The sequence below is a fragment of the Acartia tonsa genome, chromosome 14 (assembly GCF_053477335.1).
Source record: "Acartia tonsa isolate MP-2025a chromosome 14, ASM5347733v1, whole genome shotgun sequence".
Classification (NCBI taxonomy): domain Eukaryota; kingdom Metazoa; phylum Arthropoda; class Copepoda; order Calanoida; family Acartiidae; genus Acartia; species Acartia tonsa.
This window is the reverse complement of record NC_137273.1, coordinates 19,786,991-19,859,079: the sequence shown is the minus strand read 5'-3', so window position 1 is coordinate 19,859,079 and position 72,089 is coordinate 19,786,991. Positions and strand designations below refer to the sequence as shown.

General features: G+C 31.7%; 5 protein-coding genes and 1 long non-coding RNA gene across 6 annotated transcripts; all 6 read left to right on the top strand.

The window, feature by feature from the left end:
- The first annotated feature begins 15,714 nt into the window (after nucleotides 1–15,714).
- Nucleotides 15,715–17,324, top strand: LOC145305359 (uncharacterized). The gene is made up of 4 exons (XR_013874578.1): nucleotides 15,715–15,787; nucleotides 16,241–16,282; nucleotides 16,772–16,852; nucleotides 17,191–17,324. It is a non-coding gene; the product is annotated as an uncharacterized LOC145305359 (long non-coding RNA).
- A 3,215-nt stretch (nucleotides 17,325–20,539) lies between these two features.
- LOC145305358 (uncharacterized) lies at nucleotides 20,540–30,625 on the top strand. Its single transcript, XM_080146977.1, has 8 exons — nucleotides 20,540–20,698; nucleotides 20,978–21,022; nucleotides 27,997–28,094; nucleotides 28,536–28,587; nucleotides 28,910–28,999; nucleotides 29,312–29,380; nucleotides 29,648–29,809; nucleotides 30,465–30,625. The coding sequence occupies exons 1-8, from the start codon at nucleotides 20,683–20,685 to the stop codon at nucleotides 30,623–30,625; spliced, it is 693 nt and encodes a 230-aa protein (XP_080003103.1). The 5' UTR covers nucleotides 20,540–20,682.
- A 417-nt stretch (nucleotides 30,626–31,042) lies between these two features.
- LOC145305357 (uncharacterized) lies at nucleotides 31,043–32,909 on the top strand. Its single transcript, XM_080146976.1, has 4 exons — nucleotides 31,043–31,194; nucleotides 31,638–31,708; nucleotides 32,520–32,654; nucleotides 32,901–32,909. The coding sequence occupies exons 1-4, from the start codon at nucleotides 31,059–31,061 to the stop codon at nucleotides 32,907–32,909; spliced, it is 351 nt and encodes a 116-aa protein (XP_080003102.1). The 5' UTR covers nucleotides 31,043–31,058.
- A 269-nt stretch (nucleotides 32,910–33,178) lies between these two features.
- Nucleotides 33,179–36,949, top strand: LOC145305356 (uncharacterized). Its single transcript, XM_080146975.1, has 4 exons — nucleotides 33,179–33,250; nucleotides 35,642–35,749; nucleotides 36,192–36,289; nucleotides 36,803–36,949. Exons 1-4 carry the CDS (start codon nucleotides 33,205–33,207, stop codon nucleotides 36,947–36,949), a joined length of 399 nt encoding a protein of 132 aa, XP_080003101.1. The 5' UTR covers nucleotides 33,179–33,204.
- Nucleotides 36,950–37,903: 954 nt separating this feature from the next.
- On the top strand, nucleotides 37,904–48,685 carry LOC145305355 (uncharacterized). The gene is made up of 10 exons (XM_080146974.1): nucleotides 37,904–37,945; nucleotides 38,102–39,905; nucleotides 40,317–40,394; nucleotides 40,655–42,147; nucleotides 42,294–42,351; nucleotides 42,596–43,997; nucleotides 44,911–45,023; nucleotides 47,523–47,659; nucleotides 48,094–48,290; nucleotides 48,529–48,685. The coding sequence occupies exons 1-10, from the start codon at nucleotides 37,904–37,906 to the stop codon at nucleotides 48,683–48,685; spliced, it is 5,481 nt and encodes a 1,826-aa protein (XP_080003100.1).
- A 403-nt stretch (nucleotides 48,686–49,088) lies between these two features.
- Nucleotides 49,089–52,197, top strand: LOC145305354 (uncharacterized). Its single transcript, XM_080146973.1, has 6 exons — nucleotides 49,089–49,209; nucleotides 49,534–49,675; nucleotides 50,019–50,163; nucleotides 50,804–50,950; nucleotides 51,277–51,348; nucleotides 51,882–52,197. The coding sequence occupies exons 1-6, from the start codon at nucleotides 49,089–49,091 to the stop codon at nucleotides 52,095–52,097; spliced, it is 843 nt and encodes a 280-aa protein (XP_080003099.1). The 3' UTR covers nucleotides 52,098–52,197.
- The last annotated feature ends 19,892 nt before the right edge of the window (nucleotides 52,198–72,089 follow it).

Here is a 72,089-nt window from a genome sequence, read left to right as displayed (position 1 = left end):
CTGGTTTCCAATGTTATTTACAGTCCAGAAAACATAATTGTATTTTCGCCGATTTTTTTGTAAATGGGGGATTTTTATTTTCCTCAGCCATGTACACTTTATGACCTCACAGAGATCGACATATACATATAATGCAATTATGGCAATGTAATGTCATTAATATGCCATTCATGCCCACTTTTATTTAACGCCACTTAGTCGACATGAACTAATTAATATGTATTTAAAACAGTTATCATAAGGAAGTGAGAAAAATGCATTAAGGAAAATTGTTTGTAATACATGATTTGGCTGAGAACTGGTTCTAATCCAGCATATTGATCTGTTTCGAAGCCATACTGGAAACAATATTTCTTTATGTATTTGTTTAAGTCCGTTTGTCCGACTGTATAACATTTTGAGCTTCGCTCTCATTGGTGTTTTAAAGGAATGTTTTTATTTTGCTGGTTTTAAACTTGTCAGTATTTAAAACATAGAAGGTATTATTATTCTAAAAAAAAGAAATAAAATTTTATCATACACCTAATTAAAAAGTAAATCCCAATTATAATAAACAATATTTAAATTTCTGTGGTATAAATACTTGATTGGAAATTTAAACATTGCTTGTTTGTATAAATCAGTTCAGATTTGATTAAGGTTCCTAATTTATTTGTATTTAAATAAATAAGAATAATTATCCAATGTCACCTCCCTGAATGGAAGAGGAATGCGTGGATATTGGGACAGGTGAATTTGTCGTCAATTTGGGTTGCTAATAATGTACTCAGATATTGGTCGAAAAATTCCTCCATGGTCAGTGGAGGGGATGGGGTAAAATAATAACTTGGCAGAGTATAGTTAAATTGGGTAAATAAACATTAATTTCTTTAAAGCTTTATCTGTGTCTCCGACCCTATCTGCTTTACTTTATGTATTGGGAAATTTAGCTACATCTGTCATACTTATACCAACCAATAGACTTATTCAGTTTAGAATTGTCAAATTCAGTTATAATTCACTCTATTAACACTAAAAATTATACTTATATTGCAATCATGACAATAAGTAGTGTAGCAATAACAGTCTACCAACATTTTTCAGAGCTTTAGATTGTTTTGTTAATTTACTATATATTACATTTTAACAATTTGTTCTGAAAAATAAATTTTGGGATAGTAATGTCAATAAGTCACCGAATACGACATTGATCTTTAATATTTTTTAATATGTTGAAAATTTGTGTTTTTACTTTTATAATCTTGAACTTCATGAAAGAAATTACCATTTTATTACTGCTTTACTTACAGACAAAAATATAAAACACTCTAAAATAACTCTGTTATCATGTAATACTTATTAGTTAGAAAGTTTATGAAAATGGCATGCCAGCCATTAGTAATTTAGATATTACCTAATTATTGTCTACTACATTATCAGTAAATGATTTCCTAGATTTAGAGGTAGGGCATTGTCTGTCAGTCTGTCTGTCTGTCTGTCTGGCTGATTGGGTGGTAAATTGTCTTGCTGTCATAATTGATTTGTAAACAAGGATGACAACATCCATAAGCAGCAAAGCACAATAAATCATGGGTGGACAAACTTACAAAGTGATTTATGTTCTGTTTAGTTGTCATAAAAAAGTATTAGGAAAAAAGAGTAGAAGAAGGTAAATATAACAACCTTTACATATAAATTTATACACGTCTTTTGTAGCATGACTGTCAGACTAGCGGACAAAGTAAGTTGTAGGCTAGATGCTCTTTGGTTAGGGGTATTTTGACAAAAATAAATCTCAGTTTATTTTAAATAGGACTGGAGAAAATTTTTTCACATTTTTTCCTTGGTGTTAAGGACTGTTAAAAAATAATTATTGATCAATTTTTAAAAATTTCAGGTATGTTTAGGAGATATAAACTGTTTCTACAATTATTTTGAAAAAAATTTAAAAGTCTACATTTCATTATATACCTTTTCCTGTATGGTTTTTAAACCTTTACTATTTTATATTCTAGGGGATGCGCCGTCCCCCTTGATTCTAGGAACTCTGAATTCAATGTGTCTGGAAGGGGACAGAAAATAGCCTAAAACAATACAAAACCTATTTAAAGCTTACATTAAAGGAGGATGAAATGAAAATAAAAACTTACTACTATAAATACAGAATTTATTGATAGTCAATTAACAGATATGTATTATAAAAACCTGTTTTTAATGAATTAAAAGTTAGGTATTAAGGATTAAGGTACATCAAAAATCATTTTTTGTAGTAAAGAATATACATTTTAAACGATAACAAGATAGTTATCTATCGCATGTTATATAGACAGATTACCGCGGATATCAAAATAAAAATAGAAGGTTACAACCAGTTATGTTACCCTTGGGGTCGAAGGCCCATACTAACAAAACTGGTATAAGTTTTATGAGTTTTACTTTATTAATCGTGGAAAATTGTCTCTAAAACTATGATATACATGATTTTAAGGTATGGATGAGAACCGGTTCTAATCCAGCGGATATTAATTGGTTTCGAAGCCATACTGGAAAAATAGTTAAGAAAAGATAAAATAATTGTTGTCATTCAATTAGGACAAACCAAAGCAATAATATCCTAAAGTGCGTCAACACTTTCACATAAACATTTACCAAATTTATCAATTTCGCACATTATTACTAGAGCACAATTTGCCCTTTGCATTACTCCTTTTATCAAACACTACTAAAAATGTTTTGCTATTTCGTCTCTTGGCCAATATGAAACACTATCAGTTAAAATACGTTTTGTCCTGGGATCTGAAGAGATAGGACAATGGCCAATAAATTGTTGTACATCCACAATGACAATAAACAAAATTACTCCTTCTCTATGTCACAAGCAATGGTTGAAACGTTTGAACACACAATTTAATGAAATAAATCAATCAAAATCAAAGAATAAGAAAACATTATTGTAAATCTTTATAGCTGATGTAATAAAAAGCCCATTGTCCCCTCCCTCCCTTTGTTTTGGTGGAAACTATTGTACACCCATTCCAAGATGCATTCTGTAAACTGTACAGTGTACACAAATAATTGATCCAATTATTTTACACCAATCAAAAATAAAACAGTTAGGGAGTTGAATCCATTTTTATAGAAGCAGAAATATAATCTATGATTATGGTTTGGACCCTCTAAAACTGTAATCTACCCTTCCACTTTCCCCTCTCTTGGTGAAGATATCTTCAACGCCGATACGATTTTTGAAATATAAGATTCCACTTTTGTCTCTCTTGTTGAAGATATCTTCACCAAGAGAGGCAAAAGTGGAATCTTAAATTTCAAAAATCGTATTGGCGTTGAAGATATCTTCACCAAGAGAGGGGAAAGTGGAATCTTATATTTCAAAAATCGTATCGGCGTTGAAGATATCTTCACCAAGAGAAGGGAAAGTAGAATCTTACATTTCAAAAATCGTATCGGCGTTGAAGATATCTTCACCAAGAGAGGGGAAAGTGGAAAGGTAGATTACAGTTTTAGAGGGTCCAAACCATAATCATAGATTATATTTCTGCTTCTATAAAAATGGATTCAACTCCCTAACTGTAAAAGAACTATTTTTTTCATTCCCTCAGTTACTAACAAATTAAAAACATAACTTATGTTTTTAAAGTCCAACTTTTGAACAGGATGGGAGGTGACTAGAGATATAAATGTCGCACAGAAAAACATAAATATTATTTTTCCTGTTACCTTTTTTAACCATCTGCGACAGTTGAATAGAAAAAAGTGCAATTTTTACTTATTTTTCCATTTCACAATGCCCTTCATTTCTCAAACTTCACATGTACAGGGACTGGTCAATAAGAAAACAAGGACATCCAAGCTCTTTTGAAAGGTAAAAAAGGGGTTTCAACGAGGGGGAAAATCTAACAAATTTTTAAAAAAATAAAAAGGTTAAAATGAGAGGTTTCAAAGTATGAGGGGGGGGGGTAAGTACTACTTTGCCCCTCCCCTTGGACGTCTATGGGGGAAAGAATCATTGACAGTCTATTGACCCCACTCTCTCTGTATAAAAAAAAGTAAAGGAGCCACTTTTTAATTTTAATCGAAATTGAAGACAAATTTATTTTACATTGACTTATCTTTGAATCCCTGGAAATTTTAAATTTGCACTTTTGCAAATTAACATTTAATAAAGTTTTTTTCCATTAGTACCTCAAAAAATAACTTTTATTTATTAAGAAACTTGAACCTCTTATTTTTTAGTATTTATCCCTTTTCCTAGGAGACCTTTTTATTTAAGATTTAAGAATTAAAAGGAATTTATTCTGCTCTAACTAGGTCTTGCAACATAATTTTATATTTTATAGAAATGACTGAACATAACTAAACATTTTCTTGCAGATAAAGCTTATATAAATTATATGATAAACAAGGAATAATGTATGTTCAGATGTATAGGTAATTCATCAACAAAATATAATGGATTAATTTAGCAAAACAAAAAGTCTACAATAAATTTGTTCATAAAGTAGCTGTACTGCAAAATTGTGGTAAAGATAAAATTCCAACCAATAACATCTTTTCAAGATTAAATTATATATTTCACAATAATATAAAAAATTAAGTTTTGTTCCCAAATTCATCTCACCACAGTATAATCACAATACTAAAGCTATGATATTTTGGCTTAAAACATGCAGTAACAGCAAGGTATTTACTATTTATAGAAACCAATTCTAAATTATTGTTGCTCTTGAGAGTTTATCTTCTTACCAATGTGTGTTGGTATCTTGCAGCAGATATTTTAGAGCAAAATTATTTTAATAGTTGTAAAAGAAAATGAGATATCAAATACAATAGGCACTTACAATAATCCAAGAAAATCTGATAGTATTTTTACAGTATTATTTCACTGGCTTACACATATCTGTACAAATTATAAAATGTACAAAATTATATTAATGAAACCTATCTTATAATTATTCTAATATGACAAAGAATTTAAAAATCTACTTTTTGAGTTTAAATTTATATTTTAACTTTTGTCCTTGCTGCATTGGCCCAATATTTTCTAAGGATACAGAGTGATTGTGTCAAAGGATAATAACAGCAACAGATGTCATATTGGTCCAGCTTTAAACCAGGGGTGTCAACTTTTAAAATCTTATCTTAAGAATGTCTGTTGGCAATATTTACAGATTGTTTGTATAGAAATAAAGCAAAAAATATTCATTTCAATTTAAATTTAGAGAAATAAGGTAACTATTTAGTATATCATTATTTCTAAGGATTTTTTCTATTACTTTTTTTTTATTCTTCACAACAGGCTGGTTTTAAGGTAGAAATTTTAAAAAGGTATATATGTATGGAAGAAACATTTGGGCTGAACTAATGACCCACACGTTTAACTCCAAATTAAGATATAAAAAAATACTAACCGTTAATTCAAAATAAAATGAGGATGTGATAACTTTTAACAGATGCACAATATAAATAACAGACTGCACTCAAACCCTGGAGGGACAGATAAAAGAATTTGTTAACCATGAGTCCACCATTCTTTTAAATTTTAAAATTAACTGTTTTATCCCATGAGAACTAATTTTAGTTCTGCTAAAAATTGTTTAGCAATGTCAACTTTTTGACAATGCAACATGATATTAGGATTTTTAAATTTTATTATCACACATATTTCTTAAAATACAAAGAATTTGTACTTTGATCAGAGCATTAAGATTTAATTTTTAAAAGATTTATTACATTTCTACAAGAAAGAGATATATTTCAATTTTGGATTACAAAAAAAAAATTCAAGAAAACTTTCATTTTGCTTATTAACTAAATATAAATCTGAACTTCATATCTTAAAATTATTAAAGACTAGAATTCACCACTATTTATTGCATTTAAAACATATAATGAAGGTTATAATGTGTAAATTTTGACCTCAAAATTAGATGATAATTTAGATAATTCATATTTAATGCATTTTTATTAGCATTTTAAATAGTTTAGATCAGTTGTGCTTTGCATTTATAATTCAACTTTTTGCACATCATGATATTCACTTTCTTAATTAGAAATCTATATATGCATGATATTCAGTACTAATTTGTTTTCTTGTTAAAACAGCTGATATTTTTGTCTATCCATGGAAATTTCATTTATATAAACATTTTATTGAAATTTCCCAAAGATTAACCAGAAAAAGAAGTACTTAGTATAAAATCAGTGCTATTTGAACTTTTCTGGCATCACTACTAACAAAGTTTTCTATCATAGGCTACTTTGTAAAACTTCTGTATACGTCTTATACAAAGTCTTTTTTTCTAATTACAGTTTCAAGGAATCAAATTTAGCTTCCTACTTGGAGTATGAAACTTGTACATTGATATTACTGCTTGTCGTCTGTTATTTTAATGTAGAGGGACAGGGTTGTAGTTTGGACAAAATAACCTAGTTATACAGTAGCTGCACTATAAGAATAAGGTTCTTTCAATCTTACCTGTTTCTCTTTACTGAACCTAACATAATCTACATTAAGCAAATAAACTATATTTTAAAAAAAGAAATCATTTGTGGTCCAAATGAGATACAACAATAAAAATTTTCTTTTTGAACTATAAAAAGACATATTATGTATATTTTCTTTTTTTCTTGTACCATGTCTGTACAAGATGATTTATCTCCTTATTGTGCACAGATTCCACTCACACATGATATTAGAGAGTGCTTGCAAATAATCTCAAACACAAGAACAAAAATCCCAGAAGAAATAATAGATTACAGCTGCATTTAGATACAGTTTAGATTTATACGATGTAATTGGTATGCATTTGTTATTACAATGAGAAACAACATTTTAATGATAAGTATTGTGTGCAACATATTTTTACAAATGATTCTACTAAATCCAGATATGGAAAATGAAATCTTGAATAATTTGCAATATTTTATCGTTTTAACAGTTTTATTTAATATTCTTTTATTTCAAATGGAAGTACTTTCAATTAAAGCATTATAATCTATGTGAAAAAAAATTATTTTAAACCTCCAAAAGTAAATATATATTTTTTTAAAATATAAAACCATATTTATTGATGAGCTAAATTTGTATTTGTTATTTTAAACCCTGCACCCAATCCCTTCCGATAGATGTACTGAATTTTAGTTTCCGAAAGTGTACCTAGCTTCTGCGTCCTATCTCAAGATTTACTACTAGCTAAAAAAGCTTTAAACTTCAAAAAAATCCAAATTTTGAATGTATAAATAGTTTATACATTATATCGCTTTTCCCTTTGACCGGAATAGCTGAAAATAGCGTTTGCAATAATTGGGTTATCTGCTGTACAACTTTGGAAATTAGGGAAGAAATAGGCAATCCATTTTCAGCACATCCTTCCGATATCTCTGTCCAATAGGTTTCTTATCCAAGATGGTCTATCATACACAATAATCTACCCAACTTAAAAAGGATTTTTTGTTAAGTTTTGTCATATATGATTCATCAGAGCCTCAAAAGTTTAGGACGACATTATTTCACCAAGTAAAGCCCCATCATAACAAAATAAATATTTGAAGTTGTTTTATTATATGGACGAAAAGCCCCTTTCATATCAATCTCTGTATACTTTTTTTTAAAAATAATGTAAAGTATTTTTCTCGTATTCATTCGTAACCAGTCACCAGTGGGTCCCATCAATATAAAAAAAAAACTATGTCTATTATCGAATTATATCCAGTTTTCTACGAAAATAAAAATGTACGATCAAAAGATTAAAACCAGTTTAAAACTGGGTTTAATTTTATAATTGTACATTTTATATCCGCAGAAAGCTGTTCATAATACAATGCGAGAAATAACTATTCTTGTATTTCATTCCCATTGGTCCAATTAATGGAGATATGATCTAAACTTTTTACATTTATTCTCTGTCCCCTCTATCCATTCTTTTTCACGGATAATAGATAAATATTCAGAGAAACGATACATTTTGTGTAAATGTTCTGAAATGCAAGATTATTGCTTAGGATTTACTAATATTTTAATAAGTAATTACAAAGATGCTACACTTAAACATTGCAAACAATTTCAATATGTTTTGAATAAATAGGCTGGTTTATATGACAACATATACTTTTGTCAAATAAAAGGTTGATTTTTGTTGGAACTTTGAAAGAATTTACACCTCTGTCTCTACTGTTTTGAACAGCTGAGGGGTTTGATATGATATGATCACGAAGCTGGGCCATATGATAACAAGACATGGGTCGTTAAATAATATAGTAACAGCCATATTTGAGAATCCATTGAGCTGAGTTTCTGCTGCAAAACAGCTGTATTAAGTTTTCCTAGGAATGATTAATGAAAGTTTGATAGTTCCTTAACATATGTCAAGAAGTTAAATTGTCTATTTTTATAACATTTAGGGGACAGTTTTATTTTGAACAAATTATTTAGTTAAATTTTTGAGTTTTGTTATCATTTTTGTTGTTATTCAGTTGGTAAATAACTTTTCTGTCAGTCACAATAGTTTCCTTTTCTATGTTGCTTTTTTTATATTAGCAGGATATTGTAAACCAAATTGTGAATTAAAATACCATCAAATTGTGTCTTCTTATTGGTTAATTTTGTCGAATGGAAAAATTGGAAATAAAATAGTTTTTTTTTTATTCAATGTCTAACTGGTTATACAGCCATCCTTGATTTTGTTATTGCCTTTTCAGTAGATTAGCTACTCTACAATTACAAAGTTTCTGTCCGATCTTGTGATTAGGGAGAACTGGTCTACTATCAAAGATAAACTACTGAAATTTAGGCTTTTAGAATGTCAACTGCAAACTTTGCCATCCATCGACTTGGTTTTCTTCTTATTGATGTTGTCATTCTTGTTATCATGAATGAAAAAGTGTTATTTATGAACAAGATTACACAAGAATAAGGAAGCTAAAATATATCAAGCAGTTAAGGTGTTGTTGTGATTCGGCAAAAAAATGTTTTTTTTTTAACCAAAAAAAGTATTAACCATCAATCTTCGAAACTGAGAGATCTAAAGGAGACAATAGTAGATAAATTGATGTACATTCCTAATGATGATTCACAAAATTACCCCCCTCTGTAGATTACAATTAGGGGCTGAAACGTTTGGTCACCTAACTTTATGACCCAATCAATCAAAATTCATTAAAAATCCCCAAATTTGTTAAGCCAACGAATAAGAAAACTTTTGGGACTAGTGTAATCCCTCCCTCCCAGTCAAAACTAGAATTATCAACTGTAAGGTAAACAAGCAATTTTACTGTTTTCTTTTTAGATGAAGATAATTTAAGTCCAGTAAGATCTCAAAAATTCAAAAAAGAATACTTCTAGCTAATCCACTCGCATTCAATTCACAATAGAAATAGCCCCAAAATATTTTTTTTCAAATTAAATAAATACCATAATACAGAAATAATGTGTATTAACATTAACATTAACTTTATAACAAATAGTTTTTAAATTGTTCTGATAAGCGACAACATTTTACAGTTTTAGTTCCTTTTAAGATAAAAAAATATTTTTTCTTCTTCTATATTTAGGGTCAGTCCGTACATCATTAACTTTAAACAAATGTAAACTGTTGGTAATATGTGCAATAAAGATTCCTATATCAATAGGGAAAAAAAGCCAAGCATTTCTAGGGACGAACATTGGACTGTAAACAAAATATTTTAACCATTCGTTTTAATCTAAAGAAGGGGTAATTTTCTTTATTATCCTAGAGGGTGGTATTTCCATTTATCGTTCTTTTTTTTGATATAAATAGATAGATAAATAGATATCTGAAAATCTATTTTAACTGTAAAAGCAAAAAATCTTTTCGATCAAAATATTTTTTCTACAATTAAAAATACTCATTTAATGTATGTCACATGTGAATTTAATTGAAGTTTAATTTTATTGTTTGCCTTTAAAAACAGTTATATAATTGGATATGTTCTTAGCTTGGAAAAGGCAATAAAAGTTAATAACAGATATTCGTGTACTTGCGAAATTCTGCCTTTGAACCAACAATGGCAGAATGTAGGGGGAGAAAGTCACTCAAAAATTAGACACGTGACGTCATAAAAATGAGAGGAGAAGTGGGAAAGAAAACCCCTAAAAAGAGATGGATAACCCCTCATTTTTATGACGTCACGTGACTGATTTTTGAGTGACTTTCTTCCCCTACTTGGTCTAAATCCAAAAAATCTCACTTTAACTTCGTTCACTCTTTTTAAAATTAAAAAGAACCTGCCCCCCTCCCTTTCCATAGAGGCAAGGAGCGCAGTGGCTCGAAATGATAGATAAGGATTTAATTCAAAATAAAAATCTTACTTATGCAATGTCTTTAATTTACTGAAATCACGCACAAGGACATGTAATCGAAAAAAAAATCTAACAATATTTAAGAATAAAATAGCAAACTGTAAAACAGTAAGAAATCTTTTGATTTTCAGTAAACGTAATGAGAGGAGTGTATGTAGAAGAGAAGAGAGGGCATTAGAATATCCTAAAACCATCCCATGCAATTTGAATCTTACCTAAATATTTACAGCTCAACCGGTTTAATGGTTGAGATCTTTTTTAAAAAGAATATATAAAAGAACTTACTACTTTTTTATAATAGAATAAGGTGCATTGCTATAAAATGGACATTTAAGAAATGTTAAAGGTCACATTTAGTAGATTTTTATAAACTAGTAGCTTCGCCCCTATCCTGTAGAGGAAGGCGAAGAGGTCAGATAAGATAAGACCACCATAAGACATTTATAAAGCTTCCCTGAAAGTAAAATTAACTTGGACCAAGAGTTTCCGAGATCTTTAGCTTTAAACAAAAACACCTTACTAATCTAAATATATCATAGGATTTCCTTTTTTGAAACCTTCACTGAAAAGCTTTCTGTGTTTCTTAGAGCAATAACGCACGTTTTAATATAGTTTATGACAAAAAATTTCCTAACATATAATTATTGAAATAATTTCCCATAAAGAACATTTTTATTTCTATTATCATTAAAATAGTTTAGCAACTCTATAATCATATTATGTCAGTTTACTTTCAGATTTTCCAAATTTTATAGTTATCCATCATATCACATTAAAGACAGCTTTCCGCGGTTAGAAAATAAAAAATAATAGGATTGATTTTAGTTTTGTTGGCCCAGGCAACTAACTAAAAACTAACCATCTATTCTAACTATTATTAAAATTGGGATGATTGGGGTTTCTTTGATCAACAAGTCAAACCCCAAATCATCTGAATAGTTATCTTCTATTATTACTATCGGATGTAAACGTTCTTGTTAAGTTTCTCTGCTATATAATTAATCAATTCCTATTAGAAGGGTAGCGTCTTCTTCATAAAAAAACTTCCTTAATAGAGATTTAAAAAAAAATAAAACAAGGATGACAGCAACTGTAATTAGCGAGGCATATTTTCAACATTTTCACCCCTTAGCTAATTAATTAGAAGTAAAAAACAGTCTCTTTGACAAAGTAAATTAGATCATCAAGATACTTCGCCCGTTTATCTTTAACAGCAGCTGAGTAACTAAAATTTCTCGCATAGAAATAAAATTGCCTACATAGCATAACCGACAGACAGTTAAGTAAATAAAATCAAAATTAGACACAGTTGTGAGAAACTTTATTGAAAGATCAGCCGCCTGTCGTTAATAAAAGCCGAGAAAATCAATTTCCTTGCCAATAGCCTTACAATTATTTTGTTATCCATGGATTAAACAACAATTATAAATCTAACAGAGGGAGGTGATAATGAACTGCAAGTTATCCTGTTATCAACTATTTCTTAAACACTTTATCCCATTCGTTTGCTCATAACTGTTGGGTAATTCAACTAAATCTTAATTAGTTGCTTGAAACTATCAGTGTTCGAAGTTTTTAACCAATAATTAAAATCTAGAGTAGGAATTATTTTGATTATCAGTATTGTGGATAAGATTTATCATATATTGTCTTATCCCTGAAATTTACAAATCCAAATCTAATGACATTATCAAGGCTAATATTATTGTTTTTATCCCTAAAACAAATATGCACTATTTCAACATATCATGTCAATCAACAAATTTGTAACCATTTGGCAAGGGCGAGTAAATCCATATATCGATAGCTTAAAATTATCAGATGTTTATTGGGTTGAAAGAGGTAGACCCAATGGAAATGTATCTAAGGTTGGGCCGGATATCCGGCCATTTTCAATATCCGACCGGTTAACGGATATTGAAACTATCCGGATATTGGATATCCAGCTGATTTTTAATGCCGGATATCCAGTTATCCGGTAATCCGTTGCGTGATATCCGGCCGGATTCCGGATATTAAAACTATCCGGATAACGGATATCCGGTTACCGGCCAAAAAAGTATCAGGCCAAACCCTAGTATCCACCCTCTTTTATTTTGCCAGAGGGTTGTATCCACACCCTCTTCTTGCCCGCACTGAATGAAGCATATGTTAATCTAATCTAAGATACTTGAAAATGCCATTTTAATTTAGTGAAATGGCAATTAATTTGGTAACAGGATGTCTGTGTAGCGAAGGTTCTCGCTAAACACTGATTTATTCTACTTTGCATTAACACTTCTTATAGGTCTATAATGTTTATAACTATCTTGGAGGAAGGTACGACCACCCTCCCAAGAGAGATCTTCCCTAGAAAAAATGCACCCACCAATATTTTTTTTTATTTTACTTTTTTTTTAAACTGAAATTAAATGTGGTGACTTGACTTTCCGCCAACCCTCTCTTCACTCAAGTGTCCGCTGATGTCAATAAAAGTGATTATTACACTTTTAATAAAGACAGAAGTTAATTGTAGATAAGCTCCGCTTTTAAAAAAAGATAGACATAAACATTCAAAATTGGCTGCAAGTTTAAAAATGATATTTTAATAGCCTATTAAATTATACCAAAGCTATGGTGTACTGTATTATGTCTGCCAAAAATGCGCTTTTATCAAAGTCATAAAAAAACAAGGATGTTATTTTTAAAAGTTGTCTTAACTTATTTGACTTAATCTGTAACATTTACGAAAAAAACTTGAAAGGTAAACAGCCCTTAAATTTCACGTTCTTTGTCGGGATGTTCTTATGGGCGAAGGCATTTCTGCCTTTACCTATTGACGGAAATGAACGTATTGATAATTATTAACTTCTTTTGTTATGACGTGAATATAACCGAGATTCAAACCCCTAACTTACTTTTTTACACCTGAAAATTATAATATTACTCCTTGATTGCAATCAATTAAGGAGTAGCTCTGCAATTTTAAAGTATCAAAAAGAGAAACTTATTGTCCATTATTTTTAAAATTGTTATGTTTTTTTGAATATTGTTACAATGACATTGAAGCAAAATAAAATGATCGATTTAATGCATTTTGAATCTGTTGAAATATAGACATGCAATTAATTGTCAAGCATTTAGACAGACAATGATTGACTTGACAGACTGACAAGCTTACAGACAGACGAATGTATTTATTGAGAAAGACAGATATCCAGATTATCAGACAAAAAGATAGACAATCGACAAACATTTATGTCAACAGACAAACAAACATACAGAAGGATAAATTTACAGACATATAAACATTCTTAACATACAAACAGACAAACAGACAAAAAGGTAGAAAAATGGTCGACAGGCAGAATAATATAAAGAAAGAGGCAGACAGATAAGGTATCTGAAGACCTCCATACTGACAGACAACCACCATCACTGATCAGATACACAAATAAAAAAAGCAACAGAGAAATAAAGATGAAAACAATTATAAGACACTCAACCAGAGAAACCAACAGACTATCAAACAGACAATCACCAGACTAACAAACAGACAAACCAACAGACTATCAAACAGACAATCACCAGACTAACAAACACAAAACAAACAGAAAAACCAACAGACTATCAAATAGTCAAATCATCAGACTAACAAACACAGAACCCAACAGACAAACAAGCAGACATCCCATCAAGAACACAAACAGACAACTCAACAAACACACAAACAGACTACCCAAGTTCCAACAGTCACACAAACAGACAACCTAAAAGACACACAAACAGACTAACAAACAGAAAAACAGACCCAAGACATTTGTAAAAATATAGCATACAAACAAATAAACTTTCATTGTAAAAAAAATAAACAAACAAGTTTTTTTTACAACTAAATATCTATTTGTTAATATTTTTAGAATATGTGGTAAACTAAAAAAGAAAGAAAAAAGTGTTAACCAATTTCTTATCATACATTTTATTACCTCGTAAAATTTCTTATACATAAAACCTATCGTACAATTCAATATACAACGTAGACAAAGAAGTAAAATCTAAGTAAATTGTATTAAAAGTATATTACATTTACACGTCTACTTAAATCAATTGCTCAATATGTTTCAGTCTTTTGATTTTATAAACACTGGTTAAATTTACAAAGTATATTTAAAATGTTAAAATTTAAAACAAAAACGTACTGTCCTTTAAATTTAATAAGAATTAAAGATAAGACATTTGAAAGGCCACAACCATTGCATTGATAAAAAAATACTATCCTATTATACATACATAAACTTGTAAGGTTTTTTTTTCTGTAGCTTAAGATTTCGATAACTATTGATTTCTTAATTTTAGGCCAATTTTTTTATACCTAAGTCTAAGGATTGTTTTATTGACCTTTTTTATGTCTTGCCATAACCCTTCGAATACAGAGTCTCTATATGTTAGTGGTGAAGTCGCTAGTTGTAAATAAGATTATATTAGTAGTTCAATGGTTTGGGGCAACCTAATTTTTCCTTGGTTGTTCAATCCCCAACCCTAACACTTATCCAATTTCTAGATAGCACGTGTGGATTACAATTATAGAATTACTCATAATAAGTAAATAGATAAGCTATCTTACTTCAATTTTGTCATGGACAAAACTTTAAAATATTTATCTTTTAATACTTTATAAAAATGGCGGTTTATAACTTTATTGTGCATATGACTAAATATTATAAATATGAGTAAAACAAATAACATGTCCTAATTATCTGTAAAATAAAAGGCACCGTCTTTAGTATCTATGGACTACACCATATTTTTAAAAGCGAAGCTTTTCTATAATTAAGGTCGGTCCGTCCGTCCGGAATGGATAGCTTTTTTAGTTAATTTAGGCATGTTAGAATAATCCTATAAATTTCAAACTTTGCATGGTGATTCCTGTAGTAGTTAGGTAAGATTTAAAAAGCGTAGCAACTCTATAATCATTATGTCCAGAATGTCCGTACATCCATTTTAAACATATTGTTTGTTTTTTAATAATTTAACAACAAATTTTTGTGTGATTTAATTATCCAATTGATCTTGATTTTTGGTATGCTGATTCCTGAGACAACAAAGTACAATATTATAAGCGAAGCTACTCTATAATCAAGTCCTAAAAATGTAAGTATGCCCATTAACATTATTCTGTATCAAGCAGTTTTTTAACAAATTTACTTACAATTTTGCTTCGACTCTTGTACATTTATATTCTGATTATTCAGTTCTGACACTTTTGTTTGTCCTACAGTTTTAGAGCTTTCATGGATGTTGTCATCCTTGTTAAAATAAAAAAGAGAAAAATACTTTCTCTTTACAAATGTAAAGCTTTTTGAAAATTAGAAATAAGTCGGTATGTTGGTATAAAATAACTTTTTTAATGATTAATGTTTTCTTTCAGAATGAAGATGTAATATACAAGTAGGAAATTTAAATTCCTTTCCTCAGCAATGGCCAAGTTTCCTTGTAAGTATATCTTATCATGGGATTGGCAGCCGCAATTTGTTGGTTCGACTTTTCTGCGGCAATAGCTAGATAAAAGATTACGGCCGATTTTAATTCAGGGCTGTGGGGGGTAGCTGCGGCTAAAATATGGCAAGCTATTTTTTCTAAAATAAATTTAGTTTGCTTCTATGACTTTTCATTTAATGATATTTGATATTCTGCGGCTTCAATAAATGATATTATTTTTTATTATCATTCGTGGAAAATTGTCTGTTATACTTATTCATATTTCAGTATATATCAGAACCGGGTCTAAGCTAGCGAATTTGAATCCGTTCCGAAGCCAAACTAGTAATTTCGTTTTATAGACAGTTTTCCGCGGATAAGAAAACTATTTTTTTGCATAGACAATTCCGGTATAAAACAAGCCATAACCGGTTTTTTCCCAAATTAAATATATTTGATATTTTTCAGGTTTTTGTTTCCCTGCACTTCTCGCACTGAATATAGCCAAAGGTAAAGTCGTAATTTTTATAAAAACAAGGATGACATATCCATAAGTAGCAAAGCATAAAAATCATGGATTATAAGTAAAAAATAGAGCAAATGTTCAATGCTAATATAAAAAAGAATATGATAAGGAAGAATGATATAAAATCACGAAACCTTCATAGAAAAATTATATTTATATATTTTGTTGTATGACCGACGGACCATGTAAGTTGTATACTGAATGCTTCTTGGAAAAATTACAAAAATATCAGCAATTTATCTGAATTAGCAGCTGAGCATATAATTTTTTTCAAAGAGTGTTACGGACTGACGGATTAATGGACAGACAAAGAGAATTCTAGATTTCCTTTGGTACTAAGATACAAAGACGCTTAGACCATTGATTTAAAGTAAACTATGCTACTTTTAGAACCATTTCTGAAGACAAAATATTAAAAGATTTTTTATAAGTGAATTTCTGCGAGGCTTTTCTATAAATTGTATTATCTTTAGATGTTATGTGCTCGTACCTGCCTCCTGATAAAGAATATCTACCGCCTCAAATGTACAATCACAAACATACTTATCACCAAGGCAAAAATATTTTCTATAAATATATAATATAAGCTTTCAAACAAACAGGGGTGTATCCACCCTTCTAACAAAATTAAAGGGGATGGTTACACCTCCCTAGGTGTCCACTCTTCCACGCCACTCTACACACCCCTTTGATAAGGGTTTCCAATTATCTGATATAGTTCCCTAAAGCTGCCAAGAGGAGTTTCAAGTTTTTAAAAAAGTCAAACGCCCCTAAAATTTAATGGGGAATGGGGAGTAGTGAAAAAAGTTTGCCCCATCAAAGCATTCTTTTTGAACCAATAAAAAGTAAAAATCATTGGTCCAAAATATATAAATAAAATATTTTAAAACAGAACTAGAGCATATGATGGTGATGCAACCACCAATGAAAGGTTACCTTCCTCCTCCAAAGGTTCAACATCATTATAAGCCAACTAGCCACCATCATACAGGGAGCAATACTTTAATAATTCATACATTTTTGTAAACAAAATTTTACAATTGATATTATTGTTGATATAGGACTTAATTATAGAGATGCCTTTCTTACAACGGTATATCTTGATGTCTTATGAATTAATATTAAAAAATCAGATGAATAGGATAATTATATCATATACAAGTTGTTGTCAAAAGAGTAAATTCTGCATGTTTTAAATTGACGTACAGACTTTCTGATAGCGATTATAGAGTTGCTATACTTTCTTAATCGAATCTTACTATTACAAGAATTACTAAGCAAAGTTTTAATTCTAACATGTCTAGCTATCCGTTACTAAAGTACGGACTTACAGACGGACAGGCCCTAATTATAGAAAAGCTTGACAAAACTAGTTGACGAAACTATTTTAAGTATTGGTCTCTGTAGGGAGCTATGAATGTCACCACTATAAACCTGTCAGTTACTGTCAGCCTGTTCATCAATGTTGGAGTCCAGGTATAAATAGATAGATATATAGATGGATTAATAGATAATATAATGGATGAATAGATAGATAGATTAATAATATAATGGATGAATAGATTGATAAAAAGATAGATAAATAATAGAATAAATGAATAGATTAATAGATAAATAATAAAGTGGATGGATGGATAGATTAATAGATAAAGGGTGTTAAAAAAAATAACCGATCGCTCACAATTTGAACCACCATAAGTACTTCAAATCTTGGAGATAGACCCCATAATGTTTAGAGTTTTTGATGGAGCATGTAAAGACCTTTCTTTAGACACCTTAACAAGGTTTCTAACTCAATATATGCCAATTTGACATAAAAAAAGACATTCAACTTTGAGGCATGACGTTCTGTCTATTTCTAGTTCTTGATGATTGCCAGGTCTTTCTTTTTGATGCCAAATCGGCTAAGCTTGTTAAGGTGTCTAGAGAAAGCTCTTTACATGCCCCATCAAAAACTCCAAACATTATGGGGTCTATCTACAAGATTTTAAGTACTTATGGTGGTTCAAATTGTGAGTGATTGGTTTTTAAAAAGACAAATTTGTAATAAAATATGCACTTTCGGCGTAGGGCAAATTTCTCTGCAAGTGCTAGGTCTTTAGCTCTAGGGCTCTGGAAGGGTGAGTAGATTCAAAATTCAATATTGTTTTCTCATTGTCATTGCTTGGGCATGAATTGTATTATTTTTTATTAGTTTTGGACCAAAACTGTAAGGTTTATATTGAAAAAAGTGAAGCGATTGGTTTTTATTTTAACACTCTTTAGATAGATAGATAGAAAAAATGAACGGACAATATAAATAGTATGTAAAAAATTGATTTATAGTTAAGTTGGTGAGTGATAAAAGTCTTAACTCTCCCCCGCCCTCGCTCCACCAGCATGTAAAAACCCCTTATTGATATTTTAAACAACCCTCCCCCATCTCATAAAAAAAATTGAGCGTCTTTGGCTTAATCCAAAAGTGTTCCTTTATGGTTTCTAATGCCATTAGCTAATTCCTATAGAAGAAAACAATTTAATATTCATGGTTACTGAATAAAGAATAACTTAAATATATTATTTTTAGGGGTGCCGGATGAAGATTGTCCACACAATGGTTTCTGCTGTTTTGATGGCTGTAGCAATGTCTGTCTTAAAGACAAAGGAAATTTACTGTAAAATTTCATGTAAAATGCAAAGCTTAGATAATTATGTTTATATACAGAGAATAAATAAATAGGTAGATAGTTAGTTTGATGTTACCCCTCAAAGCAACTGTCGAACACGGACCCTCCCAAATTTTTTAATTAAATTTAAAATATTTGGGTGGAGTATTTTGTTCCTTAGGGGGGGGGGGGGATGCCCTAACGCTTCCAAGCCACAAGGTAACCTAACATGACCTAAAGTAAAAAAAACTCGCAACCCTTATTTTAAATTTATTTAAAAAATAAGGTTTGAATTATAGGTATAATAATATAAATAAAAAGAAAAATTGGTTCATTAATCTTTTTAAAAATCTTACAGTAATATTAAATTTAGATTACCACAATCCATATCATCACATCTCTTTTCACATACCCCAACACAACTTCTACAAAATTCCAAGCCATCAATATGTTAAATTCATAGAAGAAAATCAATTAATTCACACAGAAAATCATCCAAAATTATTAAAAAATCCACCAAATATAATGGAAAATAATCCAATTTTATTAGAAAATCAATTAATTCCAATAATAAATCCACAGGATTTACTGGAACATAAAGTAACTCCAGTAGAAAATAAATTCATTACTTCAGATAAGTATCTGACCCCTGCAATAGAAGAAGAAGAAGAAACTATTTATTACATATTAATGTTTCCAGAACATTATGATGAACCTGAGCCTGGGGGGTATAAATCCCTCTTAGAAGACTACAAAACCCCCCAGACTATAATACAGCCTGAAAAGCATCAAATTGAAACCTACAGTCATCCTAAACAAGAGTTACATACAGAAACACATATCATAGAATCATATAACACACCAAAATATGCTTCACATTACCATGGCATTAAACAACCAATTGAGAACCATTACAACCCACCCAAAACTGCAAATGCTTATAATGAATATGAACCAGCTGTGATAGAGTACATACCAATTGTGATAGAACCAGAATATTCACCCCCAATGGAACATTATAACCAACCTATTTTAGAACAATATAATCCTCCAAAACCAGCTTATAAAGATCCTCCAATAGAATCATATAAAGATCCTATAATTGAAGAATATAACCCACCAATTGAAGCTTATAACCAACCTCCAAATAGTTATGAATCTTCAGAAATCTATATAATCCCAATAAATAACTATAACATGCCAAGTCCTACAGTAATTCCAAAGTATACTCCCCTTACAGAAAATTATAATGCAGTTCCTCATGAAACTTATGCATTAAGCCATGAACCACCTAAACATAATTACACACCTAACCCAGTGATAGAAGAATATAAAGTGCCAAAGAAGCCATCAGCATCAACTACTACTTCTCCTTTACAAATATTCTTTGCTAATCTTATGATTGTTAACACCTAACCTATATAATGTGATAAAATAATTATTATTCTTTAAAAAGTCAGCAATCTAATTGGAAAAGCAGCCGAGAAAATGACAAATTTTCAAGATGTAATAATTATTTTTATTTATGGCATTAATTGAAACCTTAACATAACCTATGCTGTTAGAAACATAGTTCCCTTTAAGGAAAGAATTTAGTAACTATAGTTTGTGTTTTAATATATTTTTTTGTATTTAATTTCAGAATATAAAGCAAAAATGATGTGAATCAAAAAAAGTTTAGAATAATGAATAATGGATTATCTTAGATAAATCAAGGAAGAAATAATTCATAAGCAAAGATGAATAGAAAACTATGTGAGTTTTTAATAACGAAGCTACTCTATATCTGATAATGTCTGTCCATCTGTAACACAAAAATGACAAACGCTGTCTTGATATTTCTTCTTATCTATCGTATCAAGAATCTATCCACTTTTACAAATTATTGAAATTTATTTTATTTTATTATGCAATTTTTTTCACCACCCAATGAAAATAAATTTACTCCTAACTAATATACATTATTGTAGTCCTAAAATTTAAGAGATCTTAATAAACACACTCACATTTATATTCAACTATTCTTTTGTTTAGATTTATTTTTCCCTGCTGTTTTGTTTCTACACTCTTCAGTTAAAGGTAAGAATATAAATTATCAAAACTATTTTTTATGAGGTTATGCGTTCAAGTCTCGACCCAAACATTGTCATAGATAAAGACGTTAAAATTGTCTTTTTACTGCTGTTGGTAGGTTTTCTGTAAATGTTCCTTTATTTGAGGGTGTTAATTATTTGAGTTGGAAAACGACAAAGCAGGAGTGAGAGGAGGTTCAGAAGCTTCACTGTAAAGGAGAACCATATCAGTTTAGTAGTTAAGGAGACTCTTTGCATAAAACAGTAAATAGATAACAACAACATAAAAGAAATTGTTAAACCACATAAAAAGAAGGTGCTCTAATTTTGTGATGTTCTCCATAGATAGTAGGATATGTCAATAAAATAAAATGTTTATATTTTATCCACCATTAACTTCGACTATAAGAACAACATTTATATTTATTCGTTTAAATATATTTCTACCAGGGAGGGAGGGGACATTGGGGTGTTTTTACACTAGTTCCCAAAGATTTATTATAAAGTTTTCTTATTCGTTGGCTTTACAACTTTGGGGACATTTTTGAATTTGAATTAGTTGGTTCTTAAAGTTCAGTGTCCAAACGTTCTAATCACTAATTGTAATCTACAGAAGTAGTGAATTTGTGTGTCACTATTAGGGACGTATATCAATTTAACGGCCATTGTCTTTTGATTATTATGCCTTTTGATTCAAAATTTGTACATTATAATGACCTTCTAAGAATGTCATTTTAAGTAATGAAAAATGTGTTCATATACTTGACATGTTGTTTATATTGATATTGAAATATGTTGGGGTAAATACAGTTTATCTTCTATTAACCAATCCCCGCATCTCTGTGACTCTTGAGAAAGTTAATAATGAAAATGCCCCGGGTTTAAAATTGTCCTTGATTCTTTTTTTTTTCAAAGTCGCTACCATTATACGTTTATCCATTTTGGTTATTATCTTAAAATAGCAATGATAAAATCTAAAATAGTGTTTCCGTCCGTTTGTCTGACCAGCCAATATTAAACGTCTTTTCAATTTAAAATGGCAATTTCAATAACTTTCGTCAAATAATCTTTTAACTTTTAATAGTGAGGCTACTCTTTAATCAGTCATTCGCCCATCTTTCTGTTCAGCCAACTTTCATCATTATGCTTTATTTAATTAAACTCATCTATGTTATTTCAGATCGTATTTGTTGTGCTTTTATGGACATTTTGCTTTAAAAAATTTTAACATTTTTTCTATATTTGCAATTACAAAAAAAATGTTTTATATAGACACCTTTAGGAACCTTTTTTAGCCTTTGTAAAGTAATTTTACTTCTTTATATATACATCTTCAGTTTGGACATTCTAATTTGAACCACCCAATCTAGATTTTTGATTACTACATTTTTCTCATTAAAAATTGAGAGAAAAATCTTAAAGAACTTTGAATACCAATATAATTTATATTCCAATGACTTCTTCCTCCTTGCGCATCTATTTGACCAATTCTTTTTATAAAATCTTCGCTTTTGATTGTTTTGATCCTTGTTTTCCCCTATGGCATCTAAGTCAACAAGAGTCTGATAAAAAAAATGATTTAAAAGTCATCAATATCAGAAAATTCCTCTACTCTCCTTCTTTTGGTCCAAATTTCTTTAAAGGACAGTCATTGACTTTAATATCTTTAGATGTTATTTGCACTTATTGTCAATAAATCAATTAATTTTATATTACAATATGTTTCGCCTCTAGCATCTAGGGGCTCTTTATTTGATGGCTTGATTAACAACCTACTAGGCATAAAAATAGCTATAAATCTTATTTTGACTTGATTATAAAAGATAAAATAGCCCTAAACCATTCCTGGACATTTATGAAGTGTGCTATAAAATGGAGAACTTAATCGGTTCCATTTTTACCAAGACGTTAATAGACAAACAAAATACTTTTTGCTTTTTATAATATGATAGAAAATTTATGTTTTAACATTTCAAAATCCGCCTAAATATAAGTATGGAGTTTCCTTTAATAGCACATTAATGTGAATAGAAGGTATAATTTTGATCTATTTAACATCTCATATTTGATTTGATGTATGATAACATCAATTTTATAATAGATCTAAAGATAATCTAAAAAGTAAATTTCTTTTTTCTCTTTCTCTTGGTTCTTTATCTTTTAAAACCCATTTTTTTAATTTAGATTTTTTTTAAATAAAAAAAACGTTAGGGATCCCAAACCCAATTTTTTATTTTAGTTTTTTTTATTTTCTCTCTCTTTCTCTCTCTCTCTCTCTCTCTCTCTCTCTTTCTTTCTCTCTCTCTCTCTCTCTCTCTCTCTCTCTCTCTCTCTCTTCTCTCTCTCTCTCTCTCTCTCTCTCTCTCTCTCTCTCTCTTTCTCTCTCTTTCTCTCTCTCTCTCTCTCTCTTTCTCTCTCTCTCTCTCTCTCTCTCTCTTTCTCTCTCTCACTCTCTCTCTCTCTCTCTCTCTCTCTCTCTCTCTCTCATTCTTCCGTACTCCTCTTTATTTTTTTTATTAATAAAAGGAAATATTTATCTGAATACAAGCCCTTATAGTGGGAATTGTGATATAATTTTCTCTTATTTTAATTTCCCATATAACAACAGAAGGTTTTAATTTGACCCATAATCTTCTATTTATCCATCGTTTTCTTGTCCGTACTCAATTTTGTAATAGCGAAGCTTCTCTACATTTAGAGCCTGTTTGTGCGATATAACGCCACTGTTAAGTCATTTTTTTAAATATCATGACCAATGTCACTATTAGCTGGTTAATATTAGTTTGTGCATCTGTTTAAGTTGCTGGGCTTTTATGGATGTTATCACACTTGTTATCCCTAAGAATCCAATTTTCACATGTTAAAAGGATAAGTTTATTTGTTAAAATTTTGACCAACTAATAAATGCTATTTTTTCCGCATTATAAACTAAACATAATGGCATACATTTAGAAAGAGAGAGAGAGAGAGAGTGGTAACGAAAAAAAGAGAGATAGAAAGAGTGAGAGAGAGAGATAGAGAAGGACAGAAAGTGAAAATTTTGCTAGAAAGATAGCAAAATAGAGAAGTAGCGAGGTAGCGAGTTAGAAATTGTACAACAGAAACACAGAAATCAAGCAGACAATTATAGAGTTGCTTCGCTAATAATAAATAAGGTTTAACATCTTTATTTGTCCATTCCTTGACTCCTGATTATAGAATTTAGATGTCAGTTTGAGGGGCCCCTATTAGGGTCCTAATTAGGGCTATTATAAATTGACCAATACCATGGATTATATGGGATAAGACAATGGACAATTCACTGATGTACATACATACTCAATTAAAGAAAAACAAATTTAAACCTTCTGTAGATTAAAAGAATTAATTTGAACCAACCAATCAATATTTAATATTTAAAATTTGATTTTATTTTTCCATATTTTTTTATAAAATATCTTTAGAATAAAATTTTTACTCTATTAGCTGTTCCTGAGATACTTATTGACATAAATCGTCCTTGATACTACATTTTCAGCTATTTATTTATTTGATAAATCTCTATATCATTAAGAAGAGATAAAATGTCTATCTATTTGATTGTTTTAGACATGTTTAATTTCTTAATGGTAGCATAAGGATTTTACAAATACATTCATCCAAATATTTTTAATTTGTATTGTTTGGTGATGTCTTAATGTTGGATTTACTTTAATTACAAGCTGGTACGCTTCTAGCATCTATGGGCTCTGTATTCGAAGGCGGGGGAAGGGGGGACAGAAAAAAGCTTAAAACCAACTGGTGACTCTAAATCAAAAGTGGAATGGACCTAAAACTATCCTGGGACATATGAAAAGCTTTGCTAAAACTCAATGTGAGAACTCAATCGGATCAGTTGTTAGCGAGATATTAATGGAAACAATAGTATGCCCCTATAGTCCTCTGAAGGACAGCGGCGACAAATAACCTTAAACTTTAGATTAGAATAAGTTTTTATTTATGGGGGTATATTTTTGTTTGTTTATTTTAGCGTGGAAGGAACGAGTTATCCTTCCCCAAAATAGTTATAAACCTTCCGAGGTCCGATAAGAAGCTACATTGTAATCTATATCCAGTGATTAGCAAGTTCTTTCGGTACAGACAGAGAGACAAACATGTAGACATCCTGTTACTTTTCTAATAGGATAAATAAGTAAATTCTATCTATAATAATTACTTCTTAATGTTTATCTGTGAAATTAATGAATAAAATCAACGCATTTAAGGACATTTTTTTTATTTTATGTCCAGATCGAAAAGACACTCTCTAACCAGCTTTATTCATCCTGTTAAATAAAGTTGTAAGGTTTTTTTTGTATGTAGCTGAACAATTAGATAACTACTTAATCGATTGAGTTTCCCAATTTTGGGGCAATTCACATATTAGTCCCAGAATTATTTTAGGCTATATTTTCTCAGGTTAAAATAGTTTAAGATGGTTTTAGGCTAAAAAGCTAAAATATAAGGCGACTTAACCTCACTCTTGATAAAGTCCTTTAGGCTTTGAGCGAATCTTTTATGCTTTAACATCACAATTACAAACAAGATGGTATAACTTTGAATTTCTAAATTTATAATTTGCCGCTAAATTAACCAATCGCATACCTTTTCGGTTAAAAGGCATCTGATTAGGCGCCCGTATTTTGCTAGAGGATAGATTGGTTCACTAGAACGCCAAATCCATTACTAAAAGTGTAATTAAATGGAATCCAAAATAATATTTTAGTTTTTGTTTTTGTTTGGATAAGTAATATTCTTGTTTCAAATTCAAGGGTAGAATATTCTCATACATTCTTAAATAGTTGTTTATTTCTATATTTTGGAAGACATGTCTACTCTATAAGTAGGGTACGTTCGTATGTAAGGCTGTAATTAAATGAAAGATGCATTACCCAGGACATCCAGACAAAGGACACAATATCAAAGGATTTATTGTCTGAAATAGTTGACACATTACAATCTTTCCCGATTTTGTATTACTTTTGCGGAACATGATTCGAGTTACGTCATATTTTTCTTTCCCGAAAAAGGGAAGGGGGAAGAAAAAAAGAGATGGGAGAAAAGGGGGTTTTCCCCATCTCTTTTGAAGAGATTTTCTTCCCCCCTTCCCTTTTTCGGGAAAGAAAAATATGACGTAACTGGAATCATGTTCCGCAAAAGTAATACAAAATCGGGAAAGATTGTAATGTGTCGAAATAGTTGGGATGTCAGTAACTTGGGGGGTGGCTATTATAAAGGTTATCCTTAAAGGTATTAATCAAATTTAACCACTCACAACTTACTCTGAAAATTGGGATTTTCTTTATAACACAATTCATCTGTAATATTTCTATAAAGATAAGCCATGATACGTCATAAAAATGAAGGAGATGAGAGGAGAAGTGGGAAAGAAAACCTCCAAAAAAGAGATGGATAATCCCTCATTTTTATGACGTTTCATGGCTGATTTTTGAAACACTTTGTCCGGCTACTTTACTGCGCTACTTATGGACATAATTCTACTTGTTGTTAGTGTTTCAGTGACATTTCTAAACTAACAATCATCATCATTATTTCAAACAATTGATGATATTTATTGTTTATTTTTAACTTAGATTTAAAACTTAATCGGAGACAAATCAATCGTAGAAAAAGTAAATGCATGTTTTTTTTCCTGCATCGAAAGCAGCCTAAAGTGCCTAATAAAAATGACGTCATACAATACAAATTATCTGTACTAGGCCAGTTTACATTTTAATATTGGTCAATTACAATATAATCTGGCCTATCATTGGTCATTTGTATTGTATGACGTCATTTTTTATTAGGCACTATAAGCTGCTTCCCTGCATCGCATAGAAGAAAGGGAAAGTGGAGGTCAAGGGAAGTTAAGTGAGTGAAGGGTGTGTGAAGGAATAGTTATTGTTTGCATCATATTATAGACAGCTATCTGCGAATGCTAAAATGAAAAATTAAGATTAATACCAGTTTTGTTGGCCTGAGGGGCCGAAGTAACTAGCTAACAAAAATGGTTATTAATCGTGAAAAATTGTTTGTAATACGATGTTATACATGATTTTTCAGTATAGTGGAGATCCAGTGGATAATAATCGGTTTTGAAGCTATACTAGATTATCTGTACTCTAAAATTATGAAAAGAAAGACAGAATGACAGACACAAACACTTATAGAGTATCATCGCTCTCAAAATTAATTATGTTTGAGATGGATTAAATTCTGTTTGTTGAGCATTTGTAAGAAAAATTAAAATAAAATGATTTTTAAAAATTGTCATAAGCACAAGGAAGTCATCTTCAATTCAATGGATTAATTTTATCCATCATATGACAGATAGAGTTATCTATCTATCTATCTATCTATCCTTTTATAAAAGTAGCAGAATGTCTAGCTGTGTGACTGTCTGATTAAACGGGATGAGAAAAAGGCAGATAAATTGATGTACATCCCCAATGATGATACACAGATTGCCACTTCTGTAGATAACAATTAGTAGTTGAAACGTTTTGACACCAACCGATTACAATTTTAATAATGTTCTCCAATAATAAGCCAACGAATGTAGGGTCTCGCTAGCCGCTGAACCGATATATTTCTCCTTTACAGTGAAGCTATCTATAGGCACAGGGAAGGTTTTAATTACTTTGGAGGAGGATGCTTCCACCCTCTGCTAGAGCCTATTATTTTTGTTTATCTATCTATTTGTAATGGATTTATTATTACTTGGATACACGAGATTTTCATGTACTCTAATAAAGTGAAACTCTCAGCTGGCTAAAATAAAAATACTCCTCCCCACGTCCACAATTTTTACCTCTCCCTACCTATTTGATGAACTAAATGACCAAAAAGTATTGTCCATATTAGCAACCTAAATTGACGACAATTTTTTTCCTGTCGTGATATCCACGTATATTTATATCCCTTATTTCAGTTAGTTCGTGTATATTATATCTTTCTTTTTAGGTATCCACATAGAAAATGGAGAAGAAATGGAGATGTCTCCATCGTATAATATCCAAGTAACGGCTGATCAAAACTTTCAATCAGATGAAAAAGAAAAGGTAAAATACAAAAAAAAACATCATTCGGTCATAACACAAAATTCTGTACTTTCACACACAGTGACTATTGAGCAATAACCCCTCCCCCCCCCCCCTCCTTATAAGGGGGTAGGAGTAGTTCAAAAATCCTATATTATAAAGTAGTAAGCTTTTTCTATTTGTAGCGAATGATCTCGCTAATCACTGAACCTATATGGTTCTCAATTGCAGTGAAGCTTCCCATAGGTTCATGGAATGTTTGTAACTTTTTTTTAGGGAGGTTATCTCCACTCTCCCAAGAAAAATTAACCCTGACAGAAAAAAAAGAATCCCAACCACAATTTTTTACTTTTTTAAAATTAAAATTAATCACCCTCTCCTCACCACCTTAAGTGTCCATAGAGGCTTCAAGGAAGGGGGCGTGGCCGCTAGTAATTTATTATAATGGTCAATATTGTTTAGGAGAAATGGGAGAGATTTAATGAAGAAGTTAGAAATAAATATTCACAATTAGGTAAACATTTTCCAGTTTAACATTGAAACCGATTAATCTTCGCTGGATCAAAATCTGTTTTAAGCCATACTAAAAAATTATGTATCGTATCATAGACAACTTTTTAATTTTGCTATCCGCGGAAAGTTATACATAATGAAAAGCGTAAAATAACTATTTTTTTCAATACATCATTCACTATTTGAATCAAATTTTCACTCCCGTAAATGATCAGTAAACCCTACCTCCACAAACTTCCCTAGACAAATAGTAAACTTATCTGATAAATCATGAAAAGGGCATCACATCAGATCTTATAACGAATATCTTTATATATTTTTAGAAGATAAAGAAGGTGCTAACAGTTCCAGATTTAAATATCTTTTCTTTGAGATTTTAACTCCAGACGAGTACAATGACGTCATCTTTCTGGGTAAGATTTTAGTATTTTACACATCTTAATGGAGGTTGTAGGTTTTAAATGTATATAATTAACCTTCTTTTTGTTTTTAATGTGTTATAAACAAAGACATAAACAAATATCCAAAAGAGAAAATAGTCATCTCCAACTACCATATCCTTGCCCATAACCCGATATATCTATTTACTTGTTTTGTGGTAATTTGGCTCCGGACAGGCTAAACAATCATACTTTGGTAAATTTACAAATCAAATAAATTTTTGACAAGATTTTTAAGAAACTTTGAAGTAATTGTGAAAAAGTTTGTAAATATTTTTTTTGTAGGTGATGATTTGTTAAATAGAGAGTTTAACACCGAAGGTGGCAAGAATCGTCCAGAACTGGCTGGTTCAGGTAAGCATTATACATATAACATGATGACTATGTGTCTGTCTGTGGCTTACAATCTTGCTAACTACTAAATCGACATGTATCTCCTTTACAATGAAGATTCTTATAGGTCCAGGTATATTAATATTTTGAGACGGATACCTTCACCTTCCCTGGAAAAAAATAACCTCCCCCCACAAAAAATCTTTCTTCTAAAACTTAAAATGAATGGGTCGACTCCGCCGACGCCCCCCCCCCCCCTCCACAACTACTTCTATTATCCTATTGTAGGTGGTGCCCCCTCAGATCGTATGAACAGTCTACATCAACACAGTCTACAAGAGAACCTTCACAAGCACAGTCTACACGACCAAAGTCTGCATGACCAAGAGGAGAATCTTCACAAACATAGCCTGCATGAACAATACAGCAATGATCAGCGATCACCTTCAGGTAAAGTTTTTAGTAGCGAAGCCACTCTAATAATTCGAAATCTGTATTGCTCCTATTTAAGAAAGGCGTGAGTGTTTTAGGGAAGATTTCCAATGGCAACTGGCATACAAGATGCATACCAAATATTTATTTATAGAGATATCTTGAATTTAGATTTATTCTATGTTTTTTCTCTCTTTTTCTTCCTCGCTTTATTCTGACAAATGAACATCTGCACTAAAACTCACTTTGACCGTTTGTCAATTTGTTTTCAGAGAGGAAATAAAAAAGGCTTCTTAATCACTTATGCATATTGTTATAGGCGCGTAGTGTTTCACATTTGTTTAAATGCTTTTATAAAAGTAACAGAATGTCTATGTGTCTTAATGCGTGTCTTTAAAGTCAATTATTAACCGCTGAACTGATATAGTTCTTCTTTAAAAAGAATATTCTCACGGTTCAGAAAAGGTTTCTAACTAATTTGGGGGAGGGCATTCAGAACATTTATAGTTATTTTTTAAATATCAGGATCTGTTTCCGTATGTAATGAATAATATTTTTAACCAATCAACTGATATGGTTCTCCTTTACAATCATGCTTTACATAGGTCCTAAAAATATTAAAGATAGGGTACCCAAAATAATTAAACGATAAACAATTAATCAATTTATTCAGGTTATGAACAAAAATACGAGCATGAACAAGAATCTCGGTATGAACAACGTCATTCTGATTATGAACAAAGAGATTATGAACATGAACAACATAATGATGAAGAAACAATGAATGATTATGAACATAAGCCATCCAGATATAGGAATGGTTTTAAATATTGAAGAAAAAAAGAAAATTATATCTAAATAATATTTTAAAATAAGCTACTCTAGCATCAATGGTCTCTGTATCGATGGGTATAGAGGGATCGCCAATAAAATAGCAATAAAAACATCCCCTTGCCTTTGTGGACTTCCCTAAAATGAAGTACTAAAAAGGCATCTATGAAAATCTTAAACTACAAACAAATAAGCCTTGATAAAGAATAGGATAAAGTGCGGGTACTCATTAACTAAGGTACGTTTTTCTGTCTTTGTGTTTGGTCGAAATGGTCAGGTGTATCCTTTACCATATTTATTCTAAAAGATTGTTATTGCAGCGCTTGTAGTAGACATTTTTGCACTTGTGCAATTTACAATGAATTTTTAAATGAGAGGTTTCGTGATAAATAATATATAAAACCATATAAAATTTAGTCCTTATTCACATAATGAAATGGATTATGGGGAGGGGCCGGAAAGACTACCCCCGCCAAAACTGCAATATTCTGAGACCCCAGAAAGATTACCACCCTCACAAGTTGAATATTCCGACCCGCCACAAAGACTCCCGCCAAAAATGCCTTTGATTGGTAAGATTTAATCATTGTATTGCTCTTTACTTGAAGAGAAGGGTTATTTAACCTAAACTGTAAGGGTACCCAAAATTAATTAGTATTCGTTGGCTAAAAAAACTTTAGGAACTTTTGTTAAACTTGATTTGTACCTAATTAGTAGTGTTCATAATTTCAATCAATTATCTTAGTCAATTTGTTTGTCATAAATGGGGAAGTGCACATCAATCTATCGTCCATTGTCTTATCTCTTCAGATCCCTGATTTATATGTACAGGAAAGAAAACATGATAGAGAACATATTTATAGAAGGACAGAATAAAGGGGAAAAACTAAAAAAGTTAGATCAGATTGCTATTGCATATAAATATATTTCCAGTATGGCTTAATGAAACCGATTAACATCCGCTGAATTAGAACACTTACTGAGCCATACTGAAAAATCATGTACTCTTTCATAGATTATCGCCAAGAAGATGAGAATGAGAGACGAATGGCTGAAAAATCTGAATCTGTTATGGAGCAATTACAGGTCATTTTTTATTATTTAATTAATTGATTTTATTTCCAAGGTTGTAAAAATAGATTTATAACCTTAGATGGATTATCAGAGAAAAAAATCAATGGTTCGCTTAGTATGGAACTAGATCTATTGTATTCATTGCTTTTCATAAAACCTTCCGTGAACATATAGCAAACTAAAAACTAATAAATAGTCGAGCGATTTAATAGATTTTGCTGTACATACATTCACACAAAAATCTTGTTCTATGTATACATTAAGATATATAAGTTTTCCGGAATTTTAAAGTTAGGGGGAGATTTGAAATCTGCATCAAATTTTGAGAATTTTTTATAAAATTCGTTTTTTCTATAATTCCTTATCTAAAAGCGGAAATGCAATTTAAGTTAATTAATTTTGGCATCTGTGATTGTTGGATTTGAAAAATCTGCGCTCTGATTGGATGGCGTACATCATTCAACCAATTAGAGCGCAGGTAGTTTAAAATCCACCTATCCTATTGGTCAAAATTAATTAACTTAAAATGCATTTCCGCTTTTAGATAAAGAATTATACAAAAAACGAATTTTATAAAAAATCCTTAAAATTTGATGCAGATTTCAAATCTCCCCCTAACATTAAAATTCCGGAAAACTTATATATCTTAGTATACATGGCAGGAGGGGACATTGAACTGTATATTACACTAGTACCCAAAGTTTTATAAGCATACTTTCTCTTTTGTGGGCCCAAAAACTTTAAGTAGCCAATTAATCTTTATTGGTTGGTTGAAATTTGCACTTACAGTGTCCAAACTTTTCAACCAATAAATCTAATTCAGGCCAAATTAGACAAGTATAGAACTAACAAAGACGAGAACAAGGATGAACATTTGATGAAAGGGACAAGGAATATTGAGGATTATAGTCATGACAGTGAATATAAGAATAAATATCAACGTGATGATGATAAAGAGGTAAGATTTTTAGCTGGAAATGATACACGTTCTATCATTTGTTGGCTTAAAACCATTAGAGACTGTAATTAAATAGATATTTGACAATACAAGTTTTTAACCCAATAATTTAAATGTACAGAAGAGTTAATTTTGTTAATCATGATTTGGGATGTACAATACATTAATTTATCTTTATGATGAGGCGATTTGATTTAATGAGTGATTTAAACCTGAGGTTTCGTGATTTTTGTATTTTATTTGCAGTTGATATAATTCTACTAATTTTCTATTTTCTACTTAAGGGTTTTAAGACAATATAAGATAAATTGACGTACTTACTCCTCCATTAATGATAAACAAAATTAAACCTTGAAAAATGAAATATAGCACCGAATTACAGACAACTTTCCACGAGTGTTACAATAAAAATCATTACATTATTACGAGTTTTGTTGTAGGTAATTAATCTTATTTTGATTTTAATATCCATGGAAAGCTGTCTATAATAGGATGCTATAAATAACTATTATTAATTTAGGAAATGTATGATGAGAAAGAACAACAAGAAATGGATGAAAAAGAACAGAAACAAAAGCAATGGGATTCTATTATTGGTGATTATTTTTATTTGTTTTAATTTATTGAAAAAAATGACTTTTCACGTAATCCTATTTTTTAACACCTATTACCCCACCCACCCCCCTCCCCTCCCACTTATTAATTTTTTAAAAATATTCGAATATTTATAGCACTGAGGGTCCTATCCATTTCGGTATTATAATTTATTAACCTTTACAGGTCGGGGAGGGGGGAGCAGGCTCCAAGAGCCCCCCCCCCCCCTCTAGTTTTTTCAATCACATTTTTTTTTGTAGGTAAGATGGAGAGCCGTGACTTCATGACTTTTTAAGTTTAGTAATTATACGTCGGCAAGAGTTGATTTTATTAGGATATCTGGTCTGTGTCGGTCGTGGTGTTCGGTCAAAGTCGGTTGGGTAGCACCAAAATTAGAAAAAATTCTAAATAAATCTTAATTTCTACATTATGACTTTTGTGTATAAGGTAGAAACCTAATTTTTTTTGGTAAATACTTAGATATCAATGACCTTCTGAGAAAAGTGGTGTTATGACCGTTTTATCGCTCCCTGACCGACTTTATGACCGATTTTTGTTCGGCTGTTACTACAGACATATATCATGAATATCGTGGCTTCTATTACATCTAGAGACCTATACATTTTTTTGGTAAATCCTTGAGCAACAATAAACAGATAGAAATATTAATTGGCGCCGCCAACCGCCATTTTACCGCCGTAATCGCCGAACGGCGGTTTCCGTTATTTGCCGTTTTTCGGCGATGATCAGAAAAAGTAATTTTTTGTTATGAAAATAAAAGTTCCTCCTAAAATTTGGTCATCCTAGCTGCAAAATTGGCTGTTCTACAGCTGTTTTAAAATTTAGCGGCTGGCCGCTAAAAAGCGGCTAAGGAGCGGTCTGACCGCTATGACCAGAAAAAGTAATTTTCTCTAAAAATACACATGAACCACCAGAAAAAAAATTACGTCTTTATCTGTAACAGGAGCCGATATAAAGCCGATCTGATAAGGTGGGGATTGGGGTCCGATCTGTAAGGGTTAACCTGCTTAAAATTGAAAATTAAGGCCAAAAAACTTTTTTCTGCTGAACTGTAATTTACTATTCTTTTTTACCTGAATGTTGTTGGGTATAACTTAGCATTTAGTATATAACCTACTTAATCCGCTGGTCTATCAGTTATGATACAAAACAAGGATGACAACATCCATAAGTAGCGAAGCACAACAAATAAAATCATAGATGGTAATACGTACAAGTAGATTTAAAGTGTATTTACTAATTGATTTATTGGAGAAAATAAACACGAAACCCTGTTTTATTTTGTATAATGATTACAATCAAAGTAAATAACATAAAAGATGCTCATAACAATAGGAAATATTATTTTGATACTGATATCCCAAAAAAGTTTTAAAATTGGACCAAAAACACCAAAGATATGAGGAAATATGTAAAACATAAAAAAATAGCAAAAACCTGCTAAAAAGCAGTCTGACCGCCATGCTTGTTTTCTTAAAACGACAGGAAATTAAATTTTTAAATCCTTACCTTTAAAATAAATTGGAAAATCGGACTATATACATCAAAGATATGGAAAAATTAAAAAATAGCCAAAAACCTGCAAAAATGAAGCCTGACCGTCATGGTTGTTTTCTTTAAACAACAGGAAATTTAATTTTGATATGTATAACTGAAAAAAATTTGGAAATCGTACCATAACTACCAAAGATATGGAGAAAAATGTGAAAAATAAAAATAAATAGCCTAAAACCTGCTGAAAGACAGTCTGACCGTCATAGTTGTTTTCTAAAAGGACAGGAAATTTAATTTTGATATCTATAACTAAAAAAATTTTGGAAATCGAACCATAAACACCAAAGAAATGGAGAAAAATGTGAAAAATACAAAAATAGCCTAAAACCTGCTTAAAGGCAGTCTGACCGTCAAAGCAGGTTTCTGTAAAGGACTGAAAATTTAATTTAGATATCTATAACTGAAAAAAAATTGAAAATCGCACCATAAACACAGAAGATATTGAGAAAAATGTGAAAAATACAAAAATAGCCTAAAACCTGCTAAAAAGCGGTCCTATCGCCATCGATGTTTTATACTTAATTGTGCTCCTTATTGATGGGAAAAAAATTGTCAAAAAATTTCAGCATTCTATCTTTTATAGGAGCTGAGTAAATCCCATTTCCCCCATAGCGTTACGGACTGACGGACTGACGGACTGGCATACGGACGGACAAAGTGAATTATAGAGTAGCTTCGCTACTAAAAAATAAAGCATATATGAAAGATTAGGTGATTTTTAATTTTATAGAAAATCATTTTTATTTTTGGATTTCTGCTTTTTAAATAACTTTGCCCTTTATAAATTACTTATGTTGTCATCCTTGTTATATTTTTAGATGATTTAAGCGACAAGATCAAGGGAATGCATAGTGGCATACACAATATTAAAATAGATGAATTGTTGGATTTAGATTTGATTCCCCCACCCACACAAGATGAATTAGGTAACTTTTGTTCAATAGCGAAACTACTCTATAATTCGAATTGATTTTATCTTTTACAACTGAATTCTACATGTCTATGGCATTTTTGGTCCGATTTTTAAGATTTTTGTGGGTAAAAATATTAAAATTACATTTTTGTTCGCTTTAAGGAGTTTATGTGTTAATACATGAAAGTAGCCAAGGACGTCCAAGCTTTTTAATTTAGGGAATGGTAAAAATTGTAATTTTTTTGAGGGGAATTGGGAATCTTTATATTAAAGAAGCAAGGACGTCTATGCTTTTTGTATATATATTTTTTTTTTTGGGGGGGGGGGGGGTAATGATCCCCCCCCCTTTGGACGTACCTAAAAGTAGCCAAATTTAGATCTAATTTTTATAATTTCAATTTGATCAAGAGGTAATTCCGCTGGTTCTTAAGTTTTAACAAGGATAAACTATCTAGTTGCAACGAAATCAAGTAGTGAGGATCAAGAGAGTAGCAACACCAACTCTAATCCAACCTCTATACCTAGACAAACACCGCCTCCTAATAGTTATAAGGTATGACTTTCATTTATTCTGATGATCTTTTGAATTAAAGCTTGAACAAGATTTCTGTAATAATTAGGTATAATTATCCGAAAAAGATATAAATTTATAATTAATACTAGAATCATTTTTAATATGTCAACTTTTTTCATTTTTAAACTATTTTCTACATGAAATAATTGTTTCATAGAAGTTAGGATTGATGTAATGATAAAGAATACTATTAAAGAGTAGCATCTCTATAATTATGCATGAAAATATTTTTTTATTTCTTGGTTGCTATAATGCTTAATATCAGGGAAGGTGGCATAAACTATAAAGTTTGATATACAAGTTCTTTTATTTGGTGGCCTAAAATCTATATCTAAAATATATATTTATAAAATATTGATTGATTAGTTTAAACTTTCGATGTCCAAACTTTCAACCAATAATCTTTAAGTACGTACATCAAATTGTCATCAATCGGTTTATCCCTTAAGATCCCTGCATAATTTCAAACTTCACAAACATATCTCTATTCAGGCTTTTCAGCACAAGAGACAGATAGACAGAACCATGTATGATGTCCACAGACCATCTTCATCACTCAAGGAGTTGATTAATCGACTTGATAATGGTCTCAATGGTGATCCTGACTCTAGTTATAAACATCCTCATGGCAAGTTGTAAAGTAAAAATGTCCAAATTATGTATGTTGATATGATAACAACACATTAAAGTTCACATGTCTTTGGTTCACGTCATTTAATAACGTTATCAGTGTCTCCAAATTATCATATGTGTGGGTTTTCAAAGATTTATTAGCACTAACCCTTAAAGCACCAAATGGAGCGTACGACCCCCGCCAAGTTTGAATTTCCCTTCTGCTTTTTACTTTTCCACTTAGATTTAAATTTTATTAAGAAAGCATTCATAGTTTCAATTTCTTTCCCACCTACCCCCCCTCCCCTATTATTTTCAATTTTTTAAACTTTACACTTAACTTAATAGAACCAGCACAACATTGTCCTGCCATACCTCCCCGTCCACCAGCGGAGTGCTACAATGCTCCACCAAATGAATGCCTCCAGATTTCTCAGTGTCCTACAGGTAAAATTGTTGCTGGACCAGTATAAAGCTTCCTTTTCAAAATGTTTAGCGAAGCCTCTCATGTATACACTTACGAAGCAGAAATTACAACAAATCAGCTGTCTAACTCTAACAGAAGCTGAGTAAATCAATTATGTTTACAAATGTCCCATGTACCTATGTTTTATAGTAGATGCTTATTGATCAGTGGAATCATCTCAAAAAAAATTGTCTATCTCGAATAACATTCAAGGATAACCAGACACAGACAAAGTGCATTCTAAAAAGAAGGAAAGGGAATAAATCATTATTGATTAACATTTTTTTTAATTTAGGAGCTCTATGCTGTTTTGATGGATGTATCAACCTCTGCTGGAGACCTCCAGCACCTACCCCACCTTCATACCACGAGGAAATAAATTTGTTCATAATGATTTATTGGTATAACAAGTAAATTTTAAAAAAATGTAAAAAGTTACTACGCTCTGGCATTGTGTACAATGATTGTATAAATTTATAGTGAAAGATATAATTTTCTGATTTTTTAAAAAAGAAATGTGTATATATGTTGTTGTTATGGTTATGTGTGAAGAGAGGGTAGAAATTATATTGGCTAGGGAAGGGAAAGGGAAGAAAAAGAAATTTGAAGGAAGAAAGTATTAGTGGAAAATGAATTATGTAGACCTCTAAACCTGAAAGGCAGAAAACTGATTACACAATATTTCAAAAGTATTGAACAAATTTGTTGAACAGGATCCTCAGTCACCAACCTTACTGGACACTCGGTCCCCAGGTAGGACCTACCTGCCACCTGACTCACCAGGCTCCACACCCTACCCACCCTTTCACAGAGAACCCAGCATTAAATTTATACCTCACTCTGTGTCCAGTGCCAGATATCATGAATCCAAATCATTGGAGCCATTTAATTTTGGCAATCACATTGTGCACAAAAGTTTGCCACTACACACACATAAGGAGCCACCCAAAGAATACCTGGAACCAGTAAAGCCTGCGTATACACCCACGCCCACAATTGCACCTCCAACTAAGGGTTATTTGCCACCAGATGACAAAAGATCAGGTTATCATGACAGTATGTCAACAACTTATGCACCTCCTACTAGGGATTATTTACCTCCTAGGGGGGCCAAGCCAGGTTACAAGCATGAAATGTCCACAACATATGCACCTCCTGAAAAGGACTATTTACCCCCTAGGACACCCAAACCACATTATGAAATTACTAGTTATGCACCACCCAAGAAAGAATATCTGCCACCTAAGTCTCATACTCCCAGTTATGATGGAATGTCAACAACTTATGCACCCCCTAAAAAGGAATATATTCCCCCTAAGGATGCTCATCCAGCTCACCACAGCATGTCTACAACTTATGCCCCGCCTCAGAAAGATTACCTACCCCCCAAAACCCCAGAGCCACACTATAAAATGAACAGCTATGCACCCCCAGAAAAAGACTATCTACCCCCAAACACCCCGAAACCCCACTATGAAACACCAAAACCTCACTATGAAATTACCAGCTATGCCCCTCCCAAGAAAGACTATCTACCGCCCAAAACACCTGCTCCTCATTATGAAATGACTAGCTATGCCCCACCAAAGAAAGAGTACCTGACTCCCAAGTCACCAAAACCTCACTATGAGACCCCAAAACCTCACTATGAAATAACAAGTTATGCCCCACCCAAAAAGGACTACTTACCACCTAAATCTCCCAAACACCATTATAAAACCCCTAAGCCTCATTATGAGATGACCAGCTATGCTCCCCCACAAAAGGATTACCTTCCCCCCAAAACACCCAAACCGCATTATGAAATGACAAGTTATGCCCCACCACAAAAGGACTATCTTCCGCCTAAAACTCCTGCCCCTCATTATGAGATGTCCAGCTATGCTCCTCCTGAAAAGGAATATTTACCACCTAAAGCTGTTATGTCAAGTACTTATGCCCCACCAGCTAAAGATTATATTCCACCAAAAAGCCCAAAACCTACATATGCCCAAATGATTCATAGTACGTATGCCCCACCTAAGAAAGATTACCTACCACCTGCAAGCCCAACACCTATTCATCATATCTCACACAGCACCTATGCACCTCCAGAAAAGGAATATTTGCCACCTAAACATTCAAAGCCAAGTTATGAGGACAAGAGACCTGACCATTATGCACCCCCTAACAAAGAGTATCTACCTCCTGCAAGTCCAACACCAACAATTAATCACATTTCCCACAGTACCTACGCACCTCCTCAAAAGGAATATCTTCCCCCTAAGCATGAAAAACATGACTATCTAAGTCACATGTCAACCACTTATGCACCTCCTGAAAAGGACTACCTGCCACCTGACAATCATTCACCTGCTTATTCAGGACACATGTCAACCACATATGCTCCTCCAGAGAAGGAATACCTGCCACCTGCCAGTCCAGGACCTATACCTGATTACAAGGAAGCTATGGCTTCTTATGCTCCACCCATTGCTGACTATCTACCCCCTCAAACTCCAAAACCTTCTTATTCAGGTAAATTTTTTGGTAGCCAAACAACCATAAGATTTATTTCCATAGTTGTAGGACCGAAAAACTTCATCCCTTCATTAGTAGATGGATGTATGTGTTTTTGGGTGTCTTTCCTTCAACTAAAGAATTAATGAATAACTAATCAGTTTAAAAAAAGAATTGTATAAAATACTGTTTTCTTAATGTACAAATGTTTAAAATAATTGAGAGTGAAAAGTTAGAGCATTTTAAATCTTTCAACTTCTGACCTTTTTGAGGCCATAATTCTCTGATTAAAATCAAGAATGACTTTAATAGTGTTACTAAAGTTATTTCATTTAGTATACAACATGGCTTTATTTAACATATGAAAAAACAAACTTTTTTTTCAATGTTAAAATGATTTAGAAAAGTATATTTGGTATCCAAATATAGGTGTGATGTCTACAACATATTCTCCGCCTGGTAAAGAATATCTGCCACCTGCATCACCTACACCATCATACCACCCAGGTAAATTGTATTAAATATTTGATTTCTATGAATTGAAGTAATATGATTTCTATCTGAATTAGTATTTTGTAAATCATGGGAAGGAACTGGTTAAGTACTGGATGCTTTGCCCCTAGCCTCTAGGTGAAGGCAGGAGTTGTTCGAAAAAAAAGCTGAAAACAACCCAAAGAAATTTCTAATGAATCTGATTCCTTCTGGTTCAACACCAGTTCTTAAAGACTGACTAGTGTTTAGTTTAATTTAAAATGTTTTATGCCTAGATGTTCATCATTCTACAACTATTCATCCACCCAACAAGAACTATCTTCCACCAAAGGACTATGGTTACTCAACAATGGCACCACCCAGCAAGAATTACCATTCACCAGAACCACACTATAGCACAACCATCAAACCACCTGTGAAAGACTACCTTCCTCCCAAGACTGATGACCATCATCACAAACCTCACTATGAAGCTCCCCCACATGATGTTGCTGTCTATCACCCTCCAGTAAAAGAATATTTGCCTCCTGTCCCAACTTCAACACCCAAGCCACATATTGTCCACAAGGGCCACGTGGAGATATCTACAGTTAAACCTGGATATCACTCAACCTTCCAACCTCCAGTTAAGGGCTACCTGCCACCCCCATCACCAACACTACCTCCCCCAACTCCTAACAGAGAGTATCTGAGTCCCCTTGAAGAGGTATCATATCACAAACCTGACCCAGAAGTTACTTATCATGCTCCAGACAAACATCATTCTGGAGACCTTACTCTGTGTCCACACTTCAAGCCTTCCAGCTATTGTGAACCTGCTCATGAGTGTTGGAGTCCAGGAGTTCCAGATGAAGATTGTCCACACAATGGTCATTGCTGTTTTGATGGATGCAGTAATGTTTGTCTTTTGAAGAAGGACTACCATACCTCCTACCATAGGCCAAAGCATAATGCTCACAAAGTACCTGGTCATGATTATGTTGAGATTACACCTGACCATAAAGTAATAACAACTGGCAAATATATAACTCCAGATGTGGATGAAATGGTTTACCATCTTGTAAACCTTCAAGATGAACTTTCTGACTATACCGCTCCACCTATTCCAGCTTATGTTGAGGAGAAAATTAGGGATACATATGATACTCCTGAATTGAAACATCATCCTGATCATCACATTGTTGAATCATACAAGCCACCAGCCAAGGAATATCTGCCTCCCAAGAATGCTGTTCACTATGATTCTCCCAAAGAAGTGTACATTGTTCCCAAGGATGATTATCTTCCACCCAAGGTACCTGATTATGCACCTCCTAGTGATCATCATGAAATTCATGAAATAGAATATCATTCACCTAAACCACTTCATGCAGTATATCAAGTTCCTAAGAAGGAATATCTACCTCCTCCACCTACTATAAAGCATGCTGAGGATCATTATGAAAAACCCAAAGATGCATACAAACCTCCAGAGAAAGAGTATTTACCCCCAACACCTGCTTACTCCCAACCTCCTCCACCAAAAGCTCCCATTGAACACTATCATCCTCCAACACTTACTCCTAAACCACTAGAATACACACCATCACCTAAACCTGTAGAACCAATTGCAGCTTATGTGCCACCTCCAACAAAACCACATACTGTAGATTCTTATGTTCCTCCTGTTGAAGCATCATACAAAAGTCATAAAGATGATCATCATGATGTGCATGAGATTAAAGTTCATCCTGTTGCTTCATATGATGCTCCTGATAATCACCACAAGGAAAATTACAATACTTACTAACGAGCTCCACTTTCATTAAATACAAATTTCAAAATTCTAATTATAAATTATTTTTACATTTCCTATAGAGATTTGACTTGTTATCATTATTATCAAATAAAAAAATATTGTAATACCATTTTTAGATTCCCAAAGGATTAAAAGAGTATTTTCCAATTAATGAAGATTACAAACAATATGCAGGTATGTTTATACTCTTGTCACTCTTAAAGCCGCATTTGTTGTGTTTGTCTGTTTTGATACAACTTTTCAGTAGTGAAGCAATGTATTAACATCTAGTAGCTTGTTTAGCCATAAACTTCCTCAAGTATCTAACCTGTATTTAAGTTATTAATAACTACTGTTAACTACTAATGGAAATAATTACCCTTGCTTTTACGACAAATTAGTTTTACGTTTAAAGACTAATTTAAAATTTCCATTTCAGGATTAATACCACATGCTATCAATATTCAAATCAACATTCCTCCAGCATCCGATAGAATAGACACTGGTGAAGACCATTACATTCCACCTAAACCTTCCAAGGGATATGTATCTCCTCTAGATGCTGGTTATAAAGCTCCAGAAGTTATTGATTACCATCCTTCTGTTGAGACATACAAACCTGTAAAGCCAATATATGATCATACTCCTGAACATTATAGTCCACCAAAACCAACATATGAACCTCCAAAGAAGCTGTATGAAACTCCTAAACCTTCATATGATGCACCCAAAGACCATTATGAACATCCTGCTGAACATTATGATGTACCAAAGCCTTCTTATCATCCCGAGGATCACTATTCTCCACCTAAAAATGATTACTTACCACCCAAAGAACATTATGGCCCCCCAAAACCTGAATACGATCATCCCCAGGAACATCCTTATGAGCACTACTCACCTCCTAAGGAAAACTATCTGCCACCTAAAGATCATTATGGGCATCCTAAACCAGAATATGAACATCCTAAAGAACACTATGCACCCCCTTCTCAAGGCTATGAACACCCACCAGAAAACTATGCTCCTCCAAACAAAGGATACTTACCACCAAAAGTGCCAGAATATGAGGACCAACACAGTTACAAGTCTCCTAAATTGCCAGATTATGACAAGAAATATGACCCACCAGCCTTGCCCGCTTACCATGCCACACCTGTACCTGACAAGCTACCCTATGTAGCCCAACCTCACCCTTCATACGATCTTCCACAACATTATCAAATCCCAAATAAAGGTTATTTACCCCCTAAACATGCAGAATATGAACCACCCCACAAAAGTTATCTACCACCCCATGAAGAACCTCATCCAGGTTATAAAGAACCATCATATGCAGGCTATGAAGCTCCATCCAAGGACTACCTTCCTCCAGATCCACACCATGATGGAGGTTATCACCACCCCAAACCTTCTTACAAACCTGAACTTGTTGAATTTTCCCCACCGCATCATGGCTACCTACCCCCTCCAGAAAAACCCTCTTACAAACCTCACAAACCATCTTACAAGCCAGAATTAGTTGAACTAGCTCCCCCACATCATGGATATTTACCCCCTCCAGATAAGCCCTCCTACAAGCCTTCATATATACCAGACAAACCCTCCTACAAACCAGAACTTGTAGAATTAGCCCCGCCCACTGCAGGTTATCTACCTCCACCAGAAAAACCTGGCTATAAACCTTCCTACAAACCTTCAGCTTATCTTCCACCGGATGTGCCTCTAGATGCCAACCTGGCTCCACCAAATTCAGGCTACCTGCCACCGAAGGGGTACATACCTCCCCAGGACACCATTCTTGTTGATCCTGACCAGCTTTTGATAGGCAATGAATCCAGGTAATATTTTTTACTTCCTCTGTGGTTTTATTTCTTTTTGCATCATCCTTCACTTTTTTTTTCTTTCTTTTTGTCTCTTTTTATTTTTGTTTATAACTTAATGCATGTTGTACATTAAGATTATCATTACAAAAGTTTCGCTACAATTTCACACAATAGTTCATGTCATAATGTTAATATATCATCTTAAATTAAACTTTCTCAGCGCTCTATAATAAAAACAAGGATGACAGCATCCATAAGTAGCGAAGCTCAGAAATTATGAATGTATATTATGAATATATTTACAATATACCAGGGTCATCCTAAATATTTGATGAAATATGGAAACAAAAACTTCAAAATCACGCAACCTTTCAAGCACGAAAAATGAAAAATCTAGGAATCGATCTAGCACCACAATTTATAAACAAATCTTTATGAAACTTGATGGAAATATGTAGAATATGAGCATATTCAATCCCTAATAATTTTAGCCGCAAATCCTGAATAGGAATTGAGAAAAGAATAGAAAACCTAAAAATCTAGGAATCGATCTAGCACCCCTATTAATATAAAAATCGTAATAAAACTAATGTAAAATATGTAAAATGTAAATTTAAGCAATCCCTGAAAATTTCAGCCCATTATCTTAAAAAGGAGTTGAGAAAATCAGAAAAACATGAAAATGTAGGAATCGATCTAGCACCCCAAATAACAGACGGATGGACAAAACAATGTATAGATTAGATGTGCATATGTTATAAGAATCTTCACTAAAAATTTCAGCTTTCTATCTTTTATAGGAGCCGAGAAAATCACGTTTCCCCCACTTTGTCTCAGACGGACAGACGGACGGACATTTCGAATTATAGAGTAGCTTCGCAACTAAAAATAACTTAAAAATAAGTATGTGATTTGTTCACTTTTGTAGGTTGTCTGAATATTCTCCACCTACTAAGGGTTACCTCCCACCAGTAGGACATGGTGGCTCCCAATTGTATGAAGCTCCAGAATTGCTCCATGCCAAGCCCAGTTATAATCCAGGTACAAATTTATTGAATTTAATTTATTCTGACAGAAAAAATTATTGTTATTGCTGCAGAACCTAAAAAATCATATTATATCTTTTTTCAACTTTGTGCCCGTATTTTATTGTTATATATTTTTACTCGTGAGAGCACCCTTAGAAGAAATGAGCAGAAAAATAGCCTAAACAAGGCCTTAATTCATAAGTGAAACAGCCTTAAACTATCCCGGGACCTACGTGAAGTTTCCCTAAAAAGTTGAACTCAATCATTTCAGTAGTTATTGAAATCAAATCTTCAGACCAGGGATAAGGGATGGGAAACGTAGGAAAATATTATTTCAGGCCTATTTCAAGCCTAGGCCTATTTCTAGTCTAATAAACCAGTTTTGGGATGGCGCAGTGCTTTGTATAAAACGCTAATAAAAAAGCTGTGTGTGTGTGTGTAGATAAAGTATAGAATCAAATTCAGGTAGCTATTTTAAAGTAAAAAACATAACCTTTTACAAACCTATATATTAATCGCTTTAATGTTAAAATGAAGTTTTTTCTTTCCCAAAATTTTTTTATCTTTTACTTTGGTAATTTGAACTGTCAGAAAGCTATCGTTGGGTTTCCCTCAGACAGATTTTAGTTTGTATTATTTGCATTTTTATTAATGAGTAAAAATTTTATTTGAAAATTTCATTGCTAATTAAAATTCAAAATAAATAAATTAATATGCACTTGGGTAACATTCTATCAAGTATTCTTTGGATACTATTACGTAGTGATATATTTGTACTGTGTTGTATTGTGTATTGTACATATATTAGGGTTGAGGTGTTGTATCAATTCCATATTAAATTTTTAAAATTCAAAATACAACATCTAATTTATAAACTACCAATTGAAAATTCGAAGCTACCTCCTTTCCAAAAAATAATCCCGTTATTTTTGTTTTTTCTATATGGCCCTTTTTTAATGTTTAACTCTAAGCAGATTTAATAATTAAACTGTTTTTAAACTATTTTTAAAAGGTATATTAAAAATATACTTTGACATCTGTAGAATCATACTGCAAAGCCAAAAATGAGAACAATTGCCCACATCAACTTTTATTAGGATTTTAAAGTTTATTTTTTACTATGGATTAAATAATTTTTACTGAATCGTGATGTTTCTTCCCTTTGTAGGTAAAATACTCAGCTTTTAGAGTGTCTTGCTTCGTAAATATTGTATGCAAGTATATAGTAAAGTTAGGTCTTTTGATTTTATCTATCAATACTAATTAAAAATTAATTCTTTACAATATATCAATGAATTAACATAAAAATGTTTCATGTTTATTATACATTAAAACACATAAAAATTGGCTGTAAAGGGTTAAATAAATTAAGATGACAACAAATGTTTATGCAATACAACAAATTTATTTTTGTCACATATACAAATATGATATAAAATAAGATTATTCAAACATATTTTTAAAAATATTTTTAAAAAGTATGTATCTTTTATGAGTAGGGTTTTCATTCTTTTCATTTTTATTAAATAAAATTATTTAATTACGTTTGAAATAAGTCACTTTGTGAAAACACTCTTTCGGAAATTCTAATTTCTAATTGGTTTAAATTCAGCATTATGTTTTTTATTGTATTATGTCAGATTTTTCAATGAAATTGATTGTTTTAGAAAAAAAATTATTTCCATTGAACAGAGTAATGTTTTTTTTATTGTATCAGTATAAAGTGAATTATATAAAATTGTTCACTGAGTTACAATATTACACGAAGTAAAAAAAGACCCTTTGATCTGGTAAAAATGACCAGAGCAACAGTAAAAATTGATTTTTAAATTCCCCAAAAAAAGTTTATTGGGGACTTAATTCAAATTTGGGCTCTGCAGTCTGATTCTATAGGTGTCCTAGTATATTTTTGACCCCCATTCAAAAATAGTTTAAAAACAGTTTAAGCTAATGTGATCTAACACCATTTATATTTATTTTTTAGTAGCAGACGAAATCATTATTTTTTCTATAATTGTCTGCTTCTAAAATTTTCGCCAATTGGTGATTGGTTGTTAAAAACAGGCCGATTCTTATTGGTTGAGAGATATAGCTACTTGGGAGCGTCCGCCAGTTTGATAGTAATTTGTAATAGTTGCAATATCCCTTTAGAATCTAGGCCGGGACCTAATTAATGGCCAGGTTTCCTATCCCTTATCCCTGCTTCAGACAAAAACAAGCTTACTATTTTAACTCTTGATCACATAAATACCTGATTCACTACTAAAGCAGTTTTTTTCAATCAATCCTATTTCTTGACATTATGCCCCTCCTCCCAATCATTTTTAAAATTAAATTTTTGAAGAAAGATATATTTGTAGCTCATGCTAAGGGCTTTAACCCTGCGAGGATCTGTTTAACTGCGTAAAATATCCAGATTTAAAAAAAAATTCCTTTGATGTGTAAATGAAATCCAGGGGAAACCAGAGCAAAAATATATCTATCTAAAAATATGATTGAACTGTAAATTTAGTTGGAGATCTGTTACCGCCCAGATCTGACTATTTGCCACCAAAATTGAAGCCGGGTTTTGAGGTGGTTGAAGTTATTGATGGTCCAGGAGAGGAAATAATTGAAGTCATAGAAACCATTGGCGAAGATATTATTGAAGTAAGAAATTTGGTTTCTTATTTTCATGTATTTTAGTATATAAGCTGCCTTATAATTAACTTTGTCTGCCTGTCAGTCAGTTTGCAACGCTATGGAAGACATGTGGTTTTCTGGGCTGGTTTTTAAGATAGATAGCTATTTTTTTCTGAAGATTCCTATACCAATAAGTATTCAGTTCGTAATATACTTTGTCCGTCTGTCTGTCGGTTCTGCTTCAAACGATATAAATCCTATTTTTCTCTAAAGGTTTTGTAAATTTCATAGTTTTATTTCCTTACTCTTTATTTTTCTTTTCTCAGACAACTGAAATTCTTCTATATAACTCATTTTGATCGTTTTCCATCGATTAGATTTTTAAAGCTTGTTATTCATTCCTTAATTTAATAATACCATAATTGTGTACTTGAAGTTAAAGGTTCGATACCATGTTTTAGTTTGACGCAGGCGCAGGACCATCAGCCAACTACATAGTCCCTCCCACCCCCTCAGACTACCTAGTTCCCGGCACCCCATCTGACTATCTGCCCCCCGGGGACCCTCCCCCACCCGAACTTATACCTGACATTGATGAGGAGTTGATCGAAGTTGTTGAAGTGAATAACCCACTTACTGCTTCAAAGCTTAAATATAGGTAACCTTAATTTTCATCCTTAATTAATGTAACAGGATGTTTGTCTGATCTGGGTCTGTTAGTTTCTAATAAACCCGAATGTTTCTCCTTTTTAGGAGCTTATTATAGTTCCAGAGAAAGTTTTAATCTATTTTGGGAAGGACACCTCCCTTTTCCTAATAAAAATAGGCCCTTGGGTTTTTAATATTAGAATTAAAGTTGTACCCCCTTTTTGATGATTTTTACTTTTAAATTTTAGCGCACCCCCACCAAGAAAGCTACCAGTGCCCGACCCAATCAGATTCAACAGCCACAGCTTACCCCCCTCGGAAGACCTGTCTGATGTTTATATTCCACCCAAGACTGCTAATGATGTACCCAGCAACTTCTTACGTCCAGGAAAGATACTTTATTAATGTTTAGTAAGAACTTTCAGACAACAGTTGTGCAATCAAAGATTCCCTCATTCGCACATCTATAACAAAGCGACTTAGTTACAACAGTTTTATGGATAATTTTTCAGTATAGAAGCTACGATATAATTCACTTTGCCTAAACACCAGTCCGTCATTCATTAACGCTATGGGAAAATTGTGATTTTCTCGGCTGCAATTTAAGATAGACTGCTGTTTATTTTGGTGAATATACCCCTTACCAAACCAAGCATTCAACATGCAATTTTCTTGGTCCATCTGTTTGAGAGTCAAAATAATTTTATATTCTTTATAAAGGTTTCATGGTTTGTTTTTCTACATATGGTCTGTATCTTACTTCGTTGGTGTGTCCATCCATGATTTTTTTGTACTTCCCTACTTATGTATGTTATCATCCTTGCTATTAAAGTATTGTTCACCACTAGGAGAAATTGGATCTATTGATGATACTCTGACAACTGATGATGATCTTATCAACTTCCTAGATGAAGAGCTTGAGAGTTTAGGTAATCATTTAGAGGAGTTTCTGTCAATAAATTGTGCTGTTATTATGTTGTCATAAGTTGATGTAATATCAACAAAGGGCACATTTTATCAAAACCTAAAAACTTTGAAAGTAGCATGTCGATATCCTATCAGCTAAACTAAATAGTTTTACTAAAACTATATAGGTTACATAAACCCTTTTATTTACTTATTAAGGCAAAAAATTTTAACATGATTTTTTAATTCTTGGTGTATTAATTTTATCTGCATATTAACAACTTGCAGTTAAAAGCAATTTTCATATCGGTTTAATTTATCATGTATAACAAATTCACAATGTTTAGGTTTACCACGACCTTTCCTTAGCCAGGGAGCTTTCCTCGGACTTGCCAAGTTTAGAGATCCTAATGATGCAGTGGAGAATATCAATAATAATGATTCAGATAGAGACAGAGAACAGCTTGATAAGGATAAAGAGAAATTAAGGTGATTAATAATATCCAAGCTTTATTACTTTTTTATCGGGTCGTCTAACAAACTTATTATTATGATATTTAATTCTTTTGTTCATTATGGAGGATTCTCTAGCTAAAAATAAATGATGTTTCAGTAGGGCTCATTAACAGTTCTATATAAAGGGAAACTAATCGGTTTGTAAGCCATACTTGAATAGTTATTACTGCATCGCTTTATAGACAGGCTTCTGCGGATATTAAAACTGAAAATTATAAGATGAATTACTGTTTTTATAGTCCAGTTATAATTCAGTGGTTATTGATCGGTTTTGAAGCTACGCTGGAAAACATATTAAACCAAACTTTTTACTAAGGGATGAGAACAAGTTTGAGAAGTTAGTTGTACGGCCGACCAATGAGATTCCACTACCTCCCATGCCGACAGCTGCACCTGAATTTATACCAATAGCAGAAAGGCTCAGCCCAGAGGTTCTAGCAGAACTTAAGCTGCTGAATAAGGTAATATCTATCTAACAGTCCTTCTAATTATCTATCTTTATCTGAATTTACATCTATTTTATATCTAGCCTAGAAATTATTGCTGAACCCAAATTGTTGAATAAGTTAACATCTATCAGTCAAGTTAGCCCCCCCCCCCCCAAAAAAAAAAATAAGCTTGGACGTCCTTGCATCTATACTCTCATTGAATAAACTATTTAACAAATTGTAATTATCCTTCTGATTATTTATCAATATGTTGATTTAATTATCAATTTATTCTTCCATCCATCAACTAGCTGTAGCACTGTGGCTTTTAATATGGTTTTCAATGGTAATGTTTTCAGAGAGGAGTAGAAGGATTTGCCTCCATTTCATATCAGTTAACATTCAACTAATGCATATGTATGTCTCAGAATTGATATTATAAAGTAAATGTATAGAGGGGCCGGCATAGTCCACAAGGCTTTACTGTTTTTGTATTGGATCTTTGAAAACAGCTATTAGCGTCCGAAATATATACACAGCCGAATCCCTACAAAACAACAGAAACAGAAAGTAATTTTTTAGCAAACGAAAAGGGTCTCCACCACTTGGGCCAGATTTTGTTTGGATTATACATTTATAATCATACATTTATTCAATTAATTTTTTTATCCAGGTGAGTGGAATGGTTGGAAACCCCGGATTTATTCCTGGCAAGGCCGGAGTTGACTATCCAGATTTCAAGATCATACCCGAGACAGACTTCACCTGCCAGAACTTCCTCCTACCTGGATTCTATGCAGATACTTTCACATCCTGCCAGGTTAGAATTATTTTAGGTTTTTGTTACATATACAGGCACTTAATTAAATCTTTTCATCTGATTTTTGGAACGATGATTTATAAGAGAACAAGGGTCTATATTTTAAGCGCAGCATCTTTGTAATAAAATCTTAAAAGGAAAGTATGTCCCTTAACAGTACCCTGCATTTATGCAATTGTGCAAAAAAATTTTATGTAATTGCTATGACCTAAATATGATTATTAAGTTCTGAAACTCTAAGTTGTTAATGTTCGTTTATCATACCGTTTTACTCTTATTTAATTTTACTCTTATACCTAGTTGTTTTCATCTATGTTAATATTTAGGTGTTCCATGTTTGTGAGCAAGGAGAAAGACAATCATCTTTCCTCTGTCCTAAAGGAACAATTTTCAATCAGGTAAACAGTTCCCAGGGATATCAAGGGATAAGACAGTGAACGATAAATTTATATACATCAGCAATGCCAATAAACAATTACTGGTTTAAAAGTTTGGACACTACAAGTCGTGAACCAGCTAATAATAACTTAATAAAATTTCCTTAAGTTCATGATCAAACTAATAAAAAAAAACGCCGTAAAAAAACTTTGGGTGCCAGTGTGCAGTAAAAATGGTATAAGATTACCTTATGCTTTTGTCTGAAGCTAATTATCTCGGAAAATTTTCGACTTAAATTTTTGTCCTTTTTAGGGAAGCTTTGAAATATCTTGGGAATGAATTTGGGAATTAGGCTATTTATTGAGAGGGTGTTACCCTCTCCCAAAACAGTTATAAACCTTCCCAGGACCTATGAGAAGCTAAACTGTAAAAGAGATACATATCGGTTCAGCGGTCATAGAGGACCTTCCATTCACACAGACCTTGATCCTGTTACTTTTGAAAAGGGATTTACTACTGGAAAACTTAATTAAAATCAAATATTTGTTTATAGAAATTCCGCGTGTGTGATTGGTGGTACAACGTGAAATGCGAGGACGCGTCAGAATTCTTCGACCTCAACCTGGACGTCATGCTGCTGGAGGGGCTCGAGTCTGGCCCCAGAAACGTTGTCGGGGACTTTGAAGAGTCCCTGGGTGATTTGTCCGCCCAGCTGGCGCTGCTCTCAGATCTAGACTTCTCGTCTATGCCAGATTTGGCGGATTTGTGATCTTCCAATTGGAGCATTTTGAAAAAAAAAACTATTTCTTTTTAAATTCACACTTCAAATATTGAAATAATAAAACAAAATAAATGAAACCCTTTCACCTTGTCGTATAAAATATATAAAAAAACAGTGGCGTGTAAAATCTTTATGGATGGAAAAAGTGGATTTTAAGAGAGGTGTTGACACCCCCTTGCACCCCTATACCGCAAACTACTGGTCCCAAACAGGACAACAAATATGTGATAAATGCAGAAAACATTTTTACAGTGCAATACTTTATAGACAGCAGCTTAATGTAAAGTTATATAATTGTTATACAATAAGATACAATTTATACAGTTATTTGTTAAAAATATGGTCATTAATAGAAGAACGTGAAAAATGTTAACCTTAAATAGGTTGGTCAGTTACAGTTGTGGTTTTTGGGGTTTTCGCCTTTTTTTCGGGGATTTTGTTGCAATTTTTATTTATTAATGTGGCAATTTTGTTAATATTTACCATACAAAATCCGCGAGTCGGCTCCTATTTTTTTCTGGCTCCCAATATCGAATCTCATATGTATTATAGTAAAGATTATAAGCAAATTTACATATATAATCCCAGAATTTTGGGAGCTAAATAATTTCTTCAAAGGCGATTTTTTTCAAAGATTTTTGGTGTTTAGGAGCCATTTTACAAATCTGATATGTAACGGTAATAAAGATGTTAAAGATAAGAAAGTATTGTTTATAAATAATCATAAACTTAGTAAAGTTTAAGTTTTATTGAATGCAAAAATTCACCCAATCTCTTACTTATATTAATATGAAATTTAAATTCAACTGGAGCAAAACCAGTTAGCAAAACCTAACTTCTTTGTTTATGAACGGATTTCAAAAATTCTTTCACTAAACCCAGGGTGGGGAGGTATCGAGTGGGGTTGATGGGGGAAGAGGGGGGCGACCTCACCCCCCTAAATTTTTTCATTTTTTGTTTCTTAACCAATTAAAAAAATTCTTTCACACATGACATCACCAACCCCCGGAGAAAGAGGGAGGGGGGTGGGAGGTATTTCCCCCTCTCCCCACATTTTTTTTAACTTTCTTGTTTCTTAACTTATTTCAAAAATTCTTTCACACACGTAATCACCAAACCTCAAGGGAGGAGGGGGGGAGAGTAAGTCCCTGCATTCCTTAATCCAAACCTCCTAACACTGCGGGCAAACCTAACCTTAACTTAACACACCCTAACCTCCCTTTTCTGGACCCTGCGGGGATCTCCAATCCTACAGGTCTTTATTTCCAACCCTGTAGGAAACTGCTTAACCATTACTTAACCTTACATAACTAAACTAAAATGACAACATTCAGTAAAGTAAATTTAAAAAAAAACAGACGAATATTGAAATAGAGAGTAGCTGCAAATTAGCCCTCTTTACTTTAAATAAAGAAAACTTAAAATTTGTCGTTTTTTTTTGCTTATTGCTTCAGGGAGGAGACAATGGAATGTAAATTCTTCCCCCCCCAAAAAATCGTCTAATTTGTCTTTACGTAGTTGGTACTTTCTTATGATAAGATGGGATATTTTTTCGGCATTGACTAATCACTCCCTGTTGTAATCTGAAAAAGTATATTTCATTTTATTAGAAAAAGTAGCCTTTTGATACTGCCTCGTTGTTGAAAATTTTAATTAATACCTAAACATTTCCCGAATAAAAAAAGTAAATAAAAGATGCTGCAGTTTTTAATCGCATGGGATGTCAAAGTAACCAATTTCATTGAAAGGCAATACATTTTTTAAACAGTTCCCATGGAGGAAGGATTTTCTTCATTCTTCATCATACAGGGAGGGAACATTAGGTTGCTCATTACTCTAGTCCCCAAAGTTTTATAATAACGTTTTTTTATTTGTAGGTGTAATAACTTTGGGGATTTCTTAGAATTTTATATAGCTTATCCCTTTAAGTCTCTGAGTTTATGGCTAATATACCCATTATAAAAGTTTCCGTTTGCTAAAATCAATAGATTTATTGCTTTAGATGGTTATTCAGAAACACATATTAAAAAAAATTTTTGGCAGAAGAAGATATTTTTTATAATTGACATATGTGTTACATTGAGTAATAAATACCTTCAAAATTAATGATTTGGTCGAAAACTTCCTATACTATTTTCCTTATTGGTATAATTTTGAAATTGTAGATCTAAACCTATTATGTCTATTGCCAAATTTTCCAAAACTTCAAAATAAGTGTTCTTTTAAAACAGCAAAAAAAATAGTTTTTCTATGATTAGGGTTAGTACGTCCGTCCGTCAGTAGTTAATTTAGGCTGGTTACAATTGCCATATTAAATTCAAACTTTCAGGGACAAACCTTTAGCAAATATTGCTGTTAATTGTATCCTAAGCTTCACAATCAATAATTTTGTAAGCCTTATTATTTATTCATATAAACAAGAAAACGGGAAAGTTTGTTACCAATGAAATATATGGACGCTAGACTATTGCAGAACAGCGAGGAGGTACAACAAACATTACCAGAAAAATGAAATGTGATAGTTTTTTGTTGTTTTCAATGTACACTTGGTGCATCTGTTTAGATCTTCTCATAAATTAGCATTTATTTATTCTTTTTGTCCCTGTCAGTCATGCTAATAAAGACATGGATTTGCCCAAAGTTTTATAATAACATTTTCTTATTCGTTAGCTTAAAAACTTTAGGTACTCTTAATGAATTTTGAATGGTTGATTTATTAAATTGAGTGTCCATACGTTTCAAGCACCTACATAAGGGGTTATTTTGTGTATCAACATTGGGGATGTACATCAATTAGTCAGCCATAATCTTATCCCTTTAGATCCCTGTGAATTTTTTTTTATTTCAAAGTTAGAGACAATGTTTAATTTTAACGGAAAGAAGGTGTATCAACTTTTTCATTTTTTATTTAAGATAGCTAGCCGGCTCTTTTAGTAAGTAGTAGATGTAAAATTTTTCATAGAATTCAGATATGCAATCGGTTTTTTTGTAGACCTCTTATTTTTTAAGTAATTTAAGTTTTTTTTAAAAATAATTAAGTCGGTTTTAAGGTACTAAAACGCAACAAAATAAAAGAAGAAAATGGCCAGTATGAACAAAAATAGTAAGATCTTTAATTTGACACCTTACTTTTAAAATTCTGTTGAGTAATTATTGAAAAAATAAATTTTTTTAATCTCGGTTTAATAAAAACTTTAAACCTAAATATTTTATCAAACAGACATAAAAAATATGGGTTCATATATACCTTTAGAATCAGAAAAATATTACGAATCCATTCTAAGCGAAATTGAAAAAGTTTTAAAAAATTGTAATAAAAAATAGAAAAAATAAAAAGTTTATTTTAAGAATTGTAACTACTAAACTAGCCAATCACAAATCGCGAAAGTTAACCAATAGAATTGCCAAAAAAAAAGGAGAACGTTCATACAATATATACAATAGATACTACAATAAATATAGTGATATTACAGAACATGTAAAGAATGAAAAATTATGAACAAATATGCATCAGTCTGTTTATAAACTTCAAAACAATGCAGTTAAAAATACATTATTGTTTCTTGTGTTTAAAAATATCTGCTACATTGCATTGTCTTTTGTTTAGGTTTTGTTCAGGTTTTATTCAAGCTAACCCTTTAAAGCCGAAAATTATGATTCTTAAAATAAACTTATATTTTTTATTTTAGTTTTATAAAAGTTTTTTAATTTTGCTTAGACTGGATTCGTATTATTTTTCTCATTCTAAAAGTATATATGAACACATACTTTTTATGCCTGTGAGAGGATATTTTTAATTTCAAAGTTTTGATTAATCCGAGGTTAACAAAATAGATTTTTTCAATAATTACTTAACAGAATTTTAAAAGTAAGGTGTCAAATTAAAGATCTTACTATTTTTGTTCATACTGGCCATTTTCTTCTTTTATTTTGTTGCGTTTTAGTACCTTAAAACCGACTTAATTATTTTTAAAAAAAACTTAAATTACTTAAAAAATAAGAGGTCTACAAAAAAACCAATTGCATATCTGAATTCTATGAAAAATTTTACATCTACTACTTACTAAAAGAGCCAGCTAGCTATCTTAAATAAAAAGTGAAAAAGTTGATACAACTTCTTTACAAAATAAGACACATTTTTTTGCAGCTACTCTTCATCTTACTTTGGCTGAATCTTCTCACTAACTACTATGGCTGTCCTTCCGTATGTCAGGTTTAGGTCATAACGCAATTTTCTCGGCCACTAATTAAGATAAAGGACTCTTTTTTTCTGTGTCAATTCTGTAAATATTTGTCTCAGAGTCTGTTAGTCAGGTGACCAAAGGTATAAATGTATAATTATAGAAATGTGAATTTCCCATTTGTTTTTTCAGATGGATAGATAGATAGATATATTGTATATTGAATGTCATATATATTGATAGGTATATGATTAGCGCACCCCCCTGGCAAAACCCTGTTCACGCCACTGAATAATGAATTCTACAGAGAGAGAGGGACAATGCGCTTTTTTTTACACAAGTACCCAAAGTTTTATGATAACGTTTTCTTATTTATTGGCTTCACAACTTTGGGGACTTTTGATAAATTTTGATTGGAAAGTGTCCATACGTTTTAAACACTAAAACACATATTTCCATAAAAAGGCTTCAATCAAATTCATAATAAACTTCTGTTATGGAGATTTACAAGGATAAAAAGTTAAAAACATCCTTAAAATCAGATCTTTAAAAAAATCAAATTTTTAATTATAGTTCTAAGCAAGGTAACTATGTTTTGGTTGTTAAATTTTTGGTCAAATTACAGAGTTGCTTACCTTATAGAAGAATCGCTATTATAATTCAAAATGGACGTACTTACCGTTGTAGATAAAGATTATAACAATAGAGTTGTTTTTCTTCCAAAATGATAGCTTTTTTGTTATCAGAATCAAAAACAATTTTGTTTAAGATTTATAACCAATAGGACAATTCTTTTATTTTACATGAACTTACTGATAGAGTTTTCTGTTTTTCTGTACATAAACGTATGGACGTACTGGAATACTAAAGTTATAGAGTAGCTATTCTACAAATAAAAAGGAGCTACACCACAATACGTCACCTATTATGTTTTATATACAGGCAATAAAGTTGGGTGGGTGAATATATCCAACTCGATTATCAATTATTAAATCAAAAGTATTGCTCAGTATAACCCACTTATCTTTAATACCTTTTTTTTATCAGAAACAAGAATTATCAGTTTTCAATAATTAAGCTTCAAAACTTCTTTATCAAAATAAATGATTTGTGAAATAATGAGAAAACAAGTTGTCTTCTCAGTTTTCTGTGGTTTAGAGTTTGTCAACTTCCTGTGCATTTGTAGTCAGAGAAAGAGCTGAGGGGACATTATGGTGTTTTTATGCTAGTCCCCAAAGTTTTATAAGTACGTTTTTTATTCGTTGGCTCAACAACTTTGGGGACTTTTATTGAATTTTGTTCTGTTGGTTTATTAGGTTGAGTGATAAAATGTTTCAACCACTAATTTAATTAACAGAAGGGATAATTTTGTGTATCATCATTGGCGATGTACATCAATTTATGGGCCATAGTCTTATCCCTGATTTATAAATGGATATAGAATATACGTGGATGAAATCAAAGGAGAAAAATTGTCGTCAATTTAGGTTGCAATTTTCCCCTACATTTTTTGGTTGAGCCGTTTATCCAGTTGGAGGAAAGAGGATGGGGGAGATTGTTATTTTAGCCCGCTTCAGAGTTTACTTGATTATTATAGAACATGAAATTCTGGTGTAGGATCCAAGTAATAATACATCCATTGATTTATAGTACTTTAATTCATAATCCTTGCCCTGCTTTTAACAGTAGATGCCAAGTTGGCAATAGAAGTTTAGAGGGAAGAAAAAAATCATTTTTAAGAGAGGAAAAAAATTCAACCTTTCCAACTGTAATATTTAGAATTTAGATAGCATTTTATCTGTTTTCTTGCATTTATCAAATAAATAGCCCAAAACCACAACAAGACACTTAAAATTCCAACAATTGTCAAGATCTTAAGCTTCGCACAAAAAAAACTTTGTACTAAAGGGATAAGACAATGGATGATAAATTTATTTTGATCTTCAGTGATGTTAACTAAATTGCACTCTTTCTGTTAATTAAAATAATAGTTTAAAAGATTTTAAAAGTTAGGACACCATTCTAGCTCAATTCGTTCGCTAGTTATCGAAGAAATAAGTAATTTTCAAACCTAAACAGGTGCCGCTGAAAAATTCAAGTTTTGGCCACTATCTGGGCTAGGATTGAGCTACATAAGATTTAAACACGGCAAAATGTTCGTCTCAATGAGTAGAATAAGCACACAAATTTTGGTGAACCTAGGACAATTTTAAGGGGGCTGGACCAAACAATGTAACTTCCATCGATACAAGTTTTGGCTCACTCTCACTAATTTCTGCCTCTCACGTATTGAAAAATCTAAGTTTTCTCCACCATTTGGGCTAGGATCGAGCTACCATCGATGTTAAGGTGTCTAAATGAGCGTCTCACCGAGTAGAATTCACCCTCCAAAGATAAAGATCCTAGGACAATTTTTAGATAGGCGGACCACAAGATGTAAGTCCATCGATACAAGTTTTGGCTCACTAAAATTGAAGTTACAAGTCGTGGTCCAGCCCCCTTAGAGTTGGAGTCTTGACCCCAAATTTTGTACATGTGTGTAGCATATTTAGACGGACATTTTGCCACCTTGAAGTCCAAAATCGGTTGAGAAACAAAAAAGTTTTCCTAGGAAAAACTGATTTTTTGGATTTTAATGAGCCAAAACTTGCATCAAAAAATCAAACATCGTTTGGTCTACCCCCCTAAAAGTTGTCCAAAATTAACCAAATTTTTTGTGTGGGTCCGTGATGTCGAGACGGTCATTTAGACACCTTAACATTGATTCTAGCTCAATCCGTTCGCTAGTTATCGAAGAAACATGGATTTTGTCAATTTGGTATTTAATGTTTTTAAACATATTTAATAAGTGTAATTTTGAAATCTAGTGTATTTTCTTGGGGAACTATGATGTGCGTCTATCTTGGTGACCCTTTATGGACTTGATGGAGGTTTTAGCGTTAAATGGCAACACAAAAGTGTCTACTAAGCTAGTCTACGATGTAAAACTGTCCTTTAGTGGGTAGATAGAGCCCTCTTAGCTTAGTATAGAAGGCTTATAAATAGACTACGGTTGGAGATATCTTAACAACAGTTAGTTAAAGATCCTAGTTCTAGCTTCCAGAGGGCTACTTTGGGGATACCCTGGCTTAGCTGGGTAGTAGATAACCTGGGTATTGGTGTCCTGGCCTAAGGAAGAGTGTCTTGAGGCTGGATTACGGTAGTCTAATTGCGCTTAAGTAGGGAAAGGGAGCCTATAACTGGGCGAGGGTTAGGGGTAGAGTAGTGTAACCTTCTCCCGCTTGACAAGGGTTACTGTATATGCACAATAAATGGTTTCAATATCTCAATAGACAAACAATAAATTAAGCCATTTTCTACTTTCAATGCAGGGATTCGAACCTTAAACATTCATCTAGAACTGTGACCTGTTAGTATGTTATAACTGAAGGTCAGACATTTCTAAAAATGTAAAGACCAAATTTTTGTGACACATATTGCCATTTGTAGAAGGTAAAAATGAATAAAAATTAATTTAATAAATAATCAAACTTTGAAAGGGCCTGAAACCTGCAACCTTTGTGATATGAACTTAATTTCTTGTGCAAAAATTGTAAATAGATAAGTCTATTAGCTAGTTTTGAAATTTTGTTAAAATGTTAAAAGACCTCGAAGCTAGAGTGCTGGTTATGGAAAAACCAGAAAAGATAAGTTAGATTAGATTAGAGTTGACTGATTTCCAAAAAATCACTTGGAAGTGGTACATAGTTATAAGAAATGTATATACACAATAAATGGTTTCAATAACTCAATAGACAAACAAGAATTACATTGTTGTAACCTAAAAAAAACACTCAAAAATATCAAAACTTTAAAATGGCCTCACACCTGCCACCTATGAGATATGGCATTCATATGTTGTGCAATAATGGCAAATAAATAAGTCTATTATCAAGTTTTGAAATTTTGTTAAAATCCTAAAAAAACTCGGAACTAGAATGCTATTTAGGTTAAATCAGCAATGTTAGGTTAGGTTAGGTTGTAGTTGACTGATTTTCAAAAATCAACTGGAGGTTGTTGATAGTTATGAGAAATGTATATGCACAATAAATGGTTTCAATAAAAGACAAACAAGAAATTGAATTTTTTATGAGCTTATTTCCAAAATACAGCCATTTTCCACTTTCAATGCAGGGTTTCGAACCTTTAACCTTTAGCTAGAGCTTTGACCTTTCAGTATGTTATAACTACAGGTCAGACAATTCTAAAAGTATAAAAACCTAAAATTTTGGTCAATTAGGAGCTGAGCTACGATTTTTTAAACATCAAAATTGTCATTTTGGATTGTTTTTTTGAGGCTCGAGGCCGCCAGAGGCCACCAATCACTTGCTTAAGAAGGAGCAAAAATTACCAGCTCGTCAAGCTGATATCATTAGACACTTAAACTTAATCTGATTTGATTCAATCCATTAAGGTTAAAAACTGAAGTTACCTCTAAATTTTCAAAATTGGATTATGTTTTCTTCCCGGTCATCAAAAGTAGCCTAAAACCTGCTCTAATAAAATTTTTGAAGATTTATTATTTTGGCCCATTTATGAGGGGGTAGTCGAAGCGGACTTTAGCCCTCCTGAGCCTCTGAAATGAAAATGTCTGCAAAATTGTAAAAGTGTACCCAGATTATTGGTTTGCTGAACCTAAAATAAGTTCATTTTTTGGCCACTTAATCTCTGGCCTCCGAGGCCGAATTTGGTCAATCTGAAAACACTTTTACTGTAAAAAAATTTCATTTGAGTATTTTTCCAACTGTCGTTGAGCCTCTATGGGCAGGTTTGATGCCAGAGATTAGGCCTTATTTTTTTGCTAAAAACACGAAAAGACCGAAATGCTTCTAAATGCTGTTCTTAAAATACACTGATTTATAATTCTTTCATTAAAAAATGTATAGAATAAGGAAAATCTGTAGGTAAATACGTTTTTTATGAAGTTTTTAAAAGTTTACATTGCTTTAAAAAAAATGTAATTCGTCATTTATAACTTTAAATAACTTTAGAGAAAACAAGGATGACAACACAGTTAAGTACAATTTAGAAAGCGTAGCAACTCTATAATCGTTACCAGAAATTCCGTATATCCAATTAAACATGCTGATTTTCTTGACACTTTGACAAAATAATTTTGTATTACATAGTTATTTTGTTGGCTTAACAACTTTGGGGACTTTTCCTGAATTTTAATTGGTTGGTTTAGTAAGTTGAGTGTTCAAACGTGTCAACCACTAATATCAATCTACAGAATGGTTAATTTTTTGTGTCATCATTTGGGATGTACATGAATTTAACAGCCATTGTCTTATCCCTTTAGATCCCTGCCCAATTATTTCCAAAAAAACAAAACGGTCACGTATTAATCTCTATTAGACTATAGACTATTGTCTGCCCATTTATTTTTATTTGACGGTCATGAGTTAATCTGTACTTGATTTTACAAAATTGGGGTTAAACTACCCTCCCCCTACATCCCCACCTCTACAACCAAACAAGGAGAGGTTAAAAGCCTGCCCAGGATTTATATAATAAATAATTATTTTAATAGAGATGCTTTTCCTAATACATTGAAATCAGATGAATGTCATACAAAAAGATGTTGTAAAAAAAACATTAAAAATCACCCTATTTTAAATGGACATTTGGATTTTCATAGAGTTGCTATGCTTTCTAATTCGTACCTAACTGTTATTGGAATCATCATGCAAAATTTGAAAACAATAGAACAATTCTAACCCATCCAAATTACCATGCAGACAGAATTAGAAAAAAGTTTTGTTTGAAAAAAGGTTTTCAAGAAATTTGAACAGTATAATGTAATAATGGAACATATATAGTCTGGATGACATAGATCTAAAGGGATGTGACAATGGCAGATATATTGATGTAAAACTCAAAAGATGATACACAAAATTACCCCTTCTGTAGATTACAATTAGTGGTTGAAACGTTAAAACACTTATTGGACTAACCAATCATTATTCTTCAAAAGTCCCCAAAGTTGTTAGACAAAAAGAACTTTGTGTACAAGTGTAATAAACAGCCCAATGTCATCTTCCTCCCTGGTATAATGTAATAAGTGAAAATGTATGTAGCCTTGATGTGCATAGGTCTTACAAGTTTTCACCAAAAATTTCAGCTTTCTACATTAATAGTAGTCAAGAAATTCATGTTTCCCCTTAGCCATACAGATGGACAGACGCACCAAGTTATTTCTAGAGTAGCTTTGCTAAAAAAATATAACATAAATGATATTTAAATATTTCTGTATAACAAATTGTTATAATATAACGAGGGATCTAAAGGGATAAGATAATGGCCGATATATTGATGTACAACCCAAAAGATGATAAGAAAATTGCCCCTTCCGTAGATTACAATTAGTGGTTGCAACATTTAGACACTCAACTTAATGAACCAACTAATAAAAAGCCAAGAAAAATCCTCAAAGTTGTTAAGCCAATGACTAAGAAGAAAACATTGTTATGACTATGGGGACTAGTGCATTAAACAGTCCAATGTCCCCTTCCTCCCTGAATCTACAGAAGGGCTAATCTTGTTTATCATCATCGGGAATGTACAAGATTTGACTATTGTCTTATCCCTTTAGATCCCTGAGGTAACACCATGAAAGAAATGTGAATTTAAGATTGTTTTTTTTTTCCAAATATATTAGGGATGCTAGGAAAATAGCTTAAATCCGCCCTCTAAGATATTTATAATAGAGAGAGGGTATAATGGGCTTTTTATTACATTAAACCTCAAAGTTTTATGATTACATTTTCTTACTCATTGGATTAACAACTTTGGGGACTTTTAATCAATTTTGATTGATTGGTTTATCAAGTTCACTGTTTAAATGTTTCAACCACTAATTTCAATCAACATAAGGGGTAATTATGTGCTTCATCATTGGATATGTACATCAATTTAGCGTCCATTGTCCTATCCTTTTAGGTTTTTTCTATTGATGAACACTTTGTCTCTAGCCTCTGGAGGAAGACGTGGGATGTCAGGAAAATAGCTTAAATCAACCCTTAAGATATCTATAAAGCTTACCTGAAAAGAACAACCAATTGGGATCACCAATTTTCGAGAATTTTACTTTATATTACTTTTTAAGTGGATAAAGTCATAGAGATTTATTCTATAAATTGTAAAGTATCTGGATGTGTGATTGAGTGTAAGTCCTATAAACGGCTTAACTATTCAATGTTAAATTGTCATAAAAGCTTAGCTTTGTTATATGGACAGGTTTCAGGTTATTTCTTTTTATTTGATTCGATCTATCTATCTGTATATCTATATATCTAACCATCTATCTTTTAATCTATCTATATATCTGTTTGTCTGTCTGTCTGTCTATCTGTCTGTCTATCTGTCTGTCTATCTATCTATCTATCTATCTATCTATCTATCTATCTATCTATCTATCTATCTATCTATCTATCTATCTATCTATCTATCTATCTAACTAACTAACTAACTATCTATCTATCTATCTATCTTTCTTTCTTTCTATCTATCTTTCTATCTATCTATCTATCTATCTATCTATCTATCTTTCTATCTATCTATCTATAAATCTATCTATCTATCTATCTATCTATCTATCTATCTATCTATCTATCTATCTATCTATCTATCTATCTATCTATCTATCTATCTATCTATCTATCTATCTATCTATCTATCTATCTATCTATCTATCTATCTATCTATCTATCTATCTATCTATCTATCTATCTATCTATCTATCTATCTATCTATCTATCTATCTATCTATCTATCTATCTATCTATCTATCTATCTATCTATCTATCTATTTATCTATTTATCTATCTATCTATCTATCTATCTATCTATCTATCTATCTATCTATCTATCTATCTATCTATCTATCTATCTATCTATCTATCTATCTATCTATCTATCTATCTATCTATCTATCTATCTATCTATCTATCTATCTATCTATCTATCTATCTTTCTTTCTTTCTTTCTATCTATCTTTCTATCTATCTATCTATCTATCTATCTATCTATCTATCTATCTATAAATCTATCTATCTATCTATCTATCTATCTATCTATCTATCTATCTATCTATCTATCTATCTATCTATCTATCTATCTATCTATCTATCTATCTATCTATCTATCTATCTATCTATCTATCTATCTATCTATCTATCTATCTATCTATCTTTCTATCTATCTATCTATCTATCTATCTATCTATCTATCTATCTATCCATCCATCTTTCCATCTAACTATCTATCTATTCATCCATATTTCCATCTATCTATCTATCTATCCATCCATCTTTCCATCTATCTATCTATCTTTCCATCCATATTTCCATCTATCTATCTATCTATCCATCCATATTTCCATCTATCTATCCATCTATCATTGTCATTGTTAAAAAACAAAGTTTAACCTTCAGTTTTTCTAATTGACTTTCCCTTATTTTAAACATCTTTTAAACAGTTGAAAAATATCATGGATAGATAGATAACATTTGTTTTGTTTTATGAGCCCTAAAAGTAATTAAGGGGGGTGGGGGGGGGGGGGGTAAAGAAGAAAGGGGAATAAGTGCTAAAACGAGCTTACAATAAACAGGAGCCAACTCTCGGAGCCACTGTCTTCCCCTACTCCGTAAACTTTCACTCATATTATAGAGTGAAGGGGAAAAAGGAGGGGGGGGGGGGATATATGTGTGTGTGTGTGTGTGAAAAAGATAGACTCCTTCGTTAGACATTATTGTAGATATTTTAGTAGCAAAGCTACTCTATAATTTACAATGTTTGTCCTTTAGACACAAAATAGGGGAAACATCATTTTCGGATCCTATAAACAACCAACTATTAAACATTCATGGTGGTCGGGCTGATTTTTAGTAGATTTTAGGCTATTTTTATATTTTTCATCAGACTTTTGGTGTTTAGGGTTCAATTTTCAAATGTTTTCGTAGATACAATTTTTTGTGCTTTTCTAATTATGGATGTTTTCATCCTTGTTTCTCTTTTCAACAGTTGACATATAAGAAGGATATATGGACCAAGATATGTGAGAAAAAAACATTGTAAACATGGATATTAAGGGATAAGACAATGAATGATAAATTGATATATGTACATCTCTAATGAGGATAGACAAGCTTACCCCTTCTGTAGATTGAAGTTATTGGTTGAAATGTTTGGACTAGTTTTGAACTAACCAATCAAAATTTAGTAAAATTCCCCAAAGTTTTAAAGTAACGAATAAGATATCGTGGTTATGAAACTTTGGGGACTAGTGTAATAAACAGCCCATTGTCCCCTCCCTCCCTGCATTGTAAAGAAGTACTATATCTGAGAGGGGGGGGGGGAAGGTGTGTGTGTAACCGTCTCCTCTAAAATTTTTTACTTTTTTCATAATAAAATACAATGACCAGTACTAATTTTAATAAATACGATTTTTTGTCTGAAGCTAAAATTCTCAGAAATTACTGGTCCTAAGGGTTTAATTTTCAGGAAATCTTTATTAATGTCTTTGGGTTGTTTTAGACTATTTTTCCAAACTTCCCCTGTCCTGCCATAGAGGTTAGGGACGAAGCAAATAGTATGTTAAAAAGTAGTAGAATTTCTGTCTATTCATTCTACTAATTTTTAGAAAAACAAGGACAATGTTTAAAATAACAAGGACAATCTAGTTTATGTTGATATGTAGCGCAGCATTTAAAATTTACACATTTTAGGATGAAAAGGTGAAAGAAATGAAAAAAAAGATAGAGACAGAAAGAAGAATAGAAAGATGGACATACTGATATGTCCTTTAATTAGTTTATTTGTGAAAAAAGTCGTTGAGTTCAGACCTTTTTGGGTGTTAAAAGATATTTAATGCTTTGATGGCTTCAATAAATCTTAATGTGTGTTAAAAGAATATTTAAAATTAAGGACAATAATGTTGACAGGTAGCGCAGCATTAAAAGTTTGTTAACCCTAATAAATAAAACAGATGATCTCACTAATGGATGAACCGATATGGTTCTCCTTTACAGAGAAGCTTCTTATAGAGACTGCAAGGGGGCAAAACTGCTAGTCTTAATATAAAGAGAAAGAGAGAAATATCAATTTAAAAATAATTGAAGGAACAAAAAGTATGGATGGACATACTTTAATCATAGAGTAGCTGCACTTACAAATTAGCAACTTTCACAGGGGGGGGGGGGGGGCAGGACAAGGATTAATATAAGCTTAGCTAGAGGTAGCTTAACAATTATACTAAAGTTTTTTTAATAACAAAATGTTAATAATTCCAAAATACCTGGTTGTATAGTTTTACTAAAACAATAAACCTTGATTGGTTGGATAAGATTTAAACAAAAGTAATTTTGATTATCATCATTGGGTGCAAACATTAATTTATCGTCCATTGTCTTATCCCTTAAGATCCCTAATTACATAAACATATGTACTCAAGCTACTCATATGTAAAACCCACAGAGATATAAAGGGATAAGACAATGGCCAATTATTAATGCACATTCCTAATGATAATTCACAAAATAATTTCTTATTTATTAGCTTAAAAATAAAATCTGATACTTTGCAAGAAGGGAGGGGACATCTACCTTCCTTTAGTTTTAGACTAACCCATTCTATTTTCTCCTCCTTGTTTATCTTATCCTGTTTTAAATACATATGAAAATTGTTGAATAAAAAGTTTTTAAAATATCAATATGTTTTAAATGGACATATTTAATTTCTGATAACAATTATGGAGTTGCTTCGCTATAAAAAAAATTTATTCAACTGTTACAGGAATCATCATATAAAGTTTGAGATCGATATAACAATTCTAACATGCCTTAACTTAATTTAAAAATCAATATTTTTCAAATCATAGGTCAACCTATATTCTCTAACAATGATAGAGTTGCTAAGCTCTGTAAATTGTACTTAAATATCACAGAAATCATCATGCTAAGTTTAAATCAATAGGCGAATTCTAAAATATAATTATATGCAATATGCATCATTGACAAAAATTTTAAATATTTGAAAGATTTAAAAAGTGCCTTGTTAACTTGTTAAGACTACCTTTGTTATTAATATACCCTCCTACTATTATTTAATTTTAAAAGCGAAGCTTTTCTAATATTAGGGTTGGTCCTTACATCCCTCTGTCCGTCCGTCACAGATAGCTTTTTTCATTAATTTAGGCATGTCAGAATTGTCCTATCAATTTCAAACTTTGCATGGTGATTCCTGTATTAGTTAGGTACGATTTAGAAAGCGTAGTAACACTATAATCATACATGAATGTCCGTAAGTCCATTTTAAACATATTGATTTTTTTACTTCTTTAACAACAACTTTTTATGTGATCTAATTATCCGATTGATCTGATTTTTGGTATACTGATTCCTGTGACAACAATATACATTATTATAAGCGAAGCAACTCTATAATCAAGTCCTTAAAATGTAAGTATGTCAAAAATGTCTAAAAAACATTATACTGTGTAAAGAAGTTTTACAACAAATTTACTTCCAACTTTGCTTTGACTCCTATAAATTATATTCTGATTATTCAGTTCTAACACTATACAAGTTTTAATGTCCATTTGTCCTATCGTTTCAGAGCTTTGCTTTTATGGATGTTGTCATCCTTGTTTAATTTAGGAGGGGGCAGGGTATTTTTTCATTTAACTTTGGTTTAATTTATACAGCTTTTTGGTTCCGATATCTAAACAATGTATACTACTAAATTTGTTGGTTTCATTAAGTTCGTTTGTCATTTATTAGCTTTACTTTTAAGGATGTTGTCATCCTTGTTTAAAAGATAGAAACAGGGAAAAATTTGGTGAAAAGATATTTAAGTTGTAAAAATAACATAAATAAATAAATAACAAGAACAAACATATTGAAATATTATCTCTTTAGAAACATAAGAGAGAAGAAAATATAAATCATTTACACATAATGTTAAAAATAAGAAATATATTATCAAAGCTTTTAAGATATTTTATTTAACATCAAAGTTGGTTTTACTAATTTTGACGAATTTATTTGAATCTATTGGATTGGGATATATGAATCCCAACACAATAATATTTAATGAAAAATAAAACAATAGCCTCTCATATATCAGCAAGGCTTATCTAAAATTCTATAAAAAATGGCCAGCCCATTAACAAGTCCTACTAGATTTTTATTTTGTTTATATCAATCAAAAGATAAATCATTAGTAAGCTTTGCTCCTACATATTTGTATGTTGCCCAGAGGTAATTTGTATTTTTTAACAGATTTATTTGAGGATTTTTAGTGGTCCTTTTTTAAGGAAAAAATTATAAATAATACAAAGGGAAAAGGGGAGATATATAGGTAAGTAATTTTAAAATTTAAAACAAAGGTTGTTAAACATTATATAAAATGGTGAAGGAAGTGAAATTTGACATTGACCTACTTTGGGTCGGAAATTCATTATAAAACAGGGAACATGCACAAAACTTTTTAGCCCCTTAGCTTTAAACTGAACTGTGATAATAGGGGGGGGGGGGCATTCAACACCCCACCCCCCTGACCGATTAAGGTTAGGCAAGGGTCCCGAAAGTTAAGGGTTAAATGAGATGCCAATTAGTTTAAATTATGAACATAATAAATGTATTCAAGTTACTAAATATCATTATGTAATTATTCCTAGCCTATTTACTTTTCTCTATATCCACGGAAATGTCGTTTTAAGTGGGGGGTTGACAAGGGATAGGGAAAAATATGCTTCAAGTATTTCAAGAACTCTTTTTGTATTGAAATCTTTAAATCTTAGAAAAGAAACTGATAGGAAGGGTTAGGTAGGAGGGATTTGGGAAGATTTACTAGATGGTTTGCAAAAAAAGTAATTTTTGTCATTATGTTTAGAAAAAAATCATATCAAGCACATAAACTAAACATCTAATAACAATTTTTGATTACATATTTCTGTCCTAATGTGTTATTTACTTTTTCTTTTACAAGTTCACTTTTATTACTAAGTGAACTTGAAAACTCTTCCAACCTTTGTAAGATATGCTTAAAAAAAACAAATGATAATGCACAAAATTACCCCTTCTGTAGATGAAAATTAGTAGTTGAACACTGAATTAACCAACCAATCAAATTCACTTTGGTCACCCAAGTTGTTAAGCCAACAAATAAGAAAACATTATTATAAAACTTTGGGTACTAGTGTAATAAACAGCCCATATTTCCTTCTCCCCCCCCTCCTCCTCTTCCACTCCATCCTATTCTATAAAGTAGTAAGCTTTTTTTGTCTGTAGTGAAGGATCTTGCTAACCGCTGAACCGATAAATAAAGTTTTTTTTTTATGGGAACCCGTCAACACATTTAGCTGTGCGGACGAGATAGCACATCATTTTATATGATTAAAGAAACAGAAATACTTTGCAGTAGGGGAGATTTGAATATGCTTTTAATCTAACATTTATGTGGTGATGAATAAATTATCAAATTACATAAAATTATTAAATTCATAATGAAGCTACTCTGTTATTGAAAATTTCGTTATCATTTACGTAAAATACTGTCCAACAAACAATTAACCCTTTGATTGCACGAATTTTTTTCTGAAAAGTTCTAACTGTAATTGTTAACGAGTTGCGCCTTTTTAAAGGCCAAGGCATTATCCCTTCTCTAACTGTTTATGACGATCACATGACAAATCCAAAGTAGAGAGGATTTTTAATAACTTTAGTTATGATCTAGTGTCAGTCTTACATTCGAACCTATCACCTCAATTTTTAAATTAACAAAAAAAGCTAACCGTTACGAACGGACGACCTTAATTGTAGTTTTATAAAAAAAATACTAAAATGAAAATTATTTCATATTTCATTCTGAATACTGAAAAAGAAAAAAAATATTATTATTACTTATCATGCTGTGCTAATTTTGAATAATTTCATCCTTTTAATCAATTTTATCAAAATCTTTGGAAAGGTTGTGTGATTTAAACAAGACATTTTTGGTTTTCATATGTGAAAACTCTTAAACTGGCTCTAAAAAAAATATTGAGAGCCAATACATATTAGATTCCAATGTTTATCTCTAGATCAAGGTATTTATGACTTGGTGCTTATCTTAGCTAAAATCTTTTACATATAAGATTCAACAATGGCTCTTTAAAATTCTCCAATGAGCCGGCTCTCGGATTTTATATTAATACATAATATGACCTTTATAGATTTTTTGTAAAATAGGGCTTAAAACACAATAATATAAGGATGACAACATCCATAAAAGCGAAGCTCAACAAATTACATAAATAGGAAAATATACATATTTTAATTAAACTTACAGACTTTTTGGTAATGGTTGTAAAGTTGCTATGCTTTCTAAATTGTTCCTGACTGTTACAGGAATCACAATGCCAAATCTAAAATTAATAGGACAATTCTTACATACCTAAATAAGCATTTAAAGCTGTAGGTCGATTCAAATTATAGGAAAGCTTTGCTTTTGAAAATAAGAAGCTAGTCAAATTTCAAATGTAGAAACCTCAAAAAAATAGATTTTCTTTTTCTTTTCAAAACTAGTCAAAATTTAAAAATATCTAAGTCAAGTTTTTAAAAATCTAATCTTTAAATCTAAGTCAATCTGTAAATTAAATATATTTTCATTTTAGAAAATAGCCTTAAAATATAAATAACCTATTACTTAAGTTTGTTATTATACCCAATGTTGTAATAACTATAATTATTTTAAATTGGCAATAATACAAATAGTTTTACCATATGATACCAATATATTTAATTGTTAGCAATCCAATTTTTATTGTAAATGCACACTTTTACTTTGATATTCTAGATTCATAGATTTTTTAACAAATTTTTTAAAGATGTTTTATTATGATTATATTAATTTTATGTTTTAGGTTCTTCAAAATAAAAATTTATAGCTACCCTTTTACAACTACAAAAACTTATTTCCCTTCAAATTCTTATCAAAATTGAAGACTGTCCATTTAATGGCCAATCTTTTAATTTCTAAAATATCCTTAAGGCTTTTTAAAAACTAGGGTTTTTTTTAAAGAATTGTTTAGTTTTATCTGTTAAGTTTTATTATTTTAGTTTTTCATGAATGTTATTATAGATTAATAGAGTTGTTGATTTGTTAATTGCCATTAGATTTGTTATAATACCTAAATGTTATTTATTTATTTATTGTTAATAAATGTTAAATGTTAAATCTTGAATATTTTATTTGGGCGGAGTAAAAGGACGTTTTAGGGGCGAGGGTGATTGAAGGCAATATACCCATATTTTTGACAAAACAAAAGTAAGATGACACAATAGATTTATTTATAGTATAGATGTATAAACAGACAACTACAGCCATAAATTTAAACAAAATATTTACAACTTGAAAAAGTTATGGCTGTAGTTGTCTGTTTATACACATGTACTATAAATCTATTTTCAAGGCAATGCAAGGTTTTGTGATTATTTTCAATATTATGTGATAAGTTTTCTAAATCATATATTGCCATGTGATTATTTTCAATAATATATGATAAGTTTTCTAAATCATATATTACTATGACACTATAATTTTGACTTTGCTGTATTACTTATCAATTTCAAATAATGTACAATGTAATTATTTTTTTAAAAAGCCAAACATTGAAATTTGAATGGACAAAGTAGATTAGAAAATTAAAGTTAACTGAGAAATTTGTATAAGCTGGTTATACAGCAGCAAATAAATTATTCCATACCACAACATAGAT

What these genes read in the sequence shown, in the direction of transcription:
- LOC145305355 (XM_080146974.1), top strand. Translation starts at nt 37,904, where the DNA reads ATGTGTATATATGTTGTTGTTATGGTTATGTGTGAAGAGAGG. An exon ending in CAAGCCCAGTTATAATCCAG is followed by an intron (nt 45,024 to 47,522) that starts GTACAAATTTAT and finishes CTGTAAATTTAG; the next exon opens with TTGGAGATCTGTTACCGCCC. An exon ending in TTGGCGAAGATATTATTGAA is followed by an intron (nt 47,660 to 48,093) that starts GTAAGAAATTTG and finishes ACCATGTTTTAG; the next exon opens with TTTGACGCAGGCGCAGGACC.
- LOC145305354 (XM_080146973.1), top strand. Translation starts at nt 49,089, where the DNA reads ATGTTATCATCCTTGCTATTAAAGTATTGTTCACCACTAGGAGAAATT. An exon ending in TGAAGAGCTTGAGAGTTTAG is followed by an intron (nt 49,210 to 49,533) that starts GTAATCATTTAG and finishes CACAATGTTTAG; the next exon opens with GTTTACCACGACCTTTCCTT. An exon ending in ATACTTTCACATCCTGCCAG is followed by an intron (nt 50,951 to 51,276) that starts GTTAGAATTATT and finishes GTTAATATTTAG; the next exon opens with GTGTTCCATGTTTGTGAGCA.
- LOC145305356 (XM_080146975.1), top strand. Translation starts at nt 33,205, where the DNA reads ATGGATGAAAAAGAACAGAAACAAAAGCAATGGGATTCTATTATTG. An exon ending in ACCCACACAAGATGAATTAG is followed by an intron (nt 35,750 to 36,191) that starts GTAACTTTTGTT and finishes TAAACTATCTAG; the next exon opens with TTGCAACGAAATCAAGTAGT. An exon ending in CGCCTCCTAATAGTTATAAG is followed by an intron (nt 36,290 to 36,802) that starts GTATGACTTTCA and finishes ATCTCTATTCAG; the next exon opens with GCTTTTCAGCACAAGAGACA.
- LOC145305358 (XM_080146977.1), top strand. An exon ending in TCTACACTCTTCAGTTAAAG is followed by an intron (nt 21,023 to 27,996) that starts GTAAGAATATAA and finishes CTTTCTTTTTAG; the next exon opens with GTATCCACATAGAAAATGGA. An exon ending in CAATGACGTCATCTTTCTGG is followed by an intron (nt 29,000 to 29,311) that starts GTAAGATTTTAG and finishes TTTTTTTTGTAG; the next exon opens with GTGATGATTTGTTAAATAGA.
- LOC145305357 (XM_080146976.1), top strand. Translation starts at nt 31,059, where the DNA reads ATGGATTATGGGGAGGGGCCGGAAAGACTACCCCCGCCAAAACTGCAA. An exon ending in GCCAAAAATGCCTTTGATTG is followed by an intron (nt 31,195 to 31,637) that starts GTAAGATTTAAT and finishes ACTCTTTCATAG; the next exon opens with ATTATCGCCAAGAAGATGAG. An exon ending in CTGTTATGGAGCAATTACAG is followed by an intron (nt 31,709 to 32,519) that starts GTCATTTTTTAT and finishes AATCTAATTCAG; the next exon opens with GCCAAATTAGACAAGTATAG.